The sequence below is a fragment of the Oncorhynchus mykiss genome, chromosome 5, assembly GCF_057628025.1.
Source record: "Oncorhynchus mykiss isolate SJ-2025 chromosome 5, ASM5762802v1, whole genome shotgun sequence".
NCBI lineage: Eukaryota > Metazoa > Chordata > Actinopteri > Salmoniformes > Salmonidae > Oncorhynchus > Oncorhynchus mykiss.
Window position 1 is genome coordinate 37,033,922 of NC_143026.1, and position 71,373 is coordinate 37,105,294.

The 71,373-nt window shown below is 42.6% G+C and overlaps 4 protein-coding genes and 1 long non-coding RNA gene across 9 annotated transcripts in view; 2 read left to right on the forward strand and 3 right to left on the reverse strand.

Annotated features, from left to right (window-relative positions):
• The first annotated feature begins 1,145 nt into the window (after positions 1-1,145).
• Positions 1,146-6,601, forward strand: LOC110523714 (prolactin-releasing peptide receptor-like). The gene is made up of 3 exons (XM_021602653.3): positions 1,146-1,232; positions 4,907-5,421; positions 5,631-6,601. Exons 2-3 carry the CDS (start codon positions 4,970-4,972, stop codon positions 6,265-6,267), a joined length of 1,089 nt encoding a protein of 362 aa, XP_021458328.2. The 5' UTR covers positions 1,146-1,232; positions 4,907-4,969; the 3' UTR covers positions 6,268-6,601.
• Positions 6,602-11,371: 4,770 nt separating this feature from the next.
• On the forward strand, positions 11,372-13,282 carry LOC110522857 (uncharacterized). The gene is made up of 3 exons (XR_002473377.3): positions 11,372-11,546; positions 12,523-12,649; positions 12,778-13,282. It is a non-coding gene; the product is annotated as an uncharacterized LOC110522857 (long non-coding RNA).
• A 2,865-nt stretch (positions 13,283-16,147) lies between these two features.
• Positions 16,148-19,147, reverse strand: brf2 (BRF2 general transcription factor IIIB subunit). Its single transcript, XM_021602655.3, has 4 exons — positions 18,613-19,147; positions 18,348-18,407; positions 17,893-18,214; positions 16,148-17,754 (listed from the first exon to the last, which is right to left on the reverse strand). The coding sequence occupies exons 1-4, from the start codon at positions 18,767-18,769 to the stop codon at positions 16,884-16,886; spliced, it is 1,410 nt and encodes a 469-aa protein (XP_021458330.3). The 5' UTR covers positions 18,770-19,147; the 3' UTR covers positions 16,148-16,883.
• A 774-nt stretch (positions 19,148-19,921) lies between these two features.
• Positions 19,922-46,274, reverse strand: rab11fip1b (RAB11 family interacting protein 1 (class I) b). Of its 2 annotated transcripts, XM_036977391.2 has the most exons (6): positions 45,738-46,274; positions 30,866-31,305; positions 28,857-30,756; positions 25,790-27,415; positions 24,748-24,862; positions 19,922-20,549 (listed from the first exon to the last, which is right to left on the reverse strand). In XM_036977391.2, exons 1-6 carry the CDS (start codon positions 46,085-46,087, stop codon positions 20,352-20,354), a joined length of 4,629 nt encoding a protein of 1,542 aa, XP_036833286.2. In that variant the 5' UTR covers positions 46,088-46,274; the 3' UTR covers positions 19,922-20,351. The 2 variants fall into 2 exon arrangements, with proteins under 2 accessions (XP_036833286.2, XP_036833287.2); XM_036977392.2 differs by lacking the exon at positions 25,790-27,415.
• A 17,271-nt stretch (positions 46,275-63,545) lies between these two features.
• LOC110523717 (E3 ubiquitin-protein ligase NEURL3-like) overlaps positions 63,546-71,373 on the reverse strand; it is a 12,460-nt gene continuing 4,632 nt past the window's right edge. For 2 of the 4 annotated variants that reach the window (XR_002473482.3, XR_016496041.1), the window contains exons 2-5: positions 69,823-70,332; positions 69,522-69,704; positions 63,986-64,371; positions 63,546-63,746 (exon numbers count right to left, since the gene is read on the reverse strand). Coding sequence is in view for 2 of the 4 variants with exons in the window: in XM_021602656.3 (XP_021458331.1) it covers positions 64,190-64,371; positions 69,522-69,704; positions 69,823-70,332 (875 nt within the window). In the remaining 2 variants the exon portion in view is untranslated. Of the gene's footprint in view, positions 63,747-63,945; positions 64,372-69,521; positions 69,705-69,822; positions 70,333-71,373 lie in introns of those variants that run through there. The other 2 variants (XM_021602656.3, XM_036977394.2) reach the window with 1 other exon arrangement.

Sequence of the window (71,373 nt, forward strand, 5' to 3'; positions counted from 1 at the left end):
CATGCAGGCAATTTGTCTTAATTTCACAGATCAGTAGAGCAGACCAGGGCAGACTTAAAGCTAGAATCCTTAGTTTCTACATCAATTTTTGGACGTATAAATGTATGATATACTGTATACCCGCTGATTCTTGAAGAATATAACTTAGAAATGCCTAATGTGCTTAGTTCAACTGTTGTACCCCACCAGAACACAAAATATAGATTGTTTTACTCCAATGTTTGTAAACAAAGTAAATGTAAACAACCACTAAAAACCTTGTTAGAACTATCATTTTGATATCATGAATGGTCAGTCCTTGCATCCATAGCTCTGTGAATGAATTTGAGAGTGGTAACATTTCTCCAGGCTCCTACCTCAGCTTTTTTTTTTACCAAAACAGAGGTGTGGTGTCTGCTTTGTTACTGTTTCAATTAAGGACTCTAGCTTTAAAACAGGTGAATGGAGTTCAACCTCTATCCTGTTGTAAAGTCTTACCAATCTATCTAGATTATATTGTACTTCATGGAAAACATGGGAGGCATGTTCCCAATAATTCATGAATATACCAGTGCAGTACATTTCCTTGGAACCTCTATGAGCCCTAAACCTCATCCCATCCCTGGAGTGACAATACAGTAGGTGAGCCAGGATTAGATTGCCATAGAATAGTTGATAAAAATACACCTTTATTCATGTGACTTACTATTGAGGCACATTGTGTGTGCCATTATTCAAGTAACAGCTTGTAATTGCCAGGAGCATTCTCCAACCAACTGAACAATTTGGACAATAACTATGTCACCCTGCACATGGATGACTGACACAGGGGACCACGTGGTGTCTGTAAGTAATGGACTTGAAGAGATCAATCTTGACCAATCAATTGGTTTTCTTCAAAACACATCCTGCAAGCTCAGTAACCAAGTGAATTACCAGGATACCCATTTTTTCTGGCTATTATTTTATAGCCTATGGGCAGCCCATTACAGGTAGGCCTACTAAAATGATAATAAAATGTACAATAGAGTCTGACATTGGAGAAAATAAAATCTCCACCCGACTGGGAGATAACCGCCCGTCTCTCTCTCTCTCTCTCTGTCTTGCTCTCTCTTTCCATATCAGCATCAGTGGCTCTGCAACTGTGTACTCACCACTGTTCAGGAAGGATATGAATGTGTCGAGAGCGCACTTGACAGAGGTTCTCAGTCTTTCAAGGAGTTCCCTTCTCCTTTTGCTCATCAGCACTTGAGGTACGATGCCTTTGATCAAATATATTTGTTTCCTTCATTTTTTAAAAATAATTATGACTTTCATTTTTTACCTCATAAGCAAGGTAGCCTAAGAGTTGTAGGATAAGTTCATTTGTGATGTACTATTATTAATTGCTATCATTCTTATCTTTACTATAAAAAGTATTTGATCAAGTGTTTATTTGGCTAAAATAATTTGTTGTTGATATTAATCAGGATATTACTGTGGTTATCATTATGTTCTGTAGTAAGTTGTTGTTGTAGTTATAATAGAAGTGGTAGTAAAATAAGTATAGCAAGAGTACACTAGTATTTTATTAGAACAAGATTCCACATTGAATTAATGTCTAAACCTTTATTTCATTCACCCTGCAGTTGTCCTTTTAGCAAATGTGAAAAAAAATGCCTGGAAACAATTACTCTGAATTGAATAAAAATGACTAGCAGGCAAGAAGATAATAAAATACAATAGTTCTCATTAACCCATACGTTATTGGAGCCCAAGAGGCCATTGGCATAAAGATATTGAGTTTTAAAATAATTGCATATTATTGAGTGTCAGCCAGGTAGCCACTAGAATTATTATTTTTTAAATAGAATGCGTTCATCTCACATTGCATCCATCTTTATCTCGATATAGTTGTATCTGTTAGCTTAGACAGTGTGTGTAATGTGGGTGTAATGCTTAGATGAATAATAGTCTAGATTCTCTACTTTGTCTCCAATCAGACCCACGATCCCCTGCGGCCCCTCATGATAAGTTCTATTGTTTTTGTGGCCACCACCCCCATCAAAGTTGCCCATCACTGCATCATATCATGTGAAATGTATGTATTAATCATTATAACACTCATTATTAACCAGAAGTATTTGTACATCAAATTGAGGGTTATGTAGGCATGTCAGCAATCTGAACTGTTTTATTTCATCAAAGCCAAAATTGTCAAGAACATATTTTTAAATAGCTTCTTAGCATAGAGCAATTTCTCAAGCAAGAATTTTTGCTAGGAATGTCTGGGAGTGGTCTGAGTGGGGAGGAGAAAACTGAAAACTAGCTGTTATTGGCAGAGATGTGGAACTCTCTTTCTTATTGGTCTATTAACCAATTTACTACCTGGGGATGTCAGATGAGGTAGTCATCTGGAATGCATTTCAATTAACTAGCTTTAATTAACTTAATTAGGTGGGACTGATAGGGCTGGTACAGTATACAGAAGGTAGCACATTTGGTAAAAGACCAAGTCCATATTATGGCAAGAAGAGCTCAAATAAGAAAAGAGAAACAACAGTCCATCATTACTTTAAGACATGAAGGTCAGTCAAACCGGTAAATTTCAAGAACTTTGAAGGTTTGTTCAAGTGGAGTCGGAAAAACCATCACGCGCTATGATGAAACTTGCTCTCATGAGGAACGCCACAGGAAAGGAAGACCCAAAGTTACCTCAGCTGCAGAGGATAAATTCATTAGAGTTTACCAGCCTCAGAAATTGCAGCCCAAATAAATGCATCAAGTAACTGACACATCTCAACATCAACTGTTCAGAGGAGACTGTGTGAATCAGGCCTTCGTGGTCAAATTTCTGCAAAGAAACCACAACTAAAGGACACCAATAAGAAGAAGAGAATTGCTTGGGCCAAGAAAAATGACCGGTGGAAATCTGTCCTTTGGTCTGATGAGTCCAAATTAGAGATTATTGGTTCCAACCGCAGTGTCTTTGTGAGACGCAGAGTAGGTGAAAGGATTATCTCCGCATGTGTGGTTCCCACTGTGAAGCATGGAGGAGGAGGTGTGATGGTGCTTTTCCGGTGACTGACAATGTCAGTGATTTATTTAGAATTCAATGCATACTTAACAGCATGGCTACCACAGCATTCCTCAGCAGTACGCCATCCCATCTGGTTTGGGCTTAGTGGGACTATCATTTGTTTTTCAACAGAACTGGACGTGCTACCTGTCCCAGACCTGCTGTTTTCAACTCTCTAGAGACAGCAGGAGCGGTAGAGATACTCTCAATTATGGGCTATGAAAAGAAGCCAACTGACATTTACTCCTGAGGTGCTAACCTGTTGGACCCTCGACAACTACTGTGATTATTATTATTTGACCATGCGGGTCATTTATGAACATTTGAACATCTTGGCCATGTTCTGTTATAATCTCCACCCGGCACAGCCAGAAGAGGACTGGCAGCCCCTCATAGCCTGGCTCCTCTCTAGGTTTCTTCCTAGGTTTTGGCATTTCTATGGAGTTTTTCCTAGCCACCGTGCTTCTACACCTGCATTGCTTGCTGTTTGGGGTTTTAGGCTGGGTTTCTGTACAGCACTTTGAGATATCAGCTGATGTAAGAAGGGCTATATAAATACATTTTATTTTATTTTGATTTGAGAACAATGACCCAACTCACCTCCAGGCTGTGTAAGGGCTATTTGACCAAGAAGAAGAGTGATGGAGTGGTGCATCAGATGACCTGGCCTCCACAATCACCCCACCTCAACCCAATTGACATGGTTTGAGATGAGTCGGACCGCAGAGTGAAGGAAAAGCAGCCAATAAGTGCTCAGCATATGTGGGAACTCCTTCAAGACTGTTGGGAAAGCATTCCAGGTGAAGCTGGTTGAGAGAAGGCCAAGAGTTTGCAAAGCTGTCATCAAGGAAAAGGGCGGCTACTTTCATAGTTTTGTCTATACTATTATTTTACAATATGGAAAATAGTAAAAATAAAGAAAAACCCTTGATTGAGTAGGTGTGTCCAAACTTTTGACTGGCACTGTGTATACAACACAGGTAATCCCGTTTTTTGACTGCAATGGGCCTTTAATTGGCCATGCATGCACTTATCCTATAAGATATTTTTGTAGAAAATTCTTTACGTTTCACAAGAGCTTCCCCTCCCCAAAACTCGTTTCCCAAAAGCATTTGGAATACTGTGCAGCTGAGTCTATCTGAAGGGTTGGGAACATTTTCTCAATCACTCCAAAGCTAATTCACTTTAATAGACATACTGTAGCAAGCCCCACACTACAGGCATGTTCTGATTGATTAAAGTAATGTAGATAGTCATGGATCTTTTTTGGATTATTTGATTGATTAGGATCCCCATTAGCCGACGCCAATGGCGACAGCTAGTCTTACTGGGGTCCGACACATCACGAAAAATACAAAAAAGTACTTTACAATTTACATACAGTACATTTAAAAATATGAACATGTAGTTTTGTGTGTGCATCTATCAGTTACACATACATGTTAGTACATACACACAACAAGTAGGTCACATGGGGAGAGACGTTGTGAGGTGTTGCTTTATTTGTTTTTTTAAACAATCAAAGCAAAGGTTTGCTGTTCACTTGGGCTATATAAGATGAAGGGAGTTCCATGCACTCATGGCTCTGTATAGTACTGTACGTTTCCTTCAATTTGTTCTGGACCTGGGGACTATCATACTCGTAACCAATCATCGAAGGGAAAAAGTCATGTAAAAGCAAAAGTTAAAGTCTGTTTGACTTTGTTGATGAATATATACTGTACATTAATGTATGATCTACTGTGTATCATTCACATGTTTGAATGCCGTTCATTTCCAGTTGTGATGAATATACCGGTAGTTAAAATACATTTTTGCTTATTGTTTGTCACTAAAACTTTCCCAACCTCTGTGCTCTGACTCTTTCAGGGTAAGGTGCTAAGAGGCTGCTACCCAGGGCTCCCTATTGCTGTGCGGTTAATCAGATACAGTATGGACGGCAGTGGCAGTGGCTGGACTGGAGGTCTGCTGCCCTCTGTTAGCGAGAAGACAACAGAGGAGCACTCGGTCTTTGAGATGGCTGTTCAGAATGACTCGGCCAACCACAGCTCCCTGTTTGCAGACGTGGCTCTGCTGCAGAGCTTCAAGCTGCTCATCATCCCCTGCTACTCCCTGGTGGTGGTGGTGGGTGTGTTGGGGAACTACCTGTTGCTCTACGTCATCTGCCGCACTCGCAAGATGCACAATGTCACCAACTTCTTCATAGGGAACCTGGCCTTCTCAGACATGCTGATGTGTGTGACCTGTGTACCCTTAACCCTGGCCTATGCATTCAACCCTCGTGGCTGGGTGTTTGGGAGGTTCATGTGCTACCTGGTGTTCCTGATCCAGCCGGTTACCGTCTATGTGTCTGTCTTCACCCTCACCGCCATCGCTGTTGACAGGTGAGTGTACCCACTTTGACTCGAGAGAACGAAAAGCCCATGGGTTTTCAAAGGGCAGTTTCAAATGAAGTGAAACACATGAACTGTGAAAATAAAAATAAATTAAACACCACATCTGGAATAATGACGTTGTAATTGTTGATCTATATCTATGATTTTTTTTTCTTCAATTCATTCAAATGAATACTGCTGTGCACTTTCCCTGCCAGGTACTACGCCACTGTGCATCCTCTGAAGAAGCGTACCTCTGTGTCCACCTGTGCTTACGTCCTGTCAGGGATCTGGCTGCTGTCCTGTGGCCTGGTGGCTCCGGCCGTGGCCCACACGTACCACGTGGAGTTCAGAGAGGAGGGCCTCACTATCTGTGAGGAGTTCTGGCTGGGACAGGAGAAGGAGAGGCTAGCCTACGCCTACAGCACCCTGCTGGTTACCTATGTCCTGCCACTCTCCGCTGTCTGCACCTCCTATCTCTGCATCTCTTTCAAGCTGAGGAACTGCGTGGCGCCGGGACATCGGTCCCGAGACCAGGCAGAGGCACAGCGAGCCCGAAAGCGAAAGATCTTCCGTCTGGTGGCATTAGTGGTGGCGGCCTTCGGGGTGTGCTGGCTGCCCATCCATGTGTTCAACGTGCTGCGTGATATCGATATCCGCCTAATCAACAAGCGCCACTTCCTGCTCATTCAGCTGCTGTGCCACCTGTGTGCCATGAGCTCCTCCTGCTGTAACCCCTTCTTGTATGCCTGGCTGCACGACCGCTTTCGTGCTGAGCTGCGCAAGATGTTCACCTGCCACCACCGCATCGGCAGCCCCACCAACCACTGTGCTATGGCCAGTGTGGTCCTCTGACTGTGCAGGGACAAGGAGATAGAAGAGACACAAGACCTGTGATACCTGTGTAAGCATGTTGTAGGTCCAATTTCCTGATAATGTTCATGTTTGTTGGTGACCTAATGTAGACATAACAAGAGATCATCATGAACAATACAGGAAATCTTGGAATTACAGCTGATTATAGAGATATGAGGTGGTTTCCTCATTGTTCATAGGTAAATCAATTGAACACAAATTCGGTGATTGACGAAATAATCATTAAATGAGCAGATTGAACAACAATAAGAAGAAGGTGAAATTCAAGAGACAAAAAGAGCAAGAGACGAGGGACGAGAGATGAGAGACGAGAGGGAGGGAAAGAGGGAGAGAGGGATAGAGGAAGAGAGAGAGAGAGAGAGAGAGAGAGAGAGGGAGGGAGAGAGAGAGGGAGAGAGGGAGAGAGAGAGGGAGAGCGAGAGAGAGAGAGAGAGAGAGAGAGGGGGAGAGAGGAAGAGAGGAAGAGAGAGAGAGAGAGAGAGAGAGAGAGAGAGAGGGAGGGAGAGAGAGAGGGAGAGAGGGAGAGAGGGAGAGAGAGAGGGAGAGAGAGAGAGAGAGGAGAGAGAGAGAGAGAGAGAGAGAGAGAGAGAGAGAGAGAGAGAGAGAGAGAGAGAGAGAGAGAGAGAGAGATTAATGTCCATGAGAGATTAATGTTTAACACTAGGAGAAAACAGTAGCACTGTAAGAGGTTTTGTAAATAATACCATTAGTTAAGTAATCATCACAGTAGTTGCTACAGGAAGACATCTTCCATTCATCCAGATGGACAGCTGTCTGCTGAAGTTAGAGCGCAGCACTCAGTGGACAGACTATACAATGTCAACTCAACTCAGTGTCCAGTATGCTTCTGTCTGTTGTGTTAATAGTCAACTGCAGGTTTGGTCCCTAGTCTAGATGTAACATAGTAAATGTAAATCTGTAAAGACCCAAATTAGTATGATATGATACGTTTGGTATGGTTACAAACAGAAAGTAGGGTGGTTGGTCGGGGTGGATGGGTTCTAAAGCGAACGTCTACTAACCCAAGGTTGCGTGTTCGAATCTTATCACGGACAACTTTAGATAATTAGCAACTGTGCAACTACTTACTACTATTTAGCTACTTTGTAACTACTTAGCATTTTACCTTCCCCTAATCATAACCTTAACCCTTTAACCTAACTCCTAACCCTCACCCTAACCTTAACCCTTTAACCTAACTCCTAACACTCACCCTAACCTTAACACCTAACCCCCAGCAAATGTTAGCCACCTAGCTAATGTTAGCTACAACAAATTGGAATTCGTAACATATCATACATTTTGCAAATTCAGAACATATTGTACGAATTGCAATTCATAACATATTATACGATTTGCAATTCCTAACCTATTGTACAAATGCAATTCGTAATGCATCATACGAATTGTAATTCGGAATATATCATACAAAATGGATAATGGACATCCACAAACTAATACATACCATACCCAGAAGTCAAATATCATACTTGGATTTACATTTACTATGTTACGTCTAACTGAGTCCAGGTTGGACTGCACATCCCTGGAGCACTGCTGAATGATGCGATTACAGATCTCGCTGTCTGCACCCTGTGAATAAACATGCTTAATAAAACAGTAGGTGAGCTTTTTTCCCCTATGGTTAAATTCTTCATTTTATTGCAGTCTTCTCAGTCTCTTACATATCTTTGTTTGTGGGGAATGTACCACGCCTCTGAAAATAGTCATTCAGAATTAGGTGTTAGTTAGGCATTTGCTAAGATCATGCTTGCCACTGCATGATTGCATTATTGACTGATTATTATAACTCCAGAAAGTTTCACTCAGGTGTTGATTCTCATTGGGTTTTTTTTTAGACAAACCACAAGACTACCCACTTTCAATACATTTAAGCAAAATGGTGGTTTGCTGAAGTTGTTATGTATCCCTTTGTAATAAATGGCCTTCTGTGGTTTGTGTCATGCTATATAAAATGCCTGTCCTTATTAAGTGATTGCATGCAATTATGTGTAAAATTCTCAATAAACGAACACTGACAATTGGCCAATTTGTTTTCTTGAATTCCCTTTGGAAGTGCTAATAAGCTTAAAAGGGTAGTGCAGTCAAAAATGTGATTTTTGTGTAATTGCCTGGAATTTCTGCCTGTTCAGGTGGGATGGAGATTTTGAACCCAGATCTGATCAGATTATTCTGACCAATGACACATACATTTATATTTTAGTCATTTAGCAGATGCTCTAATCCAGAGTGATTTACAGTTAGTGCATTCATCTTAAGATAGCTAGGTTGGACAACCACATATCTCAGTCATAGTAAGTATATTTTTCCTAAATAAAGTAGTTATCAACAAAGTCAGGGATAGTAGGGGGAAAAGTCAAGTACATGTGTTAGTTCAAGAAAGGCACGTTTTTTTGTGGGTGGGGAGGGGGTGCTGTGGGATTATTTATGATACGCTTTGAAGAAGCAAGGTAAGGAGGGCCAGATCCTCTTACTGCTCCGTAGGTAAGTACCATGGTCTTGTAGTGGATGCGAGCTTCAACTGGAAGCCAGTGAGGTGTGCAGAGAAGCGGGGTGACATAGGAGAACCTGGGAAGGTTGAACACTAGGCAGGCTGAGCTTGCTGAGCTTGAGGTAGTAGGCCAAAATCTAAGCTGAGATATCTGCCAGGCAAGCAGAGATATGTGTCAGAAAGATAGAAGGAGAAAAGTAGCTGAGTGTCATCCGCATTGCAATGACAGGAGAGACCATGTAAGGATATGACGTAGCTGAGTGACTTGGTGTATAGAGAGAAGAGGAGAGGGCCTAAAACCGAGCCAGTAGTGAGAGTACGTGGTGCAGACACATATTCTCTCCACGTAGGTAGGATGCAATCCAAGAGCATGCAGAGCCTGAGACACCCAGCCCTGAGAGGGTGGAGAGGAGGATCTGAGCGTTCACGGTGTCGAAGGCAGCAGATAGATCTAGGAGGAGGAGAACAGAGGAGAGAGAGTCCGCTTTGGCAGTGCAGAGAGCCTCCGTGACACAGAGAAGAGCAGTCTTGGTTGAGTGACAGGTCTTGAAGCCTGACTGGTTAAGGTCAAGAAGATCATTCTGAGAGCGATAGCGAAACAGTTGGTCAGACCAGAGAATCTTGAGTCTTTAAATTGTCTTTTGTCAAACTCCAAGCGGGCTGTCGTGTGCCTTTTACTGAGGAGTGGCTTCCGTCTGGCCAATCTACCATAAAGGCCTGATTGGTGGAGTGCTGCAGAGATGGTTGTCCTTCTGGAAAGTTCTCCCATCTCCACAGAAGAACTCTGGTGCTGACCTGACCAAGGCAGGTCCCCCGATTGCTCAGTTTGGCTGTGAGGCCAGCTCAAGGAATAGTCTTGGTGGATCCAAAAATATTCCATATTTCCCCAGATTTGTGCCTCGACACAATCCTGTCTAGGCGCTCAACGGGCAATTCCTTTGACATCATGGCTTGGTTTTTGCGCTGACATGCTGTGGGACCTTATATAGACAGATGTGTGCCTTTCCAAATCATGTACAATCAATTGAATTTATCACAGGTGGACTCCAAACAAGTTGTAGAAACATCTCAAGGATGATCAATGGAAACAGGATGCACCTGAGCTCAATTTCGAAGTCTCATAGCAAAAGGTCTGAATTTTTACATTGGGACAGACACAGTGGCGGTTTTAGCATGGTCACGTCCTGACCATAGAAAACCTGTATTTTCTATGGTAGAGTAGGTCAGGGTATGACTAGGGGTTTTTGATCTAGTTTATATTTTCATTATTTCGAACAACGTGACAAGCATGTAAATCTTGGTGGGGCAAACAAAAAACAAAAAATCGATGCACACTAGCATAGCCACTACACAACACTAAACAATACATTAAATGCACTATAAAGGTGACAAATTATCCCCATAAACTGTTAGGGCCTACATTAAGCTGTCCCAACAGCAGAGCTTTCAATTCAGCACCATTCACCAAGTGAATCCTTACCACCACTACACCTGGCTATCATTGGAGCCTTGTCTGGCAGCAAAACAGTTCATTCAGCCTCATTTACTGCCTTTAAAAAATGTATAGCTGATAGGGCTGACTTTCTTAAACAAATGTGGTTTCTACTGATAATTGAGATGTACAAACTATGGCATAAGGGAACGACGTGTGGATAAGAGGCAATCCATAATTTCGATTAAGACAATGATAATGAGCGAGCTAGGATGGATGTGGTCAATATAACTATTTGTTCAACACTTTTGAAATGTACAGCGATAGAATTCAGAACATGGGCCATTCTTACAGTATTCTCCCTGTACACCAAGTCAGAACTGTAGGATAAATAAAGGGGGCATATACTGCAAGCAGACAATGAAAGGTCTTACAATATTTGATGATTACATCAATGATTTCTCTGAAACAGGCTACAGGCATCATGTGCACCACCAATTCAGAACAGTAGGCTAAGGAACTAAATTATTAGGGTGAGGCACATGGGCTACTAACAGCTTACTACACAACATACACTTAGTATTACTTTATTAGCTACAGTATACACATCTCCCTGGCATATTACATAAATTATGCAGCAGCATACAATACATTTTTGGACTCAACTTGGACTCAACTGGTACTCACTTCAATAGGAATGTGGCGCTCAGTCGTTCTTGTGGGCACATGTTGTCGTCAAACTTTCTCATCAAAGTCTGGCATTCTCTGGATTTGTGGTGCTTTCAAGACAACTGGGAACTCTGAAAAAAACAAGATTGAATCATGACGTCAGTGATCTTCATGTTACCGCTCTAAAAAAAGGCCCAAGTTCCCGATATGGAAATCTGAGTTGGATGACAGTTCAAAACATATTTTCCCAGTCAGAGCTAGTTTTTGTTCGAGTTCCCAGTTGTCTTGAACTCACTGAAGTCTGAGATTTCCCAGTTCCGAGTTTCCAGTTGTTTTGAATGGGGCATAAGCAGGGGCGAAGCCAGAGGGGTGTCCGGTGGGCACTGGACACCCCTGACATCTGATTGGTCACCCTGGGTGCCACCTCAAAATTGAATTCCCTACTGGCAGTTTGATGCTGATTGACATCTCATTTCACCGGTTGTTGAAAAAAGCATTTATTTTGACGTTAGGTGGCGCATTTTTCAAATCGAGGACGAGGAAGAGAGAATATTAATGTTGGTTGCGAGATACAGAAGAAGAAGAGAGAATATTTCCACAGCTCCACAAGCTCTTTTCGCGATTGGCGAAAGCATCATATTTGAAGTAAGTTTTAAGGTTTAGCATCGGGTTTAGGTTTCCTGAACAACTTTTATGAAAGTTGAGTCGCTGTGTAAGTTAACGTTAGACCTTTGGCTCCATTAACAAAGACAGTTAATCAGAGAAGAGGGAGCCTAACATTATGTTCACATCTGTGCTAGTAATACACGCATATACAGTGCAGTGTCGTAAGTTACAGTATATGAATGGTTAACTAATGTGGGGTAATTAGTAGGCTACATCTGTCAGGCAAGTTAACATTCAGCAATTTGAAATCCATTAACTCCGTTAGATTTTTGTACTTGAACTCAAAACGAGCAATTGTTATTATTATCAATATGTTAACGTTACTCAAAAGATTACCACAATTTGCAGATAGGCTGTTTGCTATCGTAAAGGTGTACGAAATTATAGTTAGCTAAGTTACTTACTGCAGAGCAGAGCTAGCCATGATCTAACAGTAATTTAGGCTGGTAGTTGATTTTAAGGTACAGTTATGATAATGGGGATTTGTAATTAAGATTGAGATTGGCCTAAAATGTGGGTAATTGGATGCTTAGACTGTCTTATTTTTGCATAGGGTAAATTAAACATGAAAAGAAATGGAGAGATATCAGACTTCTTTTTAAATAAGCACAAACAGGCAGATCAGGTGCAAACAGACCCCAGCCCTTGCATCACCACCGAATCCCAGAGCAGCTCCCTACCTGAGGCTAGTCAGAGTCAGGCTAATCAGAGTCAGTGTGGTCAAACTTCACAAGGACCCAGTCTACCACCACCACGTCAGAGCATCTACCAGGCAGTCAGTCACATGCCCAGTTCAGAATTTAAATTTAGCTTAATCTTGTAATAGATGATTTTGTCAGATTAAGCCTCACTTGAAAATGTTGGTTGTTGATTCATTTGTTTTCTTGTTTTGATGGCTGTGGCATTTTTATTGTGATTATACACAAATTATTATTGTGTTATTTTAATGTAATAGATGTATCAAGGAATGACACAGAGACCTGACTCTGAGCTAGACAGTGAGCCAGAGCTGCCAGGAGATGTCATCGAGTCCCTCCCAACTGCGTCAAGCACCAGATATGCTGTTCCAAAAGGACCCAATGGTAGGCCAAGCCTATACTATTATATTATACTACACATTATAGTTAGCAGCTGTTAGTATATAATCTTGTGGATCCCTTAATTATACATTTCCATAGAGATATGACACATTATTTAACGTGTATTTCAGACATTTCAAGATCCAGAGAAGTGGGTCCGGTACAGCCGTGTTTGAAAACATTTCCCAGAACTCAGCATGGCACTAGGAAAAGAGCTCCTGTTATTAGGACATTTAATGGCTTGAATATTCTGTAAGTCAAGATTCGACTTAATGTTTCACTTGTAGGCATTTTTCTCTGCCCAATACACCTGAACCGGCCTTCACATCCCAGTCATGATTTTTTAACTGGAAAAAGGCGCTGTTTAAAGATTCTGGGTTTAAGCTCCATTCAAAGGCAGAGCATCATATCAATACTATGTATGCTTGGAATCAGCATAAAAGGACTATTGACAGCAACTCATCAATGTTAGATGTCATCAATGAGGACCGTAAAAAAAAAAAAAGGAAAACTGCACTTATATTAAAACAATTTCAGATGTGCTTCTATTAACTGCCACTCAAAATATAGCGCAGAGAGGTAATCGAGTCTGATGTTGCTCACAAATAAACTTTGATTTGATGTTTATCCTTTAAAGCTTGGAAAAGAGACCCTTAAACCACGATTTGGACAACACACCGTCTCCACTGTATAGCAGGCTAGTGATTGCTTTGCAAAGCTTGTAGTTAGCCACTGATTCCTTCCAAACCACTCACTGTTGAATTTGCGATTTCCAACTTGTTGTGTAATGTTTATGTCCAATGACCGATGAGCACTGATACATTTATCTATAATTTCTCGTCATAAGGATTGAAAAGGATTTGCCAGTAGATTGTCGACTTGATTCATGAAGACGTAGATTTTGCAGTGATGTAGTGTCCCCACGAGTGACAGAACACTGAGCCAATCACGACGCAACTAGAGAACATTACCAACAACTGCGCTCTGTATTTTCCACTGGCTGCCCCACCACCACAGAAAGCACTGAACTAGGCTGAAACACCTGCATTTTGGAGCTGCCTTAAGAAAATAAAATAGGAACATGTTTGTATGCAGCTTTATTAACTCAATTAATATGATTTTTTTTCATTTTATGTTTGCAAACTGATAGGTGACACGTATTATTGCCAAAATAACTTGCAAAACAGGCACAAAAAAACAATAAAGGTATTATATACAGTGTATACAGTACCTGTCAAAAGTTTGCACACACGTACTCATTCAAGGTTTTTTTTATTATTATTTGTTTTACTATTTTCTACATAGTAGAATAATATTGAAGACATTAAAACTATGAAATAACACATATGGAATAGTATGTGCTCCACAAACTATAGTTTTGGAAAGTAGGTTAGGACATCTACTTTGTGGATGACACAACTAGTTTTTCCAAAAAATGTTTACAGACAGATTATTTCACTTATTGTTCCAGGAAATTATGTCATGGCTTTAGAAGCTTCTGATAGGCTAATTGACATCATTTGAGTCAATTGGAGGTGTACCTGTCAATGTATTTCAAGGCCTACCTTCAATCTCTGCCTCTGCTTGACATCATGGAAAAATCAAAAGAAATCAGTCAAGAAGCCACTGCTCCAAAATCACCATAAATAAAGCCAGACTACAGTTTGCAACTGCACATGGGGACAAAGATCATACTTTTTGGAGAAATGTCCTCTGGTCTGATGAAACAAAAATAGAACTGTTTGGCCATAATGACCATCGTTATGTTTGTAGGAAAAAATGGGAGGCTTGTAAGCCGAAGAATACCATCCCAACCGTGAAGCACAGGAGTGGCAGCATCATGTTGTGGGGGTGCTTTCCTGCAGGAGGGACTGGTGCACTTCACAAAATAGATGGCATCATGAGGAGGGACAATTATGTGGATGTATTGAAGCAACATCTCAGGACATCAGTCAGGAAGTTAAAGCTTGGTCGCAAATGGGTCTTCCAAATGGACAATGACCCCAAGCATACTTCCAAAGTTGTGGCAAAATGGCTTAAGGACAACAAAGTCAAGGTATTGGAGTGACCATCACAAAGCCCTCACCTCAATCCTATAGACGATTTGTGGGCAGAACTGAAAAAGAGTGTGCGAGCAAGGAGGCCTTACAAACCTGACTCAGTTACACCAGCTCTGTCAGGAGGAATGGGCCAGAATTCACCCAACTTATTGTGGGAAGCTTGTGGAAGGCTACCCGAAACATTTGACCCAAGTTAAACAATTTAAAGGCAACGCTACCAAATACTAATTGAGTGTATGTAAACTTCTGACCCTCTGGGAAGGTGATGAAAGAAATAAAAGCTGAAATAAATAGTTCTCTCTACTATTTTTCTGACATTTCACATTCTTAAAATAGAGTGGTGATCCTAACTGACCTAAAACAGGGAATTTTTACTTGGATTAAATGTCAGGAATTGTGAAGAACTGAGTTTAAATGTATTTGGCTAAGGTGTATGCAAACTTCCGACTTCAACTGCATTTCTATCAAATCAGAACTGGAATGTTTACTAAAAGTATACTAGACATTTATAGAATAAATCATATACCTAGTTTGTTTCTGTGACAAACAGTGAATTAGTTATTGATTTATCCCACTTTAAATGGCTTCTTATAGATGTTAAGTAGTTCTATAAACCAAAACTCAAATCTTTCCTCAAAACAAAGGTTGTAATAGTATGCTAGACATTTATAGAATAAATCATATCTAGTTTTATGATTCAAACAGTGAATTCATTATTGATTTTTACATTTTAAAATGGCTTTTAGCGAATGTCAAACGTCCAAACGTGTGAATATAAAACCAACTTTACCTCGGTCGTCTACGTGGTCAGGCTTCTCACGTAATGTTACACCTTCGTTATCGTTCAGGGGACGCGCCACTGTAACAGACAAGCTGTCTTTCCAGAGAGTGCGCTGATGCTGTAACGAGTAAGTTGGTTGTCTCTTCTTTCTTCAGTCGCGTGCTGCATTCTGTTGTTATGTGAATGATTGGCTGAGCCTTGGATACAGCCAGTATTGCTCCAAACGCACATCGCTCACTCACAGCCAGTAAGGATCCAAACCCCCCTCCTTTCCCAAACTTTTCTCGTCAAATCTACACAAATCACGTAGGTCATCTATTTTGGATTCAAAACGGCAAATTTCAACAAAAAGGTGACTGGTTTGCCTCCCTGTGATAAGTGTGTGAATTGGACCATTTTCCTGTCCTGCTAAGCATTCAAAATGTTATGAGTACTTTTGGGTGTCATGGAAAATGAAGTAAAAAGTACATTATTTTCTTTAGGAATGTAGTAAAGTAAAAGTTGTCGAAAATATAAATAGTAAAGTACGCCATTTAATTGAAATTACGTGGAAATTGATTTAACCAGTGTGTGCCCAGTGGGATATGAATGGACTGACAAGAGGAGTACATGGAGAGGCAAGACTACAGGTAGACAATAACTAGAATGCACTAATCCAAGTTTAAAAAAATATGTATACTTTATTGTGACAAGTACACAGTGACTGTCCACATATCCCACCTGTGGTTGCTATGGTAACAGTCCTCTCACCACAACATCAGTAAAAAAAACAGAACGTGGCTTCAGAAAGTTAAACCCTAGATGACTAATGCCGAACTTATGTAAAAAGGAATATAAATATTTTAGGCTGACAGCTGTAAACAACAGTGCTGACTGTTTGAAAAAACTATTTTAGGCTACAGGCTGTGACAACATTGACACTAATTAGGTGAATGTGCTCCAAAATCACTGACAGCCGGCCTGAGATGATGAACTGAGTTTAGGCCACTGTAATTAGTCAAATAGATAATTTGCAAAGAACCAAAGCTAAGGAGTCTATTGGGCCACTTCAAGTACTGTATATGGGCTTGTTTTCCAGTTTGAAGTATAGATCATTTAGTAACATATTTGGATGCACACACCTTCAATGCAATAAAATTGATCAGCCAAAGAAGAATCTTTCAAATAAACTAACACATTAAGGATACAATCACCATTAAAATTAATATAGTCCTAAACACTGTTGGTGAGTGTTTTGAAATAAGTAGATTTAATGAGTTGCCTTATGACCTGAAGGGCACAAGAGATTATTCAATATTCATACAAAATAAATAGCCAAATCGTTGTATTATAATGCATTACAGATCAGACAGCGCAGTATAGCTAAGTCACCTGGTTACAATGTGATCCCTTCCTGTCATAACTCATCATCAGAGGAAGCTAATGCCTCTTTAGCCTCAACATAGTCTCTGATCTCCTGAGGAGTACGGATGTAACTGTCAATCTCACTGTCTGAGATCTCCTCATCACCAGTCACCTCCACCACCGGGACCTGCACCCTCCTTATCTTAGCATACCTCACAGAAGGGGGTTCAAACAAACTCCTCTTACCAGAGTTTGGTACTGAGGGCTGGCTGTGCTGAGAGTCTGTGCCAGGCCCCGTATGTGGCAACCCCTCCATTACAACAGTGTATGTCAGGTCAACATCTCCTTGTTGCTGGACGCTCCCGGTGTCTGGCTCCCCCACAAAGGGTTCTTTAGGGGTCTTCCCTGGGGTCTGGGATGAAGCTGCACCCTCCAGGCAGGGCGTGTTGGTGTGGGATCCAGGTAGGGAGTCCTCTAAGCTTGGTGGGAGTACTGATTCAGAGGCCAGGGCTTCCTCATGACTGCTCAGGGCCCTCCTCAGTAGGGTGAGTCTATGGTTCAGGATGTCATCCACCATCTGGATCACAGTCTGGGGTGTCACCTCATCCCCCCTCAGCCAGGGCAGCTCCTGGCCCAGCTTACACAGCACCTCCTTCAGCTCGGTCACCCGCTTCGGAGCTATGGAGGACTTGGTCACCTTGGCCATCTGGCAAAACCTGGCCAGTGTGTATTTGAGCCGGGTCTGTGTGGGTTTCAGGGACTGCCAAGCCAGGAAGATGGAGGCCGTGAGGATGGGGATGGGCTGGCGGCCAGTCACTAGCCAGGCATCTGCAGCCAGCTCCAACAGGACAGCAGCTCGCTTTGTCAAATCCTTGGAGGACTCCGACAACTCTTCATGGACATGTTGAGGACTTAGTTTGTATCTGACAGAGAAAGGAGAGAAAAGACAGTTTCTCAATAAGCATCAAATGTCTACCTAATAACAACATGTGCTATGTCAGGCAATTTATTTATCATCAGGCAATCAAGGCTAATGTTTATAGTTGAGGTGATTGACTTACGCCTGACAGTGTGTCTCCAGTAGGTTAATGATACTGGTGGGGGGAGCCTCTATCTTCAGAGTCTTCACCATCTCCTGGTAGACCACGCCTATCAGCCTGGGGTTCGCCTCCAGGAGACAACAAATGGTTCCCATGGCGATGGGCCAGCTGTGCTGCCTGCAGGTCGCCAGCACGCAGCATCCTGCCAGAACCTCTTTCTTCTGCAGACTAACCCTGATGAAGTTAGGGTGCTCATAGGCCTGCTTAAAATGGGTCTCTGCAGTCTCCTCCATGAGGAAAGTGAGTCTGAGAATACGACAGAGAGCACGCACCCGGTGTATGCCTGTTTGGAGGAAGTGATACATTATTGCCAGCCAAACATGATTAAAATACACAGCATTTTGTGATATCCAACCCTCACATTGTGTCAGAAACAGGTAGTCAGTAGTTCTACAGGGAAACGGTGCAGTTCCTACCATTGATTAGATTCCGGCATGGCTTCTTGTCCACTTCTGTGCTATTATTGTATCTTACATCTACAGGACCAAAACAAGCAGACAAGGAAATACAAACAAAGTGTTCAATTAAATCAGTCACAATATAGACAGCAGGCATGTGGAATAGCCTTAGAGAAGACTGCATGACCTACACTCAGTAGGAAAGCACATTCTTAGCTGCATAAATATTTGTGCTAAGATGGTGACAGATAAACCTGTAAGTTAGATAACTAACGTTAGCTACCTGTGCCCTGTGTCTCTTCACTTCGGGTAGTGGTGAGTAGACCTTCGGATACCACAGCGCCACAATCTGCACATACAAGTTGTGGCTGTGAATAATGTTCGTCGTCCACTATGTCGAGCGAGCCACACTCCGGACACTTCAGACCGACAGTAGCCATCTTCAGGTTGATGTATGTTGGTTAAAGTTAGCTAGCAAATCATAAACTTGTGAGTCAATACCATTCATGTGCTGTGAACGACCAATGAACGTTTCGAGTTCTTAATGTGAGCTCAGCCTTTATAATCCGTGTAGGAACAAGGCACCCTTACTTTCGTTCCGCTATTGAAAACTACTGCAACGTTCTATTGGAACAGCGCATTTTATCCATACGTTACGTTCATCGCGTTTAATCGATGCGTCAAGCTTTATTTAAAGGTTTATCACAAGATATTAATACACACTTTACAGATGAGAGAGCGATAGAAAGTGTGCGAGAGACAAAGATAGAAAGTGGTGTGTGTTTGTCAACCTGAGGCGAAAAAAATCACATGATTTTTTGAAAATGAGTCTTTATTTTATCATTGTAAAACAGGCTTTACATGGATCAAATATAAAAGTTCCGACTTTCACCTAATATCTCGTGGACAGATGTAATTGAGCGTTTGACGCAATACATTAGATACATTAGATTTTAGGTCTGGGTGTCCCGAGATGAACTTTCACCCAACTATACAGTAATAATTTGTATGACCAAAGGCAGACCAACATACAGTAAGTAGCAAGATGTGTCAGAGTATCTACCTATGGCCAGTGGTAGCTGGTTTAAGAAAAGTCTCTGAATTTCAATAGCTTTCTTCACAAGGAAATGCCACTTTGAACAGTGTCTATAGGTTACACCCATGCAATTTGTTTCCAGAGGTGCACCTGTCAGTGAGATTGCCTTTTGATTAATGCACTCTAGATTCATTGCAGTCCACACTTCCCAGTAAACCTTGCTTATCTGTAGACTAAATTGTAATAATTATCAATCCATGTTTATCTCTTAAGACCAGCAACTTATCAGTTATTTCCTCCTCAAAGTGATTCAACATGAAGTTGACAATAGGAAAAGGACATCTCAATATGTACAACATTTATACGAGTTATACAGTATCAGGGAATAATATATATGTACCTCATAGACAAGCAATACAAACACTTTACCAACAGGTATTACTCATTATGTGATTATAATTCATTGTAATACTTGTCATAAGCATGTATGACACCTTATTATGCCGGTCTGTCTGCTTTACATAAAGTGTTACCAAATATGCAAACTCCACTGTTCTGTTGGAGCTTTCATTATTTATTATTCAATTCATTCTTCAGTGTCATTGCGCTGGATATAACCTTCATATGATACTCATCGCAAGAAAATCAAAACATTAATACTAAGAAAAATCAAACTGTCAAAAACGTAAGGCAACTTCCCACAGGCCTATTTAAACTTGTGCTTTGTTGTTCTTATACTGTCTTTACACACCATAAAGTTAAGAAATCCTTCAGTCAAAATGTAATGAGCAATCAAATAGTCAACAATCAAAATGTAATGAACAAAAGTGCACCTGTTCAGTAGAAACAGAAAGCCAGTGCTTGGTATGGTATACTGTACATGGGTGTCAGGTGAATTCAGACTGAAATATTCAACCAGCCCAATACATGTGCATTGAGGAAGATACACATTTTAGTAAAGCCCTGCTCTGAATGATTAGGAACACTCATTTGAGTGAGTTCATGGTCATCAGGATACTGGGTTGCTCCTCGATGATGCGCACCAGCAGGTTGTCAATGTACTGCTCCAGCTCCTTAATCTTATCGTCCCTTTTGGAGAGCTGCTCCTGCTGCTTTAGCACCAGGGAGATCAGCTCTTCCTGGGTCAGCTGGGAGTAGGGACCTTTGACCCCTGTGTCTTTGACCTAGAAGGAAAGGGAGGCAATGGAGGTGGTACAATCATTCAGTGCCATTTATATTTTTCCATAGACTTCTCTAAGGATAATATATGCCATGAATTATCTATAATGTCTGGCGGCAGGTAGCCTAGTGGTTAAGAGCGTTGGGCCAGTAACTAAAAAGTCACTGGTTTGAATCCCCAAGCCGGCAAGGTGAAAAATCTTCCATTCTACCCCTGAGGAAGGCAGTTAACCCCCAAACAACAACTGCTCCCTGGGCACTGATGATGTCTGTCAAAGGAACCAAAAAGGGTTCGTCAAAGGGTTCTCCTATGGGGACAGCCGAAGAAGCCTTTTAGGTTCTAGATAGCATCTTTTTTCTTAGACACAATGGGGTCTGATTATTCAGTACACATACAGAGGGGTGTGGTGCCCTTCCTTTAGGTGCGGAAATGCATGTTTTTTTAAATGACGACTGATTGAGAAATGACTAACAGATGCATTCTAGAATATAGAATAACGCATCCTCCAATTGCAACGTCTGCCTATGCCCACACATATTGTCTCAATAAATTATTCTAATTCTTTTTGTTGTTGCCCTTTTTCTCCCCAATTGGTAGTTACGGTCTTGTCCCATCGCTGCAACTCCTGCACAGACTCGGGAGAGGCGAAGGTCAAGAGCCGTGTGTTCCGAAACAACCCAGCCAAGCCGCACTGCTTCTTGACACAATGCCCGCTTAACCCGGAAGCCAACCGCACTAATGTGTCAGGGGAAACACCGTACACCTGGTGACCGTGTCAGCGTGCCCAGCCCGCCACAGGAGTCGGTGCGATGGGACAAGACCATCTCTGCCGGCCAAACCATCCCCTAACCCGGACAACGCTAGGCCAAATTGTACACCGCCCCATGGGTCTCCCGGTCACAGCCGGCTTTGACAGAGCCTGAACTTGAAACAGGATTTCGAATGGCACAGCTAGCATAGACTGGCTATACATCCTGCCAAGTTGCGTGCTCAGTTGAGTTTTGGCCGCATGAGGGAAAAGAAAGAGTGACTTCAGCCAGAACCCTAAAAGTCAAAAAATGACAGGTGTTTTTGGTGTAACAGTAATATAGGCCTACTACTACGCTGTTATATTCAGGTCTGTTATGTAAATACTAATTAAATCATTAGGCCTATGTGATCTTGCAAGACATAGGCTACACTCAGACAGGGTAAGTTCATTAAATGCGTTATACATGAGCCCAAGTCCATAAACTGTTTTGAGGACAGACGTCTTAGCAGCCTGGTCTCGGACTAGATGTACCATAGTAAATGTAAATCCGGGACACTGAAATTCGTATATGTTACAATTGGTACGGTTACATAAGACACGTTGCTTAAGGCAAAAATGAAAGTAAGGTGGTTGGTCGAGTGTATAACGCGAACATCTAACATTGTTCAAATCTCATCATGGACAACTTTAGCATTTAAGCTAATTAGTAACTTTGCAACTACTTTTTAGCTACTTTGCAACTACTTAGCATGTTAGCTTCCCCTTCCCCTAACCTTGCAAAGTAGTTGTAAAGTTATGTGAGAAAGCTGTTCATTGACTGAACAACTCCCTCTGCAACTGGATCCTGGACATCCTGAAGAGCCAACCCCAGCTGGTGAGGGTCGGCAACATCACCTCCGCCATGCTCACCCTCAACACGGGGGCCCCACAGGGGTGTGCGCTTAGTCCCCTCCTGTACTCCCTGTTCACCCATGACTGCGTGGACCCACACAACTTCAACACCATCATCAAGTTTGCTGACGACATGACAATGTGGTGCTGGGAAAACAGCCTGTCCCTCAACGTCAGTAAGACCAAGGAGCTGATCGTGGACTACAGGAAACTGGCCAGCCCCATACACATCGACGGGGCTGTAGGGGAGCGGGCCAGGAGCTACAAGTTCCTTGGTGTCTAAATCACTAAGGAAATTAAATAGTTCACTCACACACGTAAAGTTGTGAAGGTGTGACAGCGCCTCTTCCCCCTCAGGAGGTTGAAAAGGTTTGGCATGGGCCCTCAAATCCTCAAAAGGTTCTACAGCTGCACCATTGAGAGCATCTGGACTTTTTAAAATATGTTTGTTATTTAACCTTTATTGTACTAGGCATTTAACTGGCTGCATCATTGCTTGGTATGGCAACAGCACCACCCTTGGTCGCATGGTGCTTCAGAGGTTGTTGCCGACAACCCGGTACATCACTGGGGCCAAGCTCCCTGCCATCGAGGACCTCTATATCAGGTGGTGTAAAATACCAGCCACCCATAGACTGTTTTCTCTGCTTTCGCACAGAAAGCGGTACCGGTGCATCAAGTCTGACACCAAAAGGCTCCTGAACAGTTTCTATCCCCAAGCCATAAGACTGCTAAATAGCTAACAGAGTGGCTACACAGACTGAGTTGACCCTTGTATTTCTGTTGTTGTCTCTATGCACACTGAAACTACAAGACACACATAACATGCAGTCACATTTATACTGACTCAATACACATACATACAACCATATGGTTGTACCGCTACTCTATTTATCATATATCCTGATGCCTAATCACCTTACCCCTATACATATCTACAGTTGAAGTCGGAAGTTTGGAGGCAAACCTGACCCAGTTACACCAGCTCTGTCAGGAGGAAGGGGCCAGAATTCACCTTATTCAACTTATTGTGGGAAGCTTGTGGAAGGCTACCTGACACGTTTGACCCAAGTTAAACAATGTAAAGGCAATGCTACCAAATACTAATTGAGTGTATGTAAACTTCTGACCCACTGGGAATGTGATGAAAGAAATAAAAGCTGAAATAAATCCCTCTACTATTATTCTGACATTTCACATTCTTAAAATAAAGTGGTGATCCTAACTGACCTAAGACAGGGAATTTTTACGAGGATTAAATGTCAGGAATTGTGGAAAAACTGAGTTTAAATGTATTTGGCTAAGGTGTATGTAAACTTCCGACTTCAACTGTACATCTTTTGTCTTACCCATTCCCCCTCTGAATGGCACACGTACACATGCCATGTCTGAATTGTCTCACTGAGGTCACGTGGTTTTGGGATTGAGCCCCTGTGTGAGACGAATCAGGAGGAAGTGGTACTTGCTAAGGAAGCGGCGTGACGTCCTTTACACTGGCTAACATAATGTAATATCCTACATAGAGAATCAGTTCAACATCTAGTTTTTAGTTTACATTTGGCTGAGTTGTCAACTGACATGAAATCATTAAAAATACAAATCACCATGTCATTGGCCATAATGTATTGTTCCAGCCCAGGCGCAAAAAAACAATGAAAACTACAAAAGTGGGCATTTCTGTCTGATTCATACTGGCTGAGGGCATTGTCTGAATGACATCACAATTAAACAACTAGCAGAGAAAAATGACATCTGCATTAATTACTTAGTAGCTAAGTGCTCTTTGATGACATAATATACTGTTACTATACTGTTCCTTTTGCTTTATGTTAAACTCCATAATAATAATATAATAATTAATATAGTACCAGCTATGATTTCCTTTGCACAATTTTTTAAAGTATTGCAAATACAACCTAGTCACAAGTTAGTGGTCAGATGACCGAAGCATACACTGTATGCAGAAAAGTACTTCATACCTACAGCAATATATGGTGGTGGATCTATGATGTTATGGGACTATTTTGCTTCTACTGGTCCTGGGGCTCTTGTTAAGGTCAACGGCATCATGAACTTTACACAGTACTAGGACATTTTAGCCAAAAAACTTGGCCACAAGTATATCTTCCAGCAAGACAACCTCAAGCGCTGATCAAAATCGACAAAGAAATGGTTAATTGGCTATACAATCAACATTTTTCAATGGCCATCTCAGTCTCCGGACTTGGAACCCATTGAAAACCTGTGGTTTGAATTGAAGAGGGCAGTCCAAGCACAGACAAAGGATATCAAGGATCTGGGAAGATTCTGTATTGAGGAATGGTCTAAGATCCCGCCCAACGTGTTCTCCAATCTCATATTTTTTTTTTGAAAAAGCCTCATTATCCTCGCAAGGGGAGGGTGCCGAAGTATTGAAAATAGGTGACAATTATTTTGTTAAACAAAATCTCTCTGAGCAAGCTTATTAGTATAAAATACATATCAGTATTTGTATTATTTATTTTATCTTTATCAAGGGTGCCAATAATTATGGACCTGACAATATATTCCTTTAAAGTACCTTTATCTTCTCTTGAAGGCCACCGAGGATCCCTGTAGATTTGCCAGCCTGTCCCTCATGGATGTTGGAAGCTGGCTGGTTTTCCAAGGAACTCAAGGGCTTTACTGGGTGTGGCCTGAATCGAGATAGACAGAGAGAGTAAGAGACACTCAAACTTTTCTGAAAAGTATTGTTATTAGAGAATGCAGCATGTGGATGTAGGGGATATCCGAATAAATGCCTTTTCTCAAAAAGCAGGTCTGATTATTAAATGTCTCATAGCACAGAAGAAGAAAAAAGAGTTGAAGCTTGCTGCCAACAGTGGGAAACGATTTGTTTGATCAGTTAGACAAGAAATCCGAGCAGGGTTCGTCTTCACAATTGACTCATTCCCACCATATATGACACAATGACAAGAGTATCTATTCTTTCTCTCTTAGATAAGGTTAGACTGCAGAAGATCCACAGTGTACGCACAGTCTGAGTAATGGCATTTTACAGGCTCCACTGAGCTTTGTCAGATTCTACAGGAAGAATAATATGACAAAAAGCAATGAAAGCTACAAAGGCTGGCATTTCTATAGACGTGATTCATACTGGCTGAGGGCATTGTGTGAATGACATCACAATTAAACAACTAGCAGAAAATAAATTAAATCTGCAGTAATTAGTAGCTAAGTGCTCTTTGATGACATAATATACTGCTAATTGCTCTGGGGAGCTATGTTCCTTTTGCTTTATGTTAAACTCCATAATAATTATAGTATAGTCATTTTTAAAAGAGTACCAGCTATGATTTCCTTTGCACAATTTTTGAAAGTATTGCAAATACAACCTAGTCATAAGTTAGTGATTTAATTCAGGAAAGTGCAGCTAAACATTTGATAAGAGAGTAGAAGAGTTTTATAAAGGGTCACATTCATGAAGTGTTCTGGAACAGTGCATTTTACAATCGACTGGGGAGGTTTAGTAATTCTAACCACAGTACATTCTACAGGAGAGGTTTGGTGGACAGCACATAGCTGCTACATGCTACAGGAAAAGGCTGAGATCTCTCTCTCACCTGCGTGTGCTTGAGGCAGACCTGTCCCCTCTCCCTCCTGCCTCCTCTCCACTGTACTGCTCTGTAATGGAGGGCAGAGCTCCAGCATGAAGCAGGGTCTTCTGGCCAGGGACAGAGCTTGTTGTCTGGGGAGAACAGTCTCTCCTGCCCCCTGATCCCTTCAGGGGCTCGGGGTGGGGTATGGAGGAGGGGGCAGGTGAGGGGAAACATGGGGGCTGGGCAAGTGTAACACATGGTAGTGCCACACCCACCCCGCCATTCTGCTTTTTTACCCAGTTACCTGAGGAAAGCTTACTCGAAGTGGGAGCCCCTGGGCTTTGTAGTTTTCCAGAACTCTGTTTACCAGCTCCCTCCTCTCTAAAGGTGGATGTTATCTTCACTGGAGGCAAGGGAGCACGGGCCCGCTTCGCTGATGTGCTTTTGGTGGGACAGGAGACATCCTCGGCTGGCAGAACATCTGGCGTTGGAAGCTCAGTTGTGTCCCCAACCACACGCTTCTGAAACGGACCTAGATCTGCATCTGTGGAGGTACAACTCTGTTGATTGTGAGAGTGCGGGCTCCCCTGGCGCTCACCAGTTAGACTCTGTTCTACACCACATCCAGAGGACTTCTCCATTCTGCAGTCTTCTGCAAAGGGATTATTTGGACCAAACTCAACCGAAGAGTCATGTTCCTCAGTATTTGATTGCTCATCTAACACATCAACTGTTGGCATTGTCTTCCCTGGAAGGTGCTGGGGCCTGGAGGGTGCTGGACCTTTATTGTGTTTCACAACCACCAACCCCCCAGTGGCTGATGGCATGGGTTTCTCTGCTTGGTTCCCATGGTGGGTAGAGCTCTGGCCTCCACTGATGTGCTCTGTTGTAGCTGCGGAGGAAGATCTCAGTGGCGTGATCATCTGTACCACACGTTGAGAAACTTTGGACATGGAGGCACCCACTCTGTCCTTATGTCCCTGATTCACACTGGTCATACTCTGTGTCTGGCTTGGAGCCTGGTTTGGTCTGTCAGGAGGCAGTGGAGCAGGACGCTTGTCCCTCCTGACACCGGAATCATCCTGACTAACACTCTCATTTAAGTGCAGGTCATGTTCGCTTCCCACCAATGACGTGGCAGAGTGGCGTCTTGGAGGAGGCTGCGGTTTTGTTGGCGGTTTTTGGGTGAGGGTAGGAGTGGCAGAACCAGGGTTGGACTTACTGGGCCAGTTGTCCTTATGAGCCCATCGCTGGTTGTCTGGAGGCAGTGGAGCAGGGCCCTTATCCTGTCTGACACTGGAATGGTCCTTACCACTAACACTCCCCTGGTCATCCCCACTTCCCACCAATGCCGTGGAAGATTGACATCTGAGGGGAGGGGGCGGTTTTGTTGGCTTTGTTTTAGCAAGGGTAGGTGTGGCACAATGAGATTTACTAGACCAGTTGTCCTTACGAGCCCAGGGCTGGTTGATGGCAGCCACAGGGGCAGGGTCTTTCTTCTCCATCAGATTAGTAGACGGGTCAATAGCGTCTCTATTTTCCCTTGCGCCTCTGGGGGAGTCCATAGAACTCTCCAGTTCAGGAGACGAGGACGATAAGAAGGGGTTGGAAGATATAGCAGGCTTTGAAGGGTTCCCCCATGAAGAGGGTCTGGAAGAGCAGGGTTAGGAAGGGGAGGGTGCAGTGAGATTTTTTGTTGTTGTTGCTGATGACAAGGTCTAACTACCAAACATTGAAAATGGAAAAACCTTCAAAACTTTTTGAAGTACATAGAATTTGTTTCTAAAGCTAAATGACGAAATGCTATGAAAGTCTTGCTGGAATCCAAACACACACACATTCCAGTTAGCAGAGAGGTAGTCACTGTAAACTACAAACTACAGAGGTGTTATATAACAAAGTTGTTATTAGTTGCTCATAACTCACCAGACAAGAACATGGGAGAAAGGGTGGGATTTCATTTTATTATGAGAGGGACATGAAGGTTAGTTATAATGTTTAGGTTAGTAACACAAACACACTAAGGCACGGAAAGGTTTTACCTGTAGATTTAAAATAACCAAACATGAATGAAACAATACACCAAAAGGAGAAATAAAAAATATAAATCATTTTTCTAGCCTCTGAACCGTGAACTGTTCACATGACCAAACAGCCTTGCTTGAATACACCGAGTCAAATCATCCTGTTGGTTTGTTTCATCCTCATCAGCATACATACTCTCATGAGTCATTCAACAACAACGCCCTAGTTAAAAACTTGAGCAATCACCTAATGCTTTGTGTCTCACTGTAACGCTTTTAATATGGCATCTGTAGAAACTGTATAGCAAGGTGTGATTCATGGGAGGAGCAGCCAATCCTAGCTGAGCCAAAGGTTTCCAACGCGAACACGCACAACCACATTTTCCACTGCACTGCAATTTTCATGACGGTGTCATAGCACTTCAGGGGATTGTGCTTTAATGAGATGCGCATGTGAGAGTAGTGTCATACACCGCAGGCCAACAGATACCAGGGCATCTCGCTTGACACCAAACGGCCATGACTCCAACACACGGAGATGAACTTAATATTCTCTACAGAGCGTCACCCTGTACCAAAGTATTTGATAAGGAAACAGGTGTTCTGATCAAATCTCAATTTTGTACCAAAGCAGTAAGGATCCAATAAAACCAACCCAATTCCATCCAGCCGAGTCTCTGCAATCCGCCACACCGTGCCATGTCCATACATTGGACTTGTTGCCTCCCTTGATTAACTGGTGGTATAAAAGTCTCAGACAAGTTGGTAGGTTTTCCACATAAATCTGACTTGTGCCACCCAGAGGAAAGAGAATGTTAGCATTATTGATATTATTTTGTTAGAAGATGAAATGGGATATCTGAATCAGAGAATCTGAGGATTTGAGAGAGGGAAAGTTAGTGTGTGTGGATGAAAGGAGAGATCTCAGGGGGTTCCAGAAGACACTTGGGTATTTTCCCCCTGCTGCTTTTGGAGACTAAATAAATAGTGCATCCATAATTTATGGCACCCAAGGGCTAATGGAATTCTGGCAAAGGGAACTGAGACAGTGTGTGTATGTGACTGACCTTGGCTTGACTGCTGATACTTTATTTATCCGGCAGCTGATGGGTCCAGTAGTGGTCATAGGGTTCTCCTCAAACAGATTATTTGAAGAGCTGTCATCAAATGAACTGGTGGGAGAGACTTCCTCAAAAGGATTATTGCACACGGTGACCTTTGACTCGCTATACTGCTCCATCTGCTTCTCAACTTCCTCCAACGGTGCCCTCGCCTCCTCACGCCTTTGCTCTTCCTCCATCTGTGCATTTCTCCTTTTCTCTTCCTGTCTCAACTCCTCTGTTTTCATATTTTCTTCCTCTACCCTAAATATTTCTTTCTGCTCCTTATCACTCCTCTCCTGTTCATTGCCCCTTTCTTCTTCAAGCCTCATTGTTTCTGCTTCCTCCTTCCTCAGCCTCTCCTCCTCTAATCTCCTTATCCTCTCTTCCTCCTCCCTGATCTTCCTCTCCTCTTCATCCTTCCTCAACATCTCCTCCTCTAATATCCTTATCCTCTCTTCCTCCTCCCTGATCTTCCTCTGCTCTTCATCCTTCCTCAACATCCCCTCCTCTAATATCCTTATCCTCTCTTCCTCCTTCCTGATCTTCCTCTGCTCTTCATCCTTCCTCAACATCTCCTCCTCTAATATCCTTATCCTCTCTTCCTCCTCCCTGATCTTCCTCTGCTCTACATCCTTCCTCAACATCTCCTCCTCTAATATCCTTATCCTCTCTTCCTCCTTCCTGATCTTCCTCTGCTCTTCATCCTTCCGCAACATCTCCTCCTCTAATATCCTTATCCTCTCTTCTTCCTTCCTGATCTTCCTCTCCTCTTCCTCCTTTCTCAGCCTATCCTCCTCTTCCCTCTTAATTCTTTCCTCCTCTGTCCTCTTTATCCCCATTTCCGCTCTCAGCCTATCTTCCTCCTTGGCCTTCCTCACTCTTTCTTCCTCCTCCCTCACTCTTCTCTCCTCCTCTCTCAGCCTATCCTGCTCTCTCTTCACTCTTACTTCTTCCTCCCGCATCTCCTCTTCCATCCTTAGTCTTTCTTCCTCCTCCCTCATCTTCCTCTGCCGTTCCTCCCTTCTTTGCATATCTTCCTCTTGTTCTCTCCTAATCCTTTCTTCCTCCTCCTTAATACGCTCCTCTTTCTCCCTCTTCAATCTTTCCTCCTCCTCCCTCATTTTCCTCAGTCTATCCTCCCTCTTCATTCTTTCATGCTCTTCTCGCCTCATCCTTTCCTCTTCTTCCCACCTCTCTTGTTCCTCCTGTAACCTAATCATTTCCTGTTCTTTCTTCTTTACCCTCTCCTCTCCCTCCTCCTTCAGTCTCCTCTTCCTCTCTTCCATCATTCTACTTTCCTCCTCAACCCTAATCTTTTCCTCCTCCTCCATCCTCTTTCTGTTTTCCTGCTCCTCCTTCCTTGTTTTCTCTTCCTCCTCAAACCTAAGTCTTTCTACCTCCTTCCCAATCCTCCTTTTCTCTTGTTCCTCCTTCCTCATCCTCTCTTCCTCTAACTTCTTTCTCTCCTGCTCTTCCTTTCTCTTCATCTCGTCCATCTTAACTCTTTCTTCCTCCTCCTCCTCCTCCTCTTCTGCCCTGCTGCTCTCCCCCTCTGCCCAGGGTGAGGGCTGCTTCAGGGCCGTGAGAGAGTCCATGGAGGTGCTGGAGCTCTTACGGCCCTGGGCCCTGCGTAGGTCTTCCATGGAACCATGGCCTGAGCTGGCAAGGCTAAAGGTGGAGCCGGTGCGCGCGCTCCGGGGATGGGGATGTTCTGTGTACAAGTGACTGCCGTTGATGCACAGGTTACTCTGCTCTGCAAGCGGGGCATGGATCTTAGAGCGCCCTAGAGACAGGGAGCCCTGAGAGGCCTTACTGTCGGAACTGCCTGTGCGCTTATGGGTCAGAAACTTGAATTTATTTTTACCTGTGGATGAGAAAGAAGGGGGGGGGGGTTGATTTGTAAACACAGTGTAACAAGTTTTCTAATAGATTGCTATATTTAAAATGGAAGGCCAGTCTGTGATGATGCTCACCTTCAGAGGAGTCCTCATTGAGGCCTGAGGAGGGGCTGCCACTCAGTGAGGAGTCCTTCTCCGGCAGAGGGCCCAGGACAGACATGGATTGAGACAGTCCGTGACGCTGCAGATTAGACTTGGGGGAAAACAGAGACTTCAGCTTGTTTTTCTTCTTTTTCTCTTCTTTGTCTGCACCTCCTTCCCCTTCCCCCTCTCCCTCGCTGTCCGTCAGAACCTGGGTGAAGGACGGCACCACGGCAGACGCTGAGTCCGACAGACCCTCCTTCTTCTTGCCTCGAACCTTGTCCTTGAACTTGCCCAGGCGGGAGCGCGGCTTGTCTGTAGCAGAGAGGTCGAACATGCTGGCGGTCAGGTTGTTCTTCATAAACTGGATGTCCACCAGCACCTCTCCCCTGTCTTTGTCTGGCTTGCCTGCCTTATCCAACAGCTTATGCCATCTGTTGAGAGAAAGTCTATTGTTTATCAAATAGTTTCATTGAATTGGTATGAAACACATGCTGTTCTTATCAGAGAGATGGCTCAAGAACAAGGTCTATGAATGTGAGGCAGTGAAAGAAAGAACCAAGGTAATGTTTTATTTGTTTAGATGTCTACTGAGCTCCTCCAATAACTTGTAAGGGCACTCAGAAATAACTAGAAATGTGTAGGCATTCACCACTCTTTTCAGATAACGCACACTTAGCAGACTGATCTGTCTGAACAACCACAGCATGCATAAGCAGAGGAAGGCTGATGATCAAATAAGTGTCATGTGTTCAGCAGTCCCTGGGCCTCACCTCCAGTTCTAAAAATATATAGTGTCTACATGTTGTTAGCTATCACAAATAAAGAAAGCTGTCACCCATAGCATGGCTTTATTCAAGGCTGTATTTTCCCCCTTATTTGTTGACCTCTAATCCTATTGGTTCCAAGGGTTTTATCATAGCCAAGAGAATAATTCCAGTAAGTTGGGGCTGCTGCTATTTTTCCTTTCAAATGTTAAGAGTCCTTCCATGGAAACAGTGATTATTTTTTGGAGAGGCCCAAGGGTGGAGGAGCCAGGGGAAATGACCGATGATGCGGTAAGTGATCTTGAGAGTCAGTGGGCATTATGATTCATACTAAATGGTCACCATAGAAAGAAAGACAATTTCATCCTTGCCGTCCTACTAAGTTGCAGCACACTTCTGTTGTATGTTAAGACTGAACACCATGCCTTAAAAATTTACTGTATAGGCTACTACAGGCCAGCAGTGGAAATGGGTGGGGGACCAGGTTCCGGGAATGAAATCATTTTGCAATGTGAATTTCTAAACTGAATTAATGGACTTTACATTGGAGGGTTCTATGAGTGATCATAGCTACAGGCTATGCAGGTAAAATATAGTTGGAGTCTGTTAAGATTACACTCAATTTAGGTTCATATTTAATGAATCACTTACAAAATCCCCAGGCACTTTTTTTTTAATGAATGCAGTATATTAAATATAATCAGAATATCACAAAACAAGTTCCTCTACACCTAGTCTGTTTCACTTGTGTAGAAGATGCCTTCTGGGAAAAAGAAGGTCAGAGTACAAAAGAAAGGCTCACATCGTAAGGACTGCATCAAGTAATTTCTTGTCGTCCATGCTGATTGGTTCAATGACCCTCAAGAAATCACTGTTGTATGTATTCAGTTATAAAGAAGGTACTGTTCCTACATCTGTATGTTTCAGCTGTTCATATAATGGAATAACAGTCAAAACAACCATTCATTTATAGTTTAGAACTAAGCAATGCAGAGCTGAGTCAGCATTAAAAGTCTGTCAAGCAAAACCCATGAGGCCCGAGGTCGCCTGTTCCGCAACAACCCAGCTGAAGTCTGGAAGGAAGTGAGTGAGGAGGGGGGCAGCAAGAGTCAACCAGGGGTCTCAGACCTGTGAGGTGTGTGTGGCCATGAGTGCCCTCTTGGAGGTTACAAAAACAAAATGAACACAATGCTGTGACTGCAGCTTCTTATCTTCGGTGAAGCACTCAATGTGAAACAGAAAAGCAATAAAAAACAGACTGACTGCTCATAAAATGACAAATATGATGAATAACTGTATGGGGGGAGAGAGAGCATCTCCTCACTATTACTGCAGCTTTGTTGTTGAGAAGACAGCATGGGGAAGCGTAGGGCAAGGTAGGTAGGGGTGGCAGCTTTCATTGTTGTCCAATGTTATTATTCATTCAGAGAAAAATAGAGCAATACATTTGGGAATTGTACAACAACGTAAAACAAATCCAACTCTGTCACATGCACCGAATACAACACCTTACCGTGAAATGCTTTCTTACAAGCTCTTAACCAACAATGCAGTTCAAGAAATAGAGTTAAGAAAATATTTAGTAAATAAACTAAAAAATAATAAAATAACAATAACAAGGTTATATGCAGGGAGTACCGGTGCCGAGCCAACGTGCGGGGGTACAGGTTAGTCAAGGTAATTTGTACATGTAGGTGGGGGTAAAGTGACTATGCATACATAATAAATAGCAGCAGTGTAAAAACAAATAGAGAGGGGGGGGGGGGTCAATGTAAATAGTCTGGGAGGCGATTTGATGAACTGTTCAGCAGTTTTATGGCTTGGGGGTAGAAGCTGTTAAGGAGCTTTTGGTCCTAGACTTGGCGCTAGGATTACCACTTCACGTGCGGTAGCAGAGGGAACAGTCTATGACTTGGGCTTTCCCAAGTTCTGGGCTTTCCTCTGACACCGCCTAGTATATAGGTCCTGGATGGTAGGAGGCTTGGCCCCAGTGATGTACTGGGCCGTACACACTACCCTTTGTACCGCCTTATGTCAGAGGCCGAGCAGTTGCCATACCAGGCGGTGATGCAACCGGTGAGGATGCTCTCAAAGGTGCAGCTGTTTAACTTTTTGAGGATCTGGGGACCCATGCCAAATCTTTTCAGTCTTCTGAGGGGAAAAGGTGTTGTCGTGCCCTCTTCAAGATTGTCTTGGTGTGATTGGACCATGAAAGTTAATTGGTGATGTGGACACCAAGGAACTTAAAACTCTCGACACTCTCGGCACACCTTTTCCTGTAGTCCACGATCATATCCTTTGTCTTTCTCACATTGAGGGAGAGGTTGTTGTCCTGCCACCACACTGCCAGGTCACTGATCTCCTCCATATAGTCTCATCGTTGTCGGTAATCAGGTCTACCACTGTTGTGTCGTCTGCAAACTTAACGATGGTGTTGGAGTCGTGTATGGCCACGCAGTCGTGGGTGAACAGGGAGTACAGGAGGGGACTAAGCACGCACCCCTGAGGGGCCCCAATGTTGAGGATCAGCGTGGAAGACGTGTTGTTTCCTAACCTTACCACCTGGGGGCGCCCTGTCAGGAAGTCCAGGGTCCAGTTGCAGAGAGAGGTGTTTAGTTCCAGGGTCTTTAGCTTAGTGATGACCTTCGTGGGCACTATGGTGTTGAACGCTGAGCTGTAGTCAATTAACAGATTTCTCACATAGGTGTTCCTTTTGTCCAGATGGGAAAGGGCAGTGTGGGGTGCGATTGAGATTGTGTCATCTGTGGATCTGTTGGGGTGGTATGTGAATTGGAATTGGGTATAGGGTTTCCGGGATGATGCTGTTGATGTGAGCTATGACCAGCCTTTCAAAGCACTTCATGGCTACCAACATGAGTACTATGGGGCGGTAATCATTTAGGCAGGTTACCTTCGCTTCCTTGGGCACAGGGACTATGGTGGTCTTTTTGAAACATGTAGGTATTACAGACTCGGTCATGGAGAGGTTGAAAATGTAATTGTAAACACTTGCCAGTTGGTCCGCGCATGCTTTGAATACATGTCCTGGTAATCCGTCTGGCCCCGCAGCTTTGGAAATGTTGATCTGTTTAAAGGTCTTGCTCACATCGGCAACTGAGAGCGTTATCACACAGTCGTCTGGAACAGCTGGTGCTCTCATGCATGCTTCAATGTTGCTTGCCTCGAAGCGAGCATAAAAAGGCATTTAGCTTGTCGAGGCACACGTCACCAGGCAGCTCGCGGCTGGGTCTCCCTTTGTAGTCCATAATAGTGTTCAAGCCCTGCCACATCCGACGAGCGTCAGAGCCGGTGTAGGTAGGACTCAATCTTAATCCTGTATTGATGCTTTGCCTGTTTGATGGGTCGCCTGAGTCCGTAGCGGGATTTCTTATAAGCGTCCAGATTAGTGTCCCGCTACTTGAAAGCGGCAGCTTTAGCATTTAGCTCGATGCGGATGTGGCCTGTAATCCATGGCTTCTGGTTGGGATATGTACTGTGGGGACGATGTCTTCGAAGCACATGTTGATGAAGCCGATGACTGAGGTGGTATACTCCTCAATGCCAATGGATGAATCAAATGAAGGGCGAGGGAGAGCCTTGTATGCGTTTGTGTGTGTAGAGTAAAGGTGGTCTAGAGTTGTTTTTCCCTCTGTGACATGCTGGTAGAAATGAAGTAAAACAGATTTGTTTGCCTGCACTAAAGTCCCTGGCCACTAGGAGCACCACTTCTGGATGAGCATGATCTTGTTTGCTTATGGCCTTATACAGCTTGAGTGCGGTCTTAGTGCCAGCATCGGTTTGTGGTGATAGACGGGCTACGAATAATATAGATGAGAAATCTCTTGGTAGACAGAGTACTTTATGATAAACTGTAGATCACACTACCTCAGGCAAGCAATACCTTGAGACTTCTTTAAAATGTAGACGTTGCGCACCAGCTGTTATTGACAAATAGACACACACACCCCTGCCCCCGTAGTTTCTCTGTTCTGCAGATGCATGAAAAATCCCGGCAGTTCTATATTATCCGTGTCGGCGTTCAGCCACGACTTGGTGAAACATAAGATACAGTTTTTAATGTCCCGTTGGTAGGATAGTCTAGATCGTATATCATTAATTTTGTTTTCCAATGATTACATGTTGGCCAATAGAACAGATGGTAGTGGAGGTTTAGTCACTCGACTACAAAAGGCAGCCCGACCTCCGCAACCTTTTTCTCTGTCTTTTCACACAAAGACAGGGATTTGGGCCCATTCCCGACAAAGCAGTATATCCTTTGCGTCGGACTAGTTAAGTTAAAAAAATCTTTGTCCAGTTCGAGGTAAGTAATCGCTGTTCTGATGTCCAGAAATTATTTTCGATCATAGGAGACAGTAGCAGCAACATTATGTACAAAATAACTTTTTTTAAAAGGTCAATGTGGTCTGGCTTGTTCAACCTGTCCCTCCATTCCATTGAGTCAATTACTGTGAAATGTACATAGAGACATTCCATAATTGATGTAGATTACTGTGTGTGTAAACACGTTTTCTGTTTAGTTAACGCATCTCCCTTTGAGGGAGGCCATTGCGTCTAAAAATACTGATCCAGTCTTGAATATTAGTCAGGTTCACACACCCTCCTTCCATGTTACGGAGTGACTGACAACACCCCAAAGACTCATCCTTTCCTTCTACACCTCCCTGCTAGTGTTTGGAATACTGAGCAAGCACGTCAGAGACATTCGTGCCCGCTTGTGGAATCTACTTAGGGGCCACATAGCAGTCACAGCTGTTATACTGTATGCAGTAGCTGAGTAGTTATGTAAACAAACATTTTAAACCAACTCTCTGGCCTTAAGGCTGCACTACTACAAGCTGCATTGCCAAAGCAGTAAGGAATGGACACTTAAAGTAAGCCCACTTATTATTTCATCCCAATATAGCTCTGTAATTCAATTGATGTTTGACAACAAAGGACAGTTCATTCTTCTCTGTGGTGAAAATGTCAAGTTGTTTTGAAAGTTTCTCAGTTAACAGGACACACCCAGACAATCATTGTAGTTGTTCACAGATGCCTGTGTGGACGTCACATCACACCTCTCAACAGACCCTTGTGAACAACACCCTGCTAGGGAAGGGCCGGGCATTGGAGAAAGGGGGATACCTAGTCAGTTGTACAACTGAATGCATTCAACGAGAAGAAGAGGAGAAGTAACTTAAAGTCAGTAAAAAGGAAGTTACAACAGTTACAGTAAACTGTAGAGGCGTTAGCTGGGTGGAGGGCGCTGACTAAGAACAGAATAGAACAGTCAATGAAAGGGTCATTTAGTATGAAAAGGCCCGGCGTCAGAGTATCATCTCAACGCAGCAGTCTCGCATGCCAGTGTGAAGTACACAACGTGCAGTACTACTGCTGCTCACAGGCATGATAGACTAATGGAAAGAGATGGAACACTGTGCGAGTCAGCATTTAGGCTATTATTATTCTAATGGCTCTTTCAGCACATACTCTTCCTGTGTAACCCTGAATGGCTGATAAAACAATGCCTTCCTTGACACAAACCGTTCTTATCACAATGTGCAGCTGAGTCTCTTCCCCTCATACACATGCACACACACATTCACTGAGAGAGAGACATAACTGAAAGCCAGCCTTTTATTCAAAATATGGCCCCTATAATAAGGTTTGCAGATTAAATCTGCGTTTGGTGCAGTCAGTCTTATAAAGTATCTGTTTATGAACAGCTTTGTCCTTGACATAGTTATGCCACAGAGGAGGTACCTTCATTGTGATAAAAAGAGCGGAAGACAAATATGCACCGAAAAATGTGCTGCCATGTCGCTTTTCCATATCCTCATGGAAATCATGCATTAGTAATTAGTACGGTTACATGCACACAAGAATATGGCCATTAGGAATAAATCAGGTTAATATAGTAGTTCAATTTAAATGTTTACATGCTTTGAAAGAATAATTATTTCCCTAATAATCCTGTTTACATGGACACATCTGAAATCAGGTTACCTGATGGGACTTTGGGAAATGCAGAAAATCACCAATCAAAATAAACATTCTATTACTGCAACCATGTTACTTTTGTGATGCCTATTTGATTCTGAGTTGGGACGTATAACGTTTGTAAGTGAAAACTATTTCTAAGACGCATACTTTCAGTTTTACCAAACTCACGAAAGAGGGACGCTTGCACATGCACAGATCAAATACACCAAGGTGTTTACTAATAATTCCAAAGATTGCCCCAAATCCTGGTTGTTCAATCGGCGTATACTGACTGTGATTATGACTTTAGGCTGATTAAGAGAAGCAGAGTAAGGTGTTTACATGACAAATGCCATGCTCAGCCTACTGCCATAATCAGTTTAATATTGAATTATTAGTGTGCATGTAAACGTACTAAATGTTATATTAATACACTATGCAAAATGAGGCATTACTATTCAACAGTTTATGGTCCCCATTGTACATGTACCCTACTTGTACATGTGTCAGATCAGTAACACACACAGACAAGATTTGAGGCTGATTTCTCAGGTCCATGTTCCCCCTTCACTAAATTGATGGGGAAGCAGGTATATACAGTACCAGTCAAAAGTGTGGACACAAACTCTTTCAAGGGTTTTTCCTTTATTTTTACTATTTTCTACATTGTAGAATAATAGTGAAGATATCAAAACTATTAAATAACACATGTAATCCTGTAGTAAGCATAACAAGTGTTAAATCAAAATATATTTTATATTCTTCAAAGTGGCCACCCTTTGCCTTGATGACAGCTTTGCACACTCTTGGCATTCTCTCAACCAGCTTCACATGGAATGCTTTTCCAACAGTCTTGAAGGAGTTCCAACATATGCTGAGCGCTTGTTGGCTACTTTTCCTTCACTCCGCAGTCCAACTCATCCCAAGCCATCTCAATTGGGTTGAGGTCGGGTGATTGTGGAGGCCAGGTCACCTGATGCAGCACTCCATCACTCTCCTTCTTGGTCAAATAGCCCTTACACAGCCCGGAGGTGTGTTGGGGCAATGTCCTGTTGAAAAACAGTTGATAGTCCCACTAAGTGCAAACCAGATGGGATGGTGTATCCCTGCAGAATGCTGGTTAAGTGTGCCTTGAATTCTAAATAAGTCACTGACAGTGTCACCAGAAAAGCAACCTCACACCTCCTCCATGTTTCACGGTGGGAACCACACATGCGAAAATCATCCGTTCACCTACTCCGCATCTCAAAGTCACAGCGGTTGGAACCATAATTCTCTAATTTGGACTCATCAGACCAAAGGACAAATTGCCATTGGTCTAATGTCCATTGCTCGTGTTTCCTGGCCCAAGAAAGTCTCTTCTTCTTATTGGTGTCCTTTAGTAGGTTTTTTTTTGTTGCAGCAATTTGACCATGAAGGATTGATTCACACAGTCTCCTCTGAACAGTTGATGTTGAGATGTGTCTGTTACTTGAAGCATTTTTTTGGGCTGGTAACTCTAATTAACTTATTCTCTGCAGCAGAGGTAACTCTGGATCTTCCTTTCCTGTGGCGGTCCTCATGAGAGCCAGTATTATAATAGCGCTTGATGGTTTTTGCGACTGCAGTTGAAAAAACTACCTCATGAAGCTGGTTGAGTGAATGCCATGTGTGCAAAGCTGTCATCGAGGCAAACGGGGGCTACTTTGAAGAATCTCAAATATATTTTGATTTGTTTAACACTTTTTTGGCTACAACGTAACTCCATGTCTTATTTCATTATTTTGATGTCTTCATCGTTATTCTACAATGTAGAAAATAGTCCAAATAAAGATTAACCCTGGAATAAGTAGGTGTGTCAACTTCTGACTGGTACTGTACAAACACAGTTTAGAGTTAAGAGTAAGAAATCATTACCAGAGGGATATTTGTGCTGTGTCAATGTCTAGATACCGTGCCAATGTTTGAAACTGCTCTTTAAATAAAACATGTTATTTTTCAAAAGACAATCCACTAGTCCTTTAGAAAATGAAAAAAAAAATGTCTGAATGAATCTGAATGAACTGCATCTGTTTCAGAGAGAGGTAGAAGCTGTCTGCAGCTGGCAGGAGCTAGTGAGAACTGGAAGGAAGGCGGTGTAAACAGTAACACTGAGTTATCTGCTTTAAGTCAAACATTACACGGTCTGTTTGGGAGCTGGTAAAGCCACGGTCAAGTCCCAACCACCAGAGAGGGGGAGCACATAATAGGTTTGTTTTTCAAGTTAAACACTCTGGAATGTGAGGCTAAGTCTGGATTTGGCCGCCGCAGAAATCAGATACACCATCGTCAACCTTGAGAAAGCAGTAGAACACAATAAGAAAACTCCCTGAACACGGCTCACTGGTTTTAAGACATTTTCTGAAGAACTCAAAACGAAGGTTGATAGGACTATATACAATGCATAAGGTGTATGAATAATTTTTTATGAGTTACCATGGACATCCTTTGACCAGACATCGAAAAACAGGTTGAGAGGCTATGAAGATGGCATATAAAAGTAGCTCTGGGAAGAATTCAGGTCTGAGAAGAAAATTACAAAAATTCTGCTGAAGTTTGGCATTTTAGCTAAAGGTCAGAGATAACAACAACGTCACATGAACCTATCACTGTCACACAGAGGGGAAAAAAACTATCCGCCGTGGAGATCCTCAGTCCTGTCTCCAGACTGTCTCCTACTCAGATAAAGCATGTAGCATGAAACCAATTATCATCATGGAGAATGGACTTTACATAGGGCATGAGAAGTCTGATCCTATATAAGGAGATGGCAAATCCTGATGGATCTTTGCATAGGTCATCAGAAAGATGCAAAAACCAAACTAGATTTACTCTAAAAGTCTAACCAAGAAGCACTCTCCTTACACACCACAAGACACAGCAATATCCACTTTCAAGAGTGTCCACTTACCAGACTTAAGTGTGTGCGTGCAGTGCACATCACCTGGTGCTGTGTATAGCAGCGAAATAAGACATGGTCACATGTTGTGTGTGGACTGAAATACCTAGAGACAGCTTAGTGAGATGTAAAATTTCTCAAGAAGTTGTGAAATAAATAAGCCTGCAGCCTAATTAATAACCGGCATAGATCGGTTCGGCTTGCTCCTGGTAGAACTCCACTAGGCAAAGCGAATGTCTGTGCTCGCATACTCTGAAGAGCTTCGGTTGAAAAACGGTTTAAAAAAAAGCGCCAATATTATTGTTGTCCCTCTTCAGCCATCGTAGTAATAACATAACCGAGAACACTTCCTCAAAATAGTCTGGATTAGTCAGAGATAATATTCATTACAGATTTATTGATTTGACGTTTTTGCAGGGGAGGGCTTAGTCGCGCAATTTTACATCTAACGAAGATGTTCGCTGCAGAATTTCTCAAGGGACAAAATCTGCATGAAAACTAGTCGTCCCTTGTTCTTAAATGACAACAAACACTTAATTTAAGAATCCAGTCCACAGTTCCCACTCCTGCTAGTGTATATTGTTGACCAATCAATGACGAAGGGGCGTAGATTTTAGCTATATAAAACTTTGACTTGCCTCTAAAAAAAATTGAGAAATGTGGAACACCAAAATGTCACCAAATCATAACACATGCACAAACTGTTTCAACTGGGAATCATGCAACCGGCTTAACAAGAACGTTACTTAATTTAGGATGAAAAACAGTAAAGACTATTGCATGTTTCCCAGTTGAAACAGTTCCCGCATATATTATGATGAAATTTTGTGATGTTCTTGTTTGGTTTGGGTTTTCGGCAGGGTTTTTTTTTTTCAGCTGTTCGCTCGTACAAAACTATTATTCAATTAAGTGTTTGTCATTCAACGAGAGAACTAGAAAACTTGTTCACACACAGTAATATACAACAATGTCATTTCTCTATGTACATTTCACGGGAATTGACTCAATGGTATAGAGCAGGGCTCTCCAACCCTGTTCTTAGCAGCACATTTATCTGTGCATATTTTTCCTTCAGCTCTTTTTATCACAATGAAGGTACATGGAGTACCTCCTCTGTGGCATAACTATGTCAAGGACAAGGCTGTTCATAAACAGATACTTTATAAGACTGACTGCACCAAACACCGATTTAATCTGCAAACCTTATTATAGGGGTCATATTTTGAATAAAAGGCTGGCTTCCAGTTATGTCTCTCTCTCAGTGAATGTGTGTGTGCATGTGTATGAGGGGGAGAGACTCAGCTGCACATTGTGATAAGAACAGTTTGTGTCAAGGAAGGCCTTGTTTTATCAGCCATTCAGGGTTACACAGGAAGAGTATATGCTGAAAGAGAACAATAGCCTAAATGCTGACTCGCACAGTGTTCCATCTCTTTCCATTAGTCTATCATGCCTGTGAGCAGCAGTAGTACTGCACGTTGTGTACTTCACACTGGCATGCGAGACTGCTGCGTTGAGATGATACTCTGACGCCGGGCCTTTTCATACTAAATTACCCTTTCATTTACTGTTCTATTCTGTTCTTAGTCAACTCCCTCCAGTTTACTTCCTTTTCACTGATGTTCAGTAAAGTTACTTCTCCTCTTGTTCTTCTCCAATGCCCGGCCCTTCCCTAGCAGGGTGTTGTTCACAAGGGGTCTGTTGAGAGTAGAGGTCGACCGATTAATCGGAATGGCCGATTAATTAGGGCCGATTTCAAGTATTCATAACAATCGGAAATCAGTATTTTTGGGCGCCGATTTGACGATAAAAAAAAAAAAAATATATATATATATATATATATATATATATAATATATAAATATATTATATATATATATATATATATATATATAATATATAAATATATTATTTTTAAATACCTTTATTTAACTAGGCAAGTCAGTTAAGAACACATTCTTATTTTCAATGACGGCCTAGGAACGGTGGGTTAACTGCCTTGTTTAGGGGCAGAACGACAGATTTTCACCTTGTCAGCTCGGGGCACCAATCTTGCAACCTTACAGTTAATTAGTCCAACGCAATAACGACCTGCCTCTCTCTCGTTGCACTCCACAAGGAGACTGACTGCCTGTTACGCGAATGCAGTAAGCCAAGGTAAGTTGCTAGCTAGCATTAAACTTATCTTACAAAAAACAATCAATCCTAATCACTAGTTAACTACACATGGTTGATGATATTACTAGATATTATCTAGCATGTCCTGCGTTGCATATAATCTGACTGAGCATACAAGTATCTAAGTATCTGACTGAGCGGTGGTAGGCAGAAGCAGGCGCGTAAACATTAATTCAAACAGCACTTTCGGGCGTTTTGCCAGCAGCTCTTCGTTGTGCGTCAAGCATTGCGCTGTTTATGACTTCAAGCCTATCAACTCCCGAGATGAGGCTGGTGTAACCGAAGTGAAATGGATAGCTAGTTAACGCGCGCTAATAGTGTTTCAAACGTCACTTGCTCTGAGCCTTCTAGGAGTTGTTCTCCTTGCTCTGCATGGGTAACGCTACTTCGATGGTGGCTGTTGTGTTGCTGGTTCGAGCGACGGAAGCTATACTGTTACACTGGCAATACTAAAGTGCCTATAAGAACATCCAATAGTCAAAGGTATATGAAATACAAAGGGTATAGAGAAATAGTCCTATAATAACTACAACCTAAAACTTCTTACCTGGGAATATTGAAGACTCATGTTAAAGGAACCACCAGCTTTCATATGTTCTCATGTTCTGAGCAAGGAACTGAAACGTTAGCTTTCTTACATAGCACATATTGCACTTTTACTTTCTTCTCCAACAATTTGTTTTAGCATAATTGTTTTATTTAAACCAAATTGAACATGTTTCATTATTTACTTGAGGCTAAATTGATTTTATTGATGTATTATATTAAGTTAAAATAAGTGTTCATTCAGTATTGTTGTAATTGTCATTATTACAAATAAAAAATATATATATATATATATAAAAATCGTCCGATTAATCAGTATCGACTTTTTTGGTCCTCCAATAATTGGTATCGGCGTTGAAAAATCATAATCGGTCGACCTCTAGTTGAGAGGTGTGACATGATGTCCACACCGGCACCAATCAGTGAACAACTACAAGGATTGTCTGGGTGTGTCCTGTTCACTGAGAAACTTTCAAAACAACTTGACATTTTCACCACAGAGAAGAATGAACTGTCCTTTGTTGTCTAACGTCAATTGAATTACAGAGCTATATTGGGATGAAATAATAAGTGGGCTTACTTTAAGTGTCCATTCCTTACTGCTTTGGCAATGCAGCTTGTAATAGTGCAGCCTTAAGGCCAGAGAGTTGGTTTAAAATGATTACATAACTACGCAGCTACTGCGTACAGTATAACAGCTGTGACTGCTATGTGGCCCCTAAGTAGATTCCACAAGCGGGCACGAATGTCCCTGACGTGCTTGCTCAGTATTCCAAACACTAGCAGGGAGGTGTAGAAGGAAAGGATGAGTCTTTGGGGTGTTGTCAGTCACTCCGTAACATGGAAGGAGGGTGTGTGAACCTGACTAATATTCAAGACTGGATCAGTATTCTTTTTAGACGCAATGGCCTCCCTCAAAGGGAGATGCGTTAACTAAACAGAAAACGTGTTAACACACACAGTAATCTACATCAATTATGGAATGTCTCTATGTACATTTCACAGTAATTGACTCAACCCTAATCTAGTTCACCTGATTCTAATAATTTGTTGTTGTTAAGCTGAATCAGGTTAATTACAACTGGGGTTGGAGCAAAAACCTACAGGAGGGTAGCTCTCCAGGAACAGGGTCGGAGAGCCCTGGACTAGAGGGACATGTTGAACAAGCCTGACCGCATTGTTTTACATTTTTGTATGATTCCCAAATGTATTGCTCTATTTTTCTGTGAATTAATAATAACATTGGACAACAAAGAAAGCTGCCACCCCTACCTACCTTGCCCTACATTTACCCACACTGTCCTCTCAACAACAAAGCTGCAGTAATAGTGAGGAGATGCTCTCTCTCCCCCCATACAGTTATTCATCATATTTGTCATTCTGTGAGCAGTCAGTTTTTTTTATTGCTTTTTTGTTTCACATTGAGTGCTTCACCGAAGATAAAAAGCTGCAGTCACAGCATTGTGTTCATTTTGTTTTTGTAACCTCCAAGAGGGCACTCACGGCCACACACACCTCACAGGTCTGAGACCCCTGGTTGACTCTTCCTGCCCCCCTCCTCATTTCCTTCCAGACTTCAGCTGGGTGTTTTATTCCAGGACAGAGTGTCACAGAACAGGCGACCGCAAGGCTCAGCTTTTGTTTGACCGAGGCTTTTACTGTTGACTCAAATCCTCATTGTTCAGTTCAAAACTATACATTAGGGATTGTTTTGACTGTTATTATAATATATGAACACCTGAGACTTACTGATGTACATAACATTACCTTCTTTATAACATAAATGAATACAGTCTAAATACAGTATACAGTCAAACAAACCCCCCTTTTAGGGCTTCAGTACTGCAAACCAATGGTTCGGAGATATTCAACCTTAACAGATATTCATAAAGGGAGAGAACACTGCTATGAACTGATGACTGAGGAGACAGGCAATTTGTGAGGTATTGGTAATGGGGTGTTGTGCTGCTCGCATGCCACACTGTTATGAGCTAAATCAGTAGGCTGTCAAAACAAACAGAGTCACTCAATGGGAGGTGAAGGCAGGCAAGAGGAGTGAACTAAAAAGCAACAGGGCAACAATCAATATTATTCCATAGGCTCTAACAACTGGTTGTAGCACTCTACTGAGTGAATTGTCAGGGTAAAACCCTGTGGGATAACACTTTAGGCCTTATAGCCTGCGCTTATACTGTATTGTTGTAATTAATACATAACATTGTTGTTGCATGTTGAGTTGGGTGATTATTACACAAGTGGAATATGGGAGCAGTCCCTGTTCTTCTTGTATAATTACAACCCCTATTGAAGGCCAATGGAGTTGTGACATTGTGGTGCTCCAATGTCTTAAATAGGCTATCACAACTACAGAGATTATCCACTTAAAAAGGAATTGTGTTACTAACGGCAAACACTTTCTTGAGCAATGTAGAAATAGAAAGCTGTGATTATTACTGTACAGAGACGTGAACACTCACTCAGTCTTATTGCGGGATTTAACCTCGCTGAGCTCCAACAGGTTGATGACTGCGTGCCCGAGCAACTTGTCCGATCCCACGAGAGCCCGGTGCATTACGTGGACATGCAACGTACACTTCTCTGTGTTACCGTTGTGGAAGAGCGGCAGCTCGAACGTGGCCTCCTCTTTCCACACGGGTGCCACACTCTTTTCTGCCACCGATGTAGCGAATTTATCCTTGGCCACTTGCATGATGGCGTATGAGTCGTTGGTGCCATTTTTCCCCTTTATTCTCAGGCTTCTTGCCTGAAGCACAGTTACCTGTACGCTGGTGGGATACCACTGTTGGCTCTGGTCCGATAGAGACATGGCTGAGACCTGCGGAGGTTTGGACGAGTGGGCCTCTGAATAACGTCTAGAAACGTTTTGGTGTGCTACATAGAAGTAGATAAGTTAGTGTAGCGCGACAGAGAAAAACTTTTACCTATGGACGGTTGAGGAAACAGCTGAGTGGGCGTGGTATGTTGAAATACTCTTGCGAGACAGGTTATTTGCTGAGCCAAGACACACCCACAAATGAATGACAAATCTTGACTTTCGACCGGATGCCTGAAAAAATACCCACATCATTAGGAAACATTATCCAATAGAAGTATATATGCTAAACAAAAATATAAACGCAACATGTAAAGTGTTGGTCCCATGTTTCATGAGCTGACATAAAATATCCCAGAAATATTCCATACACACAAAAAGCTTATTTTTCTCAAATTGTGTGCACACATTTGTTTACATCCCTGTTAGTGAGCATTTCTCATCAGCTAAGATAATCCATCCACCTGACAGGATTGGCATATTAAGAAGCTGACATGGTCATTACACAGGTGCACTTTGTGCTGGGGACAATAAAGGGCCACTCAAATGTGCCATTTTGTCACTCAACACAATGCCACAGGATGCAATTGGCATGCTGAATGCAGGAATGTCCCCCAGAGAATTTGTCAGTATGTCCAACCGGCCTCACAACTGCAGACCACGTGTAATCACGCCAGGCCAGGACCTCCACACCCGGCTTATTCATCTGGAGTATCGTTCGAAAGGGGGGAGGGGTGTTGAGGAGTAATCCTGTATGTAATAAAGCCATTTTGTGGGGAAAAACTCATTCTGATTAACTGGGCCTGGCTCCCCAGTGGGCATATGCCCTCCCAGGCCCACCCATGGCTGCACCCCTGCCCAGTTATGTGAAATCCATAGATGAAGGACGAATTAATTTATTTCAATTGACTGATTTCCTTATATGAACTGTAACTCTGTAAAAATCTTTGAAATTGTTACATGTTGCATTAAAAATTTTGTTCAGGCACTACAATTTTTTACATTAATCTCTATTTCCCATTGAATGCGGAAATTGGTTTTATCATAGTAGGAAATGATAGAGGTAGGCCTACATTTGGATTTATTTCGTTTAAAAATATACAGTACCAGTCAAAACTTTGGACACACCTACTCATTCAAGGGTTTTTCTTTATTTTTACTATTTTCTACATTGTAAAATAATAGTGAAGACATCAAAACTATGAAATGACACACATGGAATCACACATGGAATCATGTAGTAAGCATAACAAGTGTTAAACCAATAAAAATATATTTTATATTTCATATTCTTCAAAGTGGCCACCCTTTGCCTTGATGACAGCTTTGCACACTCTTGGCATTCTCTCAACCAGCTTCACATGGAATGCTTTTCCAACAGTCTTGAAGGAGTTCCAACATATGCTGAGCACTTGTTGGCTGCTTTTCCTTCACTCTGCGGTCCAACTCATCCAAAACCATCTCAATTGGATTGAGGTCATGTGATTGTGGAGGCCAGGTCATCTGATGCAGCACTCCATCACTCTCCTTAGTCAAATAGCCCTTACACAGCCTGGATATGTGTTTTGGGTCAGGGTCCTGTTGAAAAACAAATGATGGTCCCACTAAGTGCAAACCAGATGTGATGGCGTATCGCTGCAGAATGCTATGGTAGCCATGCTGGTTAAGTGTGCCTTGAATTCTAAATAAATCACCAACAGTGTCACCAGCAAAACACCCCCACACCAACACACCTCCTCCATCCTTCATGGTGGGAACCACACATGCAGAGATCATCCGTTCACCTACTTTGGGTCTCACAAAGACACAGCGGTTGGAACCAAAAATCTCAAATTTGGAGTCATCATACCAAAGGACAGATTTCCCCCAGTCTAATGTCCATTGCTCATGTTTTTTGGCCCATTTACATCTCTTCTTCTTATTGGTGTCCTTTAGTAGTGGTTTCTTTGCAGCAATTTGACCATGAAGGCCTGATTCACGCACTCTACTCTGAACAGTTGAAGTTGAGATGTGACGGTTATTTGAACTCTGTGAAGCATTTATTTGGGCAATCTGAGGTACAGTTAACTCTAATGAATTTATCCTCTGCAGCATAGGTAACTCTGGGTCTTCCTTTCCTGTGACGGTCCTCATGAGAGCCAGTTTCATCATAGCGCTTGATGTTTTTTGCGACTGCATTTGAAATTTTCCGCATTGACTAACCTTCATGTCTTGAAGTAATGATGGACTGTCGTTTCTATTTTCTTATTTGAGCTGTTCTTGCCATAATATGGACTTGGTCTTTTACCAAATAAGGCTATCTTCTGTATACCACCCCTGCCTTATCACAACACAACTGATTGGTTCAGATTGGTTCAGGAAATAAATTCCACAAATAAACTTTTAACAAGTCACACATGTTAGTTGAAATGCAATCCAGGTGACTACCTCATAAAGCTGGTTGAGAGAATGCCAATTGTGCAAAGCTGTCATCAAGGCAAAGGGTGGCTCCTTTGAAGAATCTGTAATCTAAAAAATATTTTTTGAACACTTTTTTTGGTTACTACATGATTCCATGTGTTTTTTCATAGTTTTGATGTCTTCCATATTATTCTAAAATGTAGAAAAGAGTAAAAATAAAGAAAGACCTTCAATGATTTTGTGTGTCCAAACCTTTGGCTGGTACTGTATATTATTTTTGAAAGAATTCCTGTCAAGACTTTTCTCGGTGTGCAGACATTTCCCTGAATCCTCTTTACAAGTTTTGTTGTGACATTTATGCTGCAATATGGAGAAATATAATATTATGCATGCACATATTTTACCAGGTACACTGATGAAAACACTATATTTTGTCCATGTCTTCGCTTAATGCAAAACTAGACAGTATAGGCCTACACATGTGAGACTTCGTAGCTACTACCAACCTGTCCATGATAGCTGACCAACCTGTGTCAGTCAAGTCATCATGGCTTTAATGAGAGATCCAGGCTCACCAGGACAGGTCTATTGAAGCAGGAGCCTGCAGAAAATGGGCACGTTCCCCTCCCCAGGTGTTGCTGACGTCTGCTAGATCTTGCAACGCCTAGAAAGGTATTATACGTATCAGCAAACTACATCTTATGTTATAGAAATCTGTCAGTCGATGACATGGTCGATGACGTGGTATGCAATCATTGGTTGATGCATGCAACATCTGAGCCGGGGAACGTGACCAAAATCTACCTGACACTCAGACCAAGTAGTAGTGAGGAGGAAAAATGAATCTCTGCACAGACAGCATCATCTCCTCCAATGTACCTTCCCCATCTTTATTTACATCAAAGTAATTGTCATTCCAGTAGAATTGACTCTGAGCAGAATTCAAATGAACCAAATTCTCTCTCTCTCTCTCTCTCTCTCTCTCTTTCTCTCTCTGTCTCTGTACCAGAGAATATTAATGTTGTCTGTTGGAAAATGACTGAATTGCCAAAACACCCTATCATGGTTTTAGTTCTAAAGCTATACAAGAAAAAACTATTCTCAGTGTTATCCTGGAAACCCAGTAGCCAGTTATGATTGAATGCTTGAGGCATTCAGTATTGAAAGAAGTGGTTTATAATAATTTTTGCTTCTGGCCCCTGCTGAATGTTGAATGTCCATCTTCCACATATGCCTTCTGGGCTTTCTTATATCTCTCATGCAAATGTCTCATCTCCTATTCAAAAGTGATCACTTAATTTTTTTACATAATAACAGCGTGATTTGTATTCAGATCATTCTATTTAAACTCATCAATTTAATATAACAGCTCAATATCTAAATTCAATTAAAATCATGGTTACACATAGTTAAATTATGTAGTTTTATTGTAATAAAATCGCACACACTTTGGGCAAACTAACACAGGCAGCCAACGTGTAAAGGTTGCCCCCTACTGCTTCATTCTGTAGCCAGAGGACTCCAGGGCCCTGTTTCAGAAAGCAGGTTTAACAAACTCTGAGTTTAAACCTGAACTCTGTGTTGACTAACTCTGAGCTGTCAAACTTATTCAACATTTTATATAATATGTATGTGTGTGTGTGTGTGTGTGTGTGTGTGTGTTTAATATTTATGCAGGTGCAACCCAACAGGCACAAAACATACTTGGCAGCAACTGAAGATTAAATATAAAAATATACTTCAAACAGGTAAGGTATAATTTCATTACAAGCAATTGTGATGTTGTTTAGCCTACACTACATAATTAAACAGCATTCAGTGGCTACATTCAACATGTGATATATTTTTAAGTAGTGACATTTTTCAACAAAAAAAATGTTCAGCCATCCCAACACTGCCAGTATTTAATATTGTTTATTTGAAAGTAACACCTAAATGCCTTTATACATACAAGTCTTCAAATGTTGTGCTTACTGGATATGTTCAAATTTGACCTCCGTTATAGCCAATATAAAAACGTCTGAGGGCTAATAAACGGGTAGGGGTCCACCACCACACAGAGGCTGAGGAGATGACCCTCAGTCAAAACAGTGGGTGACCTATTACTGAAGGTATCATTGGAAGAAGCTCATCTGACCCAACCACCCCCCAGGACACAATGGCCTATATAAGAGGTTAGTTATTCAAATTAATGATATACTGTATGTACATTCATCCTTTTGCCAGTGTTGCCTCAGTGATGCCCACCCATCCATCTTAGACACAACTTAGTACGTTGATTTTCTTGTAGCGGTGCAATTCTTTGCAATTGACTGCTGTTACTTTTTCTGATTCGTAGTTGTCCTTCACACATCAATCTATTTTAAGGTGACTCAGAGTTATATATTTGAGAAATTGTGATGTGGCCTGCACACTGTTGTAAAAACCAAATTCAAATTAGGTGGGGCAATTTTCTGGGTAAAGTTTTCATTTGTCTAATCTTCATCTTCTACCAGTTACTGACGGTGTATTCTGTCTGGTGGAGCCTTCTGCCATAACATACCTCCATGCAGTTGTAAGTACTCTTAATACTCCACAGATTTCTCATAATGGTTTAGAGTAGAACATCAAAATGGTTCATTTTCATTACAGGAGGATAATGAAGACCCCTTGTCAGCTGCCACAGAGAGAAGATGCAGAGAAGTCTATTGAGGTTTACAACTTAAAAATAACCATCTAACAGTTAAAAGTGTTGTATCATAATAAAACATTCACCTTTTTCTCTAACAGAGCAATGATGGAAATTACAATGAGGAAGAGGGTCCCTCCACCTCCACAGTACAACTTACCTCAGTAAGATGTTGTTCAGCATTGGCCCATGACTTACAATAGAACTAAGTAGACCTGGCACTGTGAAATTGAATGTCATTTTTTTGTGTTCCTATAGCTCCCTGTGAAGCAGCTGTACAAAGTGTACTTAGAGAACCAAATTGAAAAATGTCATTTAGAAATGTACCACAAGGCTGCAGATGCTAAATATAAACATAGAAATGCAACTGCTGGAACATCAGTTATAGGGGGTGAGGTGTCCACAGGTAGAACACCAGTTAAAGGTGGTGAGGTGTCCACAGGTAGAACATCAGTTAAAGGTGGGTGAGGTGCCCACAGGTAGAACATCAGTTAAAGGTGGGTGAGGTGCCCACAGGTAGAACATCAGTTAAAGGTGGGTGATGTGCCCACAGGTAGAACACCAGTTAAAGGTGGTGAGGTGTCCACAGGTAGAACATCAGTTAAGGGTGGGTGAGGTGTCCACAGGTAGAACATCAGTTAAAGGTGGGTGAGGTGTCCACAGGTAGAACACCAGTTAAAGGTGGTGAGGTGTCCACAGGTAGAACATCAGTTAAAGGTGGTGAGGTGTCCACAGGTAGAACACCAGTTAAAGGTGGTGAGGTGTCCACAGGTAGAACACCAGTTAAAGGGGGTGAGGTGCCCACAGGTAGAACATCAGTTAAAGGTGGGTGAGGTGCCCACAGGTAGAACATCAGTTAAAGGTGGGTGAGGTGCCCACAGGTAGAACACCAGTTAAAGGTGAGTGAGATGCCCACAGGTAGAACACCAGTTAAAGGTGAGTGAGGTGCCCACAGGTAGAACATCAGTTAAAGGTGGTGAGGTGCCCACAGGTAGAACATCAGTTAAAGGTGGGTGAGGTGTCCACAGGTAGAACACCAGTTAAAGGTGAGTGAGGTGTCCACAGGTAGAATATCAGTTAAAGGTGGGTGAGGTGTCCACAGGTAGAACATCAGTTAAAGGTGGGTGAGGTGCCCACAGGTAGAACATCAGTTAAAGGTGGGTGAGGTGCCCACAGGTAGAACATCAGTTAAAGGTGTCCACAGGTAGAACATCAGTTAAAGGTGGGTGAGGTGCCCACAGGTAGAACACCAGTTAAAGGTGAGTGAGGTGCCCACAGGTAGAACATCAGTTAAAGGTGGTGAGGTGCCCACAGGTAGAACATCAGTTAAAGGTGGTGAGGTGCCCACGGGTAGAACACCAGTTAAAGGTGAGTGAGGTGTCCACAGGTAGAATATCAGTTAAAGGTGGGTGAGGTGTCCACAGGTAGAACATCAGTTAAAGGTGGGTGAGGTGCCCACAGGTAGAACATCAGTTAAAGGTGGGTGAGGTGCCCACAGGTAGAACACCAGTTAAAGGTGAGTGAGGTGCCCACAGGTAGAACATCAGTTAAAGGTGGGTGAGGTGCCAACATGTAGAACACCAGTTAAAGGTGGTGAGGTGCCCACAGGTAGAACATCAGTTAAAGGTGGGTGAGGTGTCCACAGGTAGAACATCAGATAAAGGTGGTGAGGTGTCCACAGGTAGAACACCAGTTAAAGGTGGTGAGGTGTCCACAGGTAGAACACCAGTTAAAGGGGGTGAGGTGCCCACAGGTAGAACATCAGTTAAAGGTGGGTGAGGTGCCCACAGGTAGAACATCAGTTAAAGGTGGGTGAGGTGCCCACAGGTAGAACACCAGTTAAAGGTGAGTGAGGTGCCCACAGGTAGAACATCAGTTAAAGGTGGTGAGGTGCCCACAGGTAGAACATCAGTTAAAGGTGGGTGAGGTGTCCACAGGTAGAACACCAGTTAAAGGTGAGTGAGGTGTCCACAGGTAGAATATCAGTTAAAGGTGGGTGAGGTGTCCACAGGTAGAACATCAGTTAAAGGTGGGTGAGGTGCCCACAGGTAGAACATCAGTTAAAGGTGGGTGAGGTGCCCACAGGTAGAACATCAGTTAAAGGTGTCCACAGGTAGAACATCAGTTAAAGGTGGGTGAGGTGCCCACAGGTAGAACACCAGTTAAAGGTGAGTGAGGTGCCCACAGGTAGAACATCAGTTAAAGGTGGTGAGGTGCCCACAGGTAGAACATCAGTTAAAGGTGGTGAGGTGCCCACAGGTAGAACACCAGTTAAAGGTGAGTGAGGTGTCCACAGGTAGAATATCAGTTAAAGGTGGGTGAGGTGTCCACAGGTAGAACATCAGTTAAAGGTGGGTGAGGTGCCCACAGGTAGAACATCAGTTAAAGGTGGGTGAGGTGCCCACAGGTAGAACACCAGTTAAAGGTGGTGAGGTGCCCACAGTTAGAACATCAGTTAAAGGTGGGTGAGGTGCCCACAGGTAGAACACCAGTTAAAGGTGAGTGAGGTGCCCACAGGTAGAACATCAGTTAAAGGTGGGTGAGGTGCCCACATGTAGAACACCAGTTAAAGGTGGTGAGGTGCCCACAGGTAGAACATCAGTTAAAGGTGGGTGAGGTGCCCACAGGTAGAACACCAGTTAAAGGTGAGTGAGGTGCCCACAGGTAGAACATCAGTTAAAGGTGGGTGAGGTGTCCACAGGTAGAACACCAGTTAAAGGTGGGTGAGGTGCCCACAGGTAGAACATCAGTTAAAGGTGTCCACAGGTAGAACATCAGTTAAAGGTGGGTGAGGTGCCCACAGGTAGAATATCAGTTAAAGGTGGTGAGGTGTCCACAGGTAGAACATCAGTTAAAGGTGGGTGAGGTGCCCACAGGTAGAACATCAGTTAAAGGTGGTGAGGTGTCCACAGGTAGAACATCAGTTAAAGGTGTCACAGGTAGAACATCAGTTAAAGGTGGGTGAGGTGCCCACAGGTGGATTTTACTTGTCTGAACAACACAAAAAATACAAACTACTGTACTTGCAGGAAATAAGGAAGACTTCATAAAAATAAAGGCATATTGTCTTTATTTGACACTGGGGAGGTGATGGATCAATCAGAAATAATGGTAGCATATTGTGTCTCTGACTGCTCTTCCATCTCATGCGTCAGCGGGGTGGTTAGGATCATTATCAGGATCGTTCACTGGTTGAGTAGGACATTGATTTCCTCTAATTGTGGCAATGTTGTGGAGAATCACACATGCCACAATGTCACATGCCCTTCTAGGGTGACTCTGAGCCTACGAAGGCACTGGAACCGGGCCTTGAGCATCCCAATGGTCATCTCTACCCTGGCTCGTGTCCTGCAGTGAGCCAAGTTATGACATTGCTGAGGGCCGGACATAGGATCAGGGTAAGGGGTCAGCAAATAGGGGTGTGTTTGGAAAGACTTCCTATTCACATATGCAGCCAATCACACCTGGAAACCATAAACTATATCAAATTAACTGGTTAGAGCTTCAAGTCTCAAAGCTTCATACTAAATGAACGAATTATTGCTTTGATTGATACCTGCACTTTTGTGGAATTCTTCTGAGTCTTGTGGGTCTGTGACTTGAACACCACAAGAGTACAGTAAACGTTTCAGTGCAAGAGTCACATTTCTGACAGACAGCCAGACAGCCTTGGATATATGCTCAGCGTCACCGACGTTATATAGAAACAAGTGCAACACAAATAATTTGTTTCCGAACTGAGAGTATGTCCACGATGTGTCAAATGAACGATATAAGGGCTGAGAATAGTGTTCAGATGAATGAAACGGAAACGCTCAAACACATAAACATCATGGAATGATTAAACATCCAAGCGGGGTCTGATCACCCTCTCCCGACAGATTTCTGTGGAGTATTTGTGCTTCAATATCAACTGTCTCTTCCAGAAAAGGACATGCCATGTCTGACACCACCTTCACTATACAGGCTTCAGCTAAAGAGGAGGAGAAACTCCGGGTAAATTGAAGAAAACCTGCCTGCTAGCAGGTTAGCTTCCTTCAAGGAGTATGTTGCCATAGTAACTGACTCGAAGTTTAAACTGAACTGGCTTTGTGAAACCGAAATCCCAGATTTTCCTTCAACTCTGAGTCAACTGAGTTTTCACTACACCTGCTTTCTGAAACAGGGCCCTGATATCTCAAGAGGTGATAAGTACAATGTTTGTCTTTATCTGTTGTCTAGTACTGTCTTTTTGCTAGATGGGGCCTTCTACTTTAAGTGCTGCCTGTCTTCCCAGTAGCCTACTTGGTGTGTGAACTGCTGACTGCTCATACCTTGCAGATGATTGTTGACACATCAACCAGGATTAAGGGTGGTTTCTCCTCTCCTAGGCAATTAGTACAGGGAAGCGTGCTCTATACCTCTGCAAGGCAATTAACAATTAGTATTAGTACTTCAGTCTTATATTTTCTCATCGCCAGCTGTAAGCAGCGGTCTCGTCGCAAAACTAAGACCGTTGCCGAAACAAAGACAGTTCTGCAGAATTATTCAAGGATGGAAAAAGAGTATCTTACTTTTTTCCAGATTTCATTTTGCTATTTTGTAGCTTTGGCAACTAAGTGTGTTTTCTAAACCTGTTCGCTCCTCCTGTAAACTTTACAGACGCTCCCTACCCCTTGGCTGAAACCCTTCTAATTTAGTGTACCCTGCGCGCACAACCCATGTGGAATTCCTGGTCTCTGGCAGCATTTGGAACTGCTGATCTGTGGGCAAGAACGCAGCGTTCATCTCAGCCTATTCTGCTCTTCAGTCCTATCTACCAACATAGACAGGGCTCTAACTCCTCTAGCTCCACAATGAAATAGGGTGCAGGCCTGTTAGCCAGCCTGCCAGCATAGTGGAGTCTGCCACTAGCACAGTCAGTGTAGTCAGCTCAGCTATCACCATTGAGACCGTGTCTGTGCCTCGACCTAGGTTGGGCAAAACTAAACATGGCGGTGTTCGCCTTAGCAATCTCACTAGGATAAAGACCACCTCCATTCCTGTCATTATTGAAAGAGATCAGGATACCTCACATCTCAAAATAGGGCTACTTAATGTTAGATCCCTTACTTCAAAGGCAATTATAGTCAATGAACTAATCACTGATCATAATCTTGATGTGATTGGCCTGACTGAAACATGGCTTAAGCCTGATGAATTTACTGTGTTAAATGAGGCCTCACCTCCTGGCTACACTAGTGACCATATCCCCCATGCATCCCGCAAAGGCGGAGGTGTTGCTAACATTTACAATAGCAAATTTCAATTTACAAAAAAAAAAATGACGTTTTCGTCTTTTGAGCTTCTAGTCATGAAATCTATGCAGCCTACTCAATCACTTTTTATAGCTACTGTTTACAGGCCTCCTGGGCCATATACAGCGTTCCTCACTGAGTTCCCTGAATTCCTATCGGACCTTGTAGTCATAGCGGATAATATTCTAATCTTTGGTGACTTTAATATTCACATGGAAAAGTCCACAGACCCACTCCAAAAGGCTTTCGGAGCCATCATCGACTCAGTGGGTTTTGTCCAACATGTCTCTGGACCCACTCACTGTCACAGTCATACGCTGGACCTAGTTTTGTCCCATGGAATAAATGTTGTGGATCTTAATGTTTTTCCTCATAATCCTGGACTATCGGACCACCATTTTATTACGTTTGCAATTGCAACAAATAATCTGCTCAGACCCCAACCAAGGATCATCAAAAGTCGTACTATACATTCACAGACAGCACAAAGATTCCTTGATGTCCTTCCAGATTCCCTCTGTCTACCCAAGGACGCCAGAGGACAAAAATCAGTTAACCACCTAACTGAGGAACTCAATTTAACCTTGCGCAATACCCTAGATGCAGTTGCACCCCTAAAAACAAAAAACATTTCTCATAAGAAACGAGCTCCCTGGTACACAGAAAATACCCGAGCTCTGAAGCAAGCTTCCAGAAAATTGGAACGGAAATGGCGCCACACCAAACTGGAAGTCTTCCGACTAGCTTGGAAAGACAGTACTGTGCAGTACCGAAGAGCCCTTACTGCTGCTCGATCATCCTATTTTTCTAACTTAATTGAGGAAAATAAGAACAATCCGAAATTCCTTTTTGATACTGTCGCAAAGCGAACTAAAAAGCAGCATTCCCCAAGAGAGGATGACTTTCACTTTAGCAGTGATAAATTCATGAACTTCTTTGAGGAAAAGATTATGATTATTAGAAAACAAATTTCGGACTCCTCCTTAAATCTGCGTATTCCTTCAAAGCTCAGTTGTCCTGAGTCTGCACAACTCTGCCAGGACCTAGGATCAAGAGAGACGCTCAAGTGTTTTAGTACTATATCTCTTGACACAATGATGAAAATAATCATGGCCTCTAAACCTTCAAGCTGCATACTGGACCCTATTCCAACTAAACTACTGAAAGAGCTGCTTCCTGTGCTTGGCCCTCCTATGTTGAACATAATCCATCGGATGATCCACCGGATGTGTACCAAACTCACTAAAAGTGGCAGTAATAAAGCCTCTCTTGAAAAAGCCAAACCTTGACCCAGAAAATATAAAAAACTATCGGCCTATATCGAATCTTCCATTCCTCTCAAAAAGGCTGTTGCGCAACAACTCACTGCCTTCCTGAAGACAAACAATGTATACGAAATGCTTCAGTCTGGTTTTAGACCCCATCATAGCACTGAGACGGCACTTGTGAAGGTGGTAAATTACATTTTAATGGCATCGGACCGAGGCTCTGCATCTGTCCTCGTGCTCCTAGACCTTAGTGCTGCTTTTGATACCATCGATCACCACATTCTTTTGGAGAGATTGGAAACCCAAATTGGTCTACATGGACAAGTTCTGGCCTGGTTTAGATCTTATCTGTCGGAAAGATATCAGTTTGTCTCTGTGAATGGTTTGTCCTCTGACAAATCAACTGTAAATTTCGGTGTTCCTCAAGGTTCCGTTTTAGGACCACTATTGTTTTCACTATATATTTTACCTCTTGGGGATGTTATTCGAAAACATAATGTTAACTTTCACTGCTATGCGGATGACACACAGCTGTACATTTCAATGAAACATGGTGAAGCCCCAAAATTGCCCTTGCTAGAAGAATGTGTTTCAGACATAAGGAAGTGGATGGCTGCAAACTTTCTACTTTTAAACTCGGACAAAACAGAGATGCTTGTTCTAGGTCCCAAGAAACAAAGAGATCTTCTGTTGAATCTGACAATTAATCTTAATGGTTGTACAGTCGTCTCAAATAAAACTGTGAAGGACCTCGGCGTTACTCTGGACCCTGATCTCTCTTTTGAAGAACATATCAAGACCATTTCAAGGACAGCCTTTTTCCATCTACGTATCATTGCAAAAATCAGAAACTTTCTGTCCAAAAATGATGCAGAAAAATGAATCCATGCTTTTGTCACTTCTAGGTTAGACTACTGCAATGCTCTACTTTCCGGCTACCCGGATAAAGCACTAAATAAACTTCAGTTAGTGCTAAATACGGCTGCTAGAATCCTGACTAGAACCAAAAAATTTGATCATATTACTCCAGTGCTAGCCTCTCTACACTGGCTTCCTGTCAAAGCAAGGGCTGATTTCAAGGTTTTACTGCTAACCTACAAAGCATTACATGGGCTTGCTCCTACCTATCTCTCTGATTTGGTCCTGCCGTACATACCTACACGTACGCTAAGGTCACAAGACGCAGGCCTCCTAATTGTCCCTAGAATTTCTAAGCAAACAGCTGGAGGCAGGGCTTTCTCCTATAGAGCTCCATTTTTATGGAACGGTCTGCCTACCCATGTCAGAGACGCAAACTCGGTCTCAACCTTTAAGTCTCTACTGAAGACTCATCTCTTCAGTGGGTCATATGATTGAGTGTAGTCTGGCCCAGGAGTGGGAGGGTGAACGGAAAGGCTCTGGATCAACGAACCACCCTTGCTGTCTCTGCCTGGCCGGCTCCCCTCTTTCCACTGGGATTCTCTGCCTCTAACCCTATTACAGGGGCTGAGTCACTGGCTTACTGGGGCTCTCTCATGCCGTCCCTGGAGGGGGTGCGTCATCCTGTCTGGGTTGGCACCCCCCCCCCCCCCCCCCCCCCCTTGGGTTGTGCCGTGGCGGAGGTCTTTGTGGGCTATACTCAGCCTTGTCTCAGGATGGTAAGTTGGTGGTTGAAGATATCCCTCTAGTGGTGTGGGGGCTGTGCTTTGGCAAAGTGGGTGGGGTTATATCCTTCCTGTTTGGCCCTGTCCGGGGGTGTCCTCGGATGGGGCCACAGTGTCTCCTGACCCCTCCTGTCTCAGCCTCCAGTATTTATGCTGCAGTAGTTTATGTGTCGGGGGGCTAGGGTCAGTTTGTTATATCTGGAGTACTTCTCCTGTCCTATTCGGTGTCCTGTGTGAATCTAAGTGTGCGTTCTCTAATTCTCTCTTTCTCTCTTTCTCTCTCTCGGAAGACCTGAGCCCTAGGACCATGCCCCAGGACTACCTGACATGATGACTCCTTGCTGTCACCAGTCCACCTGGCCGTGCTGCTGCTCCAGTTTCTTTCAACTGTTCTGCCCTATTATTATTCGACCATGCTGGTCATTTATGAACATTTGAACATCTTGGCCATGTTCTGTTATAATCTCCACCCAGCACAGCCAGAAGAGGACTGGCCATCCCACATATGCTCTCTCTAATTCTCTCTTTCTTTCTCTCTCTCGGAGGACCTGAGCCCTAGGACCATGCCCCAGGAATACCTGACATGATGACTCCTTGCTGTCCCCAGTCCACCTGACTGTGCTGCTGCTCCAGTTTCAACTGTTCTGCCTTATTATTATTCGACCATGCTGGTCATTTATGAACATTTGAACATCTTGACCATGTTCTGTTATAATCTCCACCCGGCACAGCCAGAAGAGGACTGGCCACCCCACATAGCCTGGTTCCTCTCTAGGTTTCTTCCTAGGTTTTGGCCTTTCTAGGGAGTTTTTCCTAGCCACCGTGCTTCTACACCTGCATTGCTTGCTGTTTGGGGTTTTAGGCTGGGTTTCTGTACAGCACTTTGAGATATCAGCTGATGTACGAAGGGCTATATAAATAGATTTGATTTGATTTGACTTTTTGGCCCTGACGGAGACATGGATCACCCCAGATAACACTACTACTCCAGCTGCTCTCTCTTCATCTGAATGTTTTCTCTCATCATCCAAGAGCATCTGGTTGTCACGGTGGTGGCACAGGTCTACTCAGTGGAGCTTCTCTTTTCTCCCTCTCTCACTTGTCCTTTTCCTCATTTGAATTCCATGCAGTCACTGTCACTTGTCCACTCAAGCTTAACATTATTGTCATCTACACCCCCCAGGTGTCCTTAGAGTTCCTCAATGAGCTTGACACTTTGATAAGCTAATTTCCTGACGATCGCTCACCTCTCTTTGTACTTGGCGACTTCAACCTCCTGACATCTGCCTTCGATTCATTTCTTTCCAACTCTCTTTCCTCCTTGCCTCCACTGGCTTCCAGTTGAAGCTCGCATCCACTACAAGACCATGGCACTTGTCTATGGAGCAGCAAGAGGAACTGCCCCTCCATACCTTCAGGCTATGCTCAAACCCTACACCCCAACCCGAGCACTGTGTTTTGCCACCTCTGGTATGTTGGCCGTCCATCCTCTATGGGTCAGCCCCCTCTAAGTCCAGCCCAAGCTGTTCTCTGTCCATACACCACAATGGTGGAACCAACTTTCCCCTGAAGCTAAGACAGCAGAGTCTCTGCCCATCTTCTGAAAACATCTGAAACCCTACCTCTTCAAAGAGTATCTCAAATAATTCCCACATTCCCACAGTACAGGCCGCACCTCCCGAAATCATTCACACTACAATTAACTATCTGTTCTTACAGAACCTCCTTCGCGTGTCAAAAGAAAAAGGAAGCATTCACTTCAGTCCTGTTTCTTCGATGTTTGACCTATAAATTGTCTCACTTCTACAGTCTTTCTCCAGCACCTCCTCTTCTAGGCGGAAGGTGTTACGACTGCTGAGGGGCTGTGGGTGTCTCTCTCTCTCCTGCCCTGGATTGTCTGGTAGACATCAGAATCCACAAGAGGATACCTCTGCCTGGGGACATCACAACTGTGACAAATGGGAGGGAGCGGTGAATAATAATGCAATTATGATACTCGTTATACACTATATACAGAGGAGTTACCTTTAGGTAATGAAAATGCATACAGTAATTGGAAGCGTCACCTCTCCCTGCGTGGGACACTTTAAAGAGTATCCACATGGGGGCAGCAAATGACTTTAATCACAATCTGTTGGCTACGATCATCGATTTACTGTCCTGAATCAGTCACCTCATTGTTGTTGGGGATATGATCAGTCTTCCTGTCCACAGGAATCATGGAAAATATGTTAGGCACGGAAATCAAGGTAACTTTCTGTACTGGCGCTGTGATGCAATATTTTAGTTTTCTGTAGTTCTCATTACTCCTTTGACTGGCAGCAATCTAGAGACATTAAATCATTAAAACAATATACTTGAATGCTTTTTAAACTGCCTATAGCTGCTTCAATCTGTATAGAGTATAGTCATACAATTCATATTAGAAATGCAGCACATAACAAAAATCTGTTCAATAAATCTCTTTACAGTAAAAGAACCAACCAGGTTATGACAGACTAACTCCTGAAGAAAAGGCACCCTTCTGGTCAGTCCAAAGACTGTTTCAGGTCTGTCATGAAGGGACCGAGAGAAACAAAGTGAACAGAACCCAGTCATCTGTTTACAATATGCTAATGAAGTGAATATATAACTCTTTCTCAGCATACCTGTCTATGAGGAATGTGAGCTGAGGTCTGGATTTCTGGCTGTTTTTCTGAGCCGGCACATGCAGCATCCCTGCAGGACTCTCCATTTATCTCCACTATGATATCACCCACTCACAAGTTAGCCAGCTCAGCTTCACTTAACCCATTCACCTGTAGATATAGAGACGGTGTGAGAAAATGCACTGACATTTTACTAAATGTAGAATGTTGTATCTGTTCATTTGTGTTGTGTGTGTGTGTGTGTGGCAGGACAGTCTCTGTTTGCAGCTACCTTGGTGAGAGGCGGAGGCACCATGGAGGTCCAGTCAGGGTTACCATCATGTCATCAGGGTAAGAGGTCGAGGAAACAGAGCAAGCTGAGTAAATCTGACAAGTGAGTGTAATATAACGCACATATAGCAAAGAGCGTGGTTAAGGCAGTTGAGCGTCTATGCACTTGTGAGATATGGAGCCTCCACCCAAGAACAGCCTCCACCCAAAAGATTGTATCTCTGTCAGTAAGTCGACTTACTGGTATACACTTAAGCAATAAGGCACGAGGAGGTGTGGTTAATTAATGGCCAATATACCATGGCGGTGGGCTTTTCTTATACACAATGCAATGCAGAGTGCCTGGATACAGCCCTTAGCCGTGGTATATTGGCCATATACCACAACCCCCAGAGGTTGCTATTATAAACTGGTTCAACGTAATTAGAGCAGTAAAAAAATGTTTGACATACCCATGGTATATGGTCTGATATACCACGGCTGTCAGCCAACCAGGACTCAGAGCTTGAACCATCCAGTTTATAATAGAGTAACATATAACAGAGTTAAAGCCTAATGTCTGTGGAATTGAACCCACCGATGACATTACTTTTACAATGTCTGCCTAATAAACTATTGTTAATATTGAACTGCCTCCCTCCCCTTCCACATGAATTACAAATGCTTATGCTTCTTGTTTATAGCCAAATACTCAAAGACAAAACTCATGTAGCCTAAACAACATTAGATATGTCATAGCCTGGAATAGCCCATCATTATTTATTTGATAAATATGAATAGATGGTGCATTAAATCCAACAAAATATTAATCTTACCTGCCTTGTCATTTAGTGCCCAGACAGTAAAGCTTGGAGACAGCGAAAGACGATTAGAGAACCACGACCTGTATCCAGATCCAAGCCCTGAGACTGCCCACAAGGGCTGCTTCACCCGGCCCTTGTGAGTCTCGAACAAACCTTCTGTCGGCCAAAGTATTGTAAGTGGATAAAATGAATAAACCCAGCAAAAATGGAAAAGTCCACTCACTGTCAACTGCGTTTATTTTCAGCAAACTTAACGTGTAAATATTTGTATGAACATAACAAGATTCAACAACTGAGACAAACTGAACAAGTTCCACAGACATGTGACTAACAGAAATGGAATAATGTGTCACTGAACAAAGGGGGGGTCAAAATAAAAAGTAACAGTCAGTATCTGGTGTGACCACCAGCTGCATTAAGTACTGCAGTGCATCTCCTCCTCATGGACTGCACCAGATGTGCCAGTTCTTGCTGTGAGATGTTACCCCACTTTTCCACCAAAGCACCTACAAGTTCCTGGACACTTCTGGGTGGAATGGCCCTAGCCCTCCATCCAACAGGTCCCAGGCGTACTCAATGCGATTGAGATCCAGGTTCTTCACTGGCCATGGCAGAACACTGGCAATCTCAACGCTCCCTCATGTGGTACCCTTCCTGCAGGCTCATCCTGACATGACCTACTGCATATTGCACACCGAAGTTGCACAAGATCTCTGCTGTAGCCTGGTATAGAAACTGTGTTTGTAGTACCAGAAATATTGATATGCTTTCATTTTGAGAATAAACTATTTTTTTCTTCAGTTGGCTACATAGTTGTCTGACTGTAATTTCCCTAGGCCTATTTATTTAAAGTTATCAAATAAAAGAGAAACGGTCTTCATTTTGGGTGCATTTATTTACATTTGGATTCATTGACAAATAAAACATCTACAGTGAGACGTTCTTCATCAAGTATTCATGCCTACATGTAGTATACATGCCTACATTATAACATAAGTCACAGTGAAAAATAGACAGTTGATATAAAAAAGAACATAAGGGAAATGTTTGCAATATTATGAACTAATATAATGCTGATTAGATTATCTTTGCTTTTCTCCCTCCTTTCCCCATCGGTTGGTCAACTTTTTATCCCCCTGTCCTCGTCGCTGTATCTGATTGACTGGCGACACAGCGGGCAGTTTCCAAACTCGGCCGTGACCCGCAGGGCGCAGCGAAGGCACAGGCAGCGGTGGGCGCAGGGAAGGACCACAGAAGCTCTAGCAGATAGACAGACCACGCAATCGCCAGCGATGTCCCGATCTACAGTGCAGAATAAATAGAAAGCAAGTAACTTTACGGTCACCAACAAAAGAGGCTGCCAAGAAAACTATATTGTAAATAGACCACAGTTCCTTTAGGTCAACAGAAATCCATATCCAAACATTGAAATAAAACTGTACAACTGCACAAGTGGCGACCCATCATTCAGGGTAGGTGGGGCACCTATTTAGCTAAAACAATGTTTTTTTGTTTTTGCATGTTATTTTGACGTTAATACCTGACACATCCGTTTGCAAACAATAAAAATAAAGATTATTAAGTTAATGAAGCGGCACACAAACATGGTCTATTTTTTGCTTTCTTAAGGCAGCTCCAATTTGCAGGTGTTTCAGCCTAGCTCAGTGCTTTATATGTTGGTGAGGCAGCCAGCGGAAAATATGTAATGGTAATGTTCTCTTGTTGCGCCGTGATTGGTTCAGTGTTCTGTCACTCATGGTGACACTACATCACCTCCAAATCTATGGGGAGAGCTCGAAAATTCAAGCCTCTTAGGTGCTGCAATAGGCTGCATTCAAACACTTAAAAGACACACCCTATCCCCTCAGCCCTCAAATTAAGTGGACTCTTCTGATGACGTATCATGATGTCTGATGAGTATACACTTGCAGGGCAAGGGGCGAGGGAGGAAGGAATGATTTTTAAAATGGACCACCTTGCATGGAAATTCGTCACTCGTTCATCGTGCGATGATTGTGCTTTCAGCCACTGTAGCCTGTGGGTGCTTAATATGCGCTACAGTCAATTATGATTGCATGTTTACTTATATTAACTATATCATTATTAATATACGCCTACTGTATGATAGCATTAATTAGCTAACTAACGTTAGCCTGCCTAGCTGGAACTTCTGAAGGAAAATGTTTTATTTCTACAATTTCCAAAAGCTAACCAAACAAAAACATCATTACTTTTACGAGATGTGTTTGTGCCGTCATGTGCGTTAGTAGCACAATTTCTAACCTTTTTACATTTGTTTTTATTACACTTGTATGTTGACTTATCCATATTAACGTTGAGGTTTTAAGTTTTGGCTGACTTTTCATAGCGGATGTACAATCATTGCGAATTGAATTATGGGACATTTCAGGCCCCAACGTGAACATAATTGTACAGTCGCAAACTCGATCAATAATGAGGGCTGAGGGGCTTACTTTGCGAACTTCCCTTGTTTGGCTAATAGTTTGGACCGACGTCCAAGATGGTGACGGGGATTCCCCCAAGGGCAAAAGGTGAGGGTAAGTGGACAAGGGCGTGTCTTTTATGAGTTTGAAATGCAGCCATAGAGTTACATTAGAAGTGCCCATCCAAGAAGGATCAAGGTCATTGGCCAAGGTAAAATTACGTCAAATCCCGTTATATCTACCGTAGCTTTGATTGGACTGATCATGCCAACATCATATTTTCAAAATCTTAGCTAGCAGTCATCCTCATGAATCAAGTTGATAATCTACTGGAAAATCCTTTTCAATCTTTGATTGAAGAAAAATTCTGAAGAAAAATCAGATAAAAACATATCGGTGCTCATCGGCCATTCGACATAAACATTACACAACAAGTTGGAAATTCAACAATGAGTGGTTTGGGAGGAATCTGTGGCTAACGGCAAGAATTGCAAAGCAATCACTAGCCTGCTGTTCAGTGGAGTGGATATGTGGTCCAAGTCTGGGTTTAAGGGTCTCTTTTCCAATTTTAAAATGATAAACATTCAACATTGGCCATGCTGTCAATCCATTATGACTTCTGCTGCATTCAAAACAACTGGAAACTCGGAAATCTCAGACTTTAGTGAGTTCAAGACAACTGGGAACTCTGGAAAAAAATTAGCTCAGACCGGGAAAATAACGGTCATTCAACTCGGAATTTTATATTGAGAACTCTGACCTCTTTCTAGAGCTCCAACCTGAAGATCACACGTCATGACCTTGATTTTTAACCCCAGAGTTCCCAGTTGTCTTGAAAGCACCATAAATCCAGAGAATGCTAGACTTTGATGACAAAATCTGCCCACAAAGGATTGTTGCGCCACCTTCCTGTTCAAGTGAGCACAGCACAACAACGTGAGTTCAACAATGGCTTGTATGCTGCTGCTTAAATTATGTAATATGCCAGTCAGATGTGTATACTGTAGCTAAGAAAGTAATACTAAGTGTATGGTGTGTAGTAAGCTGTTGGTAGCCCATGTGCCTCACCCTAATAATTTGGTCCCTTTTCCCCTCATAACTTAGCCTACTGTTCTGACTTGGTGGTGCACATGTAGCCTATAGCCTGTTTTAGAGAAATGTAATCATTGATATTGTAAGAGCTTTCATTGTCTGCTTATATGCACCCTTTATTTATCCTACAGTTCTGACTTGGTGTACAGGGAGAACACTGTAAGAACGACCCATGTTCTAAATTTTGTCACTGTACATTACAAAAGTGCTGAACAAAATAGTTATATTAAATCCATCCTAGCTCAATCATTAATATCTTAATCAAAATTACGGATTGCCTCTTATCTGCTCATCGTCCCCTTATGCCAAAGTTTGTACATCTCAATTGTCAGTAGAAACCACATTTGTTTTAGCAAGTCAGCCATATCAGCTATGTTTTTTTTTAAAGGCTGTAAATGACGCCGAATGAACTGTTTCGCTGCCAGACAAGGCTCCACTGATAGGCAGCTGTAGCAGTGGAAAGGAGTTGGGACAGCTTTATGTAGACCCTAACAGTGTGTGGGCACCATTTGTCACCGTTATAGTGCAATGAATCTATTGTTTAGGCTTGTATAGTGGCTTTGCCGGCAGGCATCTACATATTTTATTTTTTATTTTGAGTTTGCCCCACCAAGATATAAATTGCATTCGGTATTGAGACCCCTTGACATTTCCCACATTTTGTTACGTTACAACCTTATTCTAAAATTGATTAATGTGTTTCCTCATCAATCTACACTCCATAATGACAAATCGAAAAAACTGGTCTTAATTTTTTAAATAATTTATACAAAATAAAAAACGTACCTTATTTTCTTAAATATTCAGACCCTTTTCTATGAGACTTGAAATTGAGCTTAGGTGCATCCTGTTTTCATTGATAATCCTTTTTTTCTACAATTTGACTGGAGTCCACCTTTGGTAAATTCAATTGATTGGACATGATTTGGAAAGGCACACACCTGTCTATATATGGTCCCACAGTTGAAATTGCATGTAAGAGCAAAAACCAAGCCATGACGTCGAAGAAATTGTCCCTAGAACTTTGAAACAGGATTGTGTCGAGGCACAGGTCTGGGGAAGGGTAACAAAAACTGTCTGCAGCATTTAAGTCCTCAAGAACACAGTGGCCTCTATCATTCTTAAATGGAAGAAGTTTGGAACCACCAAGACTCTTCCTAGAGCTGACTCCACCAAGACTCTTCCTAAGAGCTGGCACGCCGGCCAAACTGAGCAATCGGGAGTGAAGGGCCTTGGTCAGGCAGGTGACCAAGAACCCGATGGTTACTCTGACAGAGCTCCAGATGGAAGCCACTCCTAAAAGGCACATGACAGCCCGCTTGGAGTTGGCCAAAAGACACCTAAAAAGTGTCAAGGAAACAAGATCCCCTGGTCTGATGAAACCAAGATTGAACTCTTTGGCCTGAATGCCAAGTGTCACATCTTGAGGAAACCTGGCTCCATCCTTACGGTGAAGCATGGTGGTGGCAGCATCATGCTGTGGGGATGTTTTTAAGCGGCAGGGACGAGGAGACTATTCAGGATCAAGGGAAAGATGAACGGAGCAAGGTACAGAGAGATCCTTGACGAAAACCTTTTCCGGAGGGCTCAGGACCTCAGACTTGGGCGAAGGTTCACCTTCCAACAGAACAACGACCTTAAGCACACAGCCAAGACAATGCAAGAGTGGCTTCCGGACAAGTCTCTGAATGTCCTAGAGTGGTCCAGGCAGAGCCTTGAACCCAATAAAACATCTCTAGAGAGACCTGAATATAGCTGTGCAGTGACACTCCCCATCGAACCTGACAGAGCATGAGAGGATCTGCAGAGAAGAATGGGAGAAATTCCCCAAATACAGGTGTGCCAAGCTTGTAGCGTCATACCCAAGAAGACTCTAGGCTGTAATTCACTGCCAAAGGTGCTTCAACAAAGTACTGAGTAAAGGGTCTGAATACTTATGTAAAATGTGATTTCAGTTATGATTTTTAATACATTTGCAAAAAAATCAAAAAATCTGTTTTTGCTTTGTCATTACGGGGTATTGTGTGTAAATAGATGAGGGAAAAACTATTTAATACATTTTAGAATAAGGCTGTCACATAACAAAATGTGTAAAAACTCAAGGGGTCTGAATACTTTTCGAATGCACTGTATATGCTAAAATCGTCACTGCAACTGTATCAACTTTGTAAATATCTACACTCGCCAACCTGAATGCCCTAGCCTTTGGGGGGCCCTAAGTGAGATTTGTTTGGGAAGCCCCCTCTTGGAGGTGGATAGAAAAATGTACATTTTAAAATGAATTTCCTGCAATTCTACACATTTTTCAATGGGGAGAAGAGAAAATGTTGCAGTTTTAAAGCAAGCTTTCTACAATTCTACACATGTTGCCATTGGGTGGAGAAAAGCTTAGCAATTTGATAACAAATATAATTTTGCCATGGGGCAGAGAGAACAAGTATGCAGTTTTATAGCTAATTTCCTGCAATTCTAGACATTTTGTCAAGACTTAGGCCATATTAATGATATCTGAGTGCGAGTGACTAACAAAATCAATGGGGGAGTTCAGGGCCATTGGGCACATGGTACTCGGCCATGGTTACTACAAACTTAGATAGCTGGCTAGACTAACTTACCAATCTAAAAACTGTTAGCTGACATGGCTAATTGAGTGACTGTCAATGACTGACATAAGAAAAAGACTACTGATGCACAACCAAATTTCGAAATTGCACCTTGTGTATTCTGCTATTCTAATTCTCAACAATAAGTTGAGTCACCAACTGAGTTCCTAAATATATATATATATTTATATATATTTATTTATTAATTAATTAATGTATTTATTTTGGTCACCCCCTACTGGCTAAGACAGTTTATGTCGCTTATGCCTGGAGCTGGCACTGTCTGGCTTTAATAATGCAGTTAGTTACACACCTATAGAGTGGTCTATCTGTGTGGTAGGGATAGGGTCAGCAGAGAGCCTGTAGTCCTGAGGGGTGCGACAGGGATGATCCTCGTTCACACACATGCAGCTGTCCCTATGAGACACAGAGGGAGGAGGAGGGACAGGACAGGACCTCCGGATCCGCAACTTCAATAAGTCTTTCTTTTCTGATCCTGAAAAAGGAAGGAAGAACATAAAGCACTGATCAGTCGGAGTTAATGTGATACTATCTATAAAATAAAAGATTGTACAAGCTACTTTATCAACCAAGAAATTCACCATGTGCCTCACCCAATAGGAGCACAGCTCTGGTCTGTCCGTAGACATCTATCATGGCCCACAGGGGGCGTGTCACATCCACCCCCTTCAGTAGCTTGTACCTCAAACCATTTGGCCCCTCGTAAACCAGCATTCCTCGAGGGGTCACCCAGAAGCGGAGCTCTGCCCCTGGCATGATGAGACTGGAGGGCACGATGGATGCCCAGTACCCGTAGGTGGTGGTGAGGTCAGGGATAGCCATAGCAGGAGGGAAGAGGGGCCCAGAGGAGGAGGGGGGTATGATGGTGAAGCCCAGCCGCAGAGCTCCATGCCAGTGTTGGTCACAACATTCCACCCGCAGATGTATCTTCTCCTGGACCCTGATTGGACGACTGCTGAAAGTCAGACCATTCTGGAAGGTCTCTCTGTCCCTCTCCACACGTCTACCTCCCAGACTCAGACACACATCGGTTCCCAAGGCCCCTTTGTGGAAGGACAGGGGCCCCAGACAGTGACGCCCACATATATTGGGTGGATACATCTCTAAAGGGGAGGGAGGAAAATTGTTAGCAAAACATTATGAAACACAATTAAACAATCAGCTGAAAATATTTACCAGGCAAGTCTACCTTCCTTTAAAACCTAAAGCTAACACACATTTGAAACTTTCTCGCAGATGGCTGACAAGTCAAAACATGTGGGAAGATGAAGTTTATGGATTTAATCTGCTTAGTACCTTAAAAATGTTTCATGTGTTGTACAGAATATTCATGAACTTTATTATTATATCATGGTGTTGACTACACTTAAGCAGAAATGTCCGTTCGTTTATGGTTTCATTATTTGCTAAATATGGGGAAATCTTTCAATATGAACATCAAATCAAAGTTATTTGTCACGTGCGCCGAATACATACTTACAGTGAAAGGCTTACTTACAGCCTCCAACCAACAGTGCAATTTTTAAGTAAAAAAAAAACGATATTACAGTTGAAGTCAGAAGTTTACATACACTTAGGTTTGAGTCAATAAAACGCATTTTTCAACCACTCCACAAATTTCTTGTTAACAAACTATAGTTTTGGCAAGTCGGTTATGACTTCTGCTTTGTGCATGACACAAGTCAATTTTTCCACTAATTGTTTACAGACAGATTATTTCACTTCAAACTCACTGTATCACAATTCCAGTGGGTCAGAAATTTACCTACACTAAGTTGACTGTGCCTTTAAACAGCTTGGAAAATTCCAGAAAATGATGTCATGGCGTTAGAAGGTTCTGATAGGCTAATTGGCATAATTTGAGTCAATTGGAGGAGTACCTGTAGAAATATTTCAAGGCCTACCGTCAAACTCAGTGCCTCTGCTTGACATCATGGGAAAATCAAAAGAAATCAGCCAAGACCTCAGAAAAAAAATTGTAGACCTCCACAAGTCTGGTTCATCATTGGGAGCAATTTCCATATGCCTGAAGGTACCATGTTCATCTGTACAAACAATAGTACACAAGTATAAACACCATGGGACCACGCAGCCGTCATACCGCTCAGGAAGGAGACGCGTTCTGTCTCCTAGAGATAAATGTA

What these genes read in the sequence shown, in the direction of transcription:
- rab11fip1b (XM_036977391.2), bottom strand. Translation starts at nt 46,087, where the DNA reads ATGTCTCTATCGGACCAGAGCCAACAGTGGTATCCCACCAGCGTACAG. An exon ending in AAATCCCGCAATAAGACTGA is followed by an intron (nt 31,306 to 45,737) that starts GTGAGTGTTCAC and finishes TTCTCTCAACAG; the next exon opens with ATGGCATAAGCTGTTGGATA. An exon ending in TCTGCCTCAAGCACACGCAG is followed by an intron (nt 24,863 to 25,789) that starts GTGAGAGAGAGA and finishes ATCTCGATTCAG; the next exon opens with GCCACACCCAGTAAAGCCCT.
- LOC110523714 (XM_021602653.3), top strand. Translation starts at nt 4,970, where the DNA reads ATGGACGGCAGTGGCAGTGGCTGGACTGGAGGTCTGCTGCCCTCTGTT. An exon ending in ACCGCCATCGCTGTTGACAG is followed by an intron (nt 5,422 to 5,630) that starts GTGAGTGTACCC and finishes TTTCCCTGCCAG; the next exon opens with GTACTACGCCACTGTGCATC.
- brf2 (XM_021602655.3), bottom strand. Translation starts at nt 18,769, where the DNA reads ATGGCTACTGTCGGTCTGAAGTGTCCGGAGTGTGGCTCGCTCGACATA. An exon ending in TGAAGAGACACAGGGCACAG is followed by an intron (nt 18,408 to 18,612) that starts GTAGCTAACGTT and finishes TTGGTCCTGTAG; the next exon opens with ATGTAAGATACAATAATAGC. An exon ending in CTGGAGACACACTGTCAGGC is followed by an intron (nt 17,755 to 17,892) that starts GTAAGTCAATCA and finishes TTTCTCTGTCAG; the next exon opens with ATACAAACTAAGTCCTCAAC.